The 53,225-nt window shown below is 53.5% G+C and overlaps 2 protein-coding genes and 1 long non-coding RNA gene across 7 annotated transcripts; 1 reads left to right on the top strand and 2 right to left on the bottom strand.

The window, feature by feature from the left end:
• Window positions 1-5,964: 5,964 nt before the first annotated feature.
• LOC142031687 (uncharacterized) lies at window positions 5,965-7,961 on the bottom strand. Its single transcript, XR_012650593.1, has 3 exons — window positions 7,546-7,961; window positions 6,719-6,912; window positions 5,965-6,604 (listed from the first exon to the last, which is right to left on the bottom strand). It is a non-coding gene; the product is annotated as an uncharacterized LOC142031687 (long non-coding RNA).
• A 15,574-nt stretch (window positions 7,962-23,535) lies between these two features.
• GALNT5 (polypeptide N-acetylgalactosaminyltransferase 5) lies at window positions 23,536-43,049 on the top strand. Of its 5 annotated transcripts, none has more exons than XR_012650561.1 (11): window positions 23,536-24,820; window positions 29,545-29,711; window positions 31,941-32,060; window positions 32,497-32,632; window positions 32,999-33,118; window positions 33,610-33,727; window positions 33,944-34,267; window positions 37,498-37,578; window positions 38,331-38,492; window positions 40,257-41,958; window positions 42,136-43,049. XR_012650561.1 is itself a non-coding variant. In XM_075029114.1 (10 exons), exons 1-10 carry the CDS (start codon window positions 23,652-23,654, stop codon window positions 40,395-40,397), a joined length of 2,538 nt encoding a protein of 845 aa, XP_074885215.1. In that variant the 5' UTR covers window positions 23,536-23,651; the 3' UTR covers window positions 40,398-43,049. The 5 variants fall into 5 exon arrangements, 2 of the variants coding, with proteins under 2 accessions (XP_074885215.1, XP_074885217.1); XR_012650560.1 differs by having other exon boundaries at window positions 40,257-41,600; window positions 41,640-43,049; XR_012650562.1 differs by having other exon boundaries at window positions 40,257-41,088; window positions 41,807-43,049.
• A 3,466-nt stretch (window positions 43,050-46,515) lies between these two features.
• ERMN (ermin) lies at window positions 46,516-50,245 on the bottom strand. The gene is made up of 3 exons (XM_075029385.1): window positions 49,999-50,245; window positions 49,585-49,671; window positions 46,516-47,320 (listed from the first exon to the last, which is right to left on the bottom strand). The coding sequence occupies exons 1-3, from the start codon at window positions 50,243-50,245 to the stop codon at window positions 46,884-46,886; spliced, it is 771 nt and encodes a 256-aa protein (XP_074885486.1). The 3' UTR covers window positions 46,516-46,883.
• Window positions 50,246-53,225: the final 2,980 nt, after the last annotated feature.

Below are 53,225 nucleotides of genomic sequence, written 5' to 3' on the forward strand. Positions count from 1 at the left end.
AGCCTTCTTTAACGGCAAACACCAAGCGCGTTTGCGGGAAGCTCTCGCAGGCTGCCGAGGCCAGAGGGGCAGGCAGGCGCCCGACGGCCGACTCTTCATCCCAGCCACGGATCTCCCGGCTCATCCTGGTCACGAGCAGCCGTGTCTGAAGGTTCGGCAGAACCGCTGGCACCCCGCCGGAGAAGCACTGTGTCTGCACGGCGTACTGCCAGGCACGGCGGTTACAAAACTGCACGGGCTTTTCCTGATTTCCTATTTTTTGCATGCCTTGGTCTGCTCCGTTCGGAAAGGCAGGAGGGCATCCCTGCCGTCGCACGGCCGCGACAGCCCTTCCAGAGGGGCCTGCCCCACACCAGCTCAGTTGTGCTGGGACTGACCGCGAGATTCTCCAGCGGTGTATTTGCTGGAAGGAGGAGGAAAATGGAGACGAGGAGTGGGCTGCCCTCCCTGCATTGCACTGGGATGTGCCTGCGCACATAAGCAACCTGCCAGTTCAATTGCAGTGTGTTAGTAGCATCGGCCCCACAATACTGTCATCAAAATGCATTGATTTGCGTTATTTGGTACCAAAAAAAAAGTTACCTTTTTTGCAAAGCAATCTGAATTTTGAGGTTCAGAACTAATAGTGACTGAAAAATTTCAGGGTTTAAGTGTGAAATGATACAGGATTGGCAGGGGGTGGTTTCTGCTGCTCTCCCACAGGTCTCCAGAGGACAAAGGAAAGTGCTCTGTGGTCTGGGATGGGCATGGATATTTGGGATGGGAACCCTACAGCAGGGTTTGGTTCCAGGTGGGTTTGTGGGGCACCTTGTAACAGAGTCCTCCAAGTCCTAAGGGTGGCCTGAGCTTCTACAAACAAAATTAAAAGGAAAACAAAACTCAAAGAATAAAGTGGCACAAAGTCCCCTAGGTGTGAGACCTGCCTTTGCCCTCTGGGCTGCACTGGATGGAGGAAGGCTCCCCCAGCGATGGTGACCGCGGTTACATGAGGCCTCTGAGCCCCGACCTGCCTCCGGGCTTGCAGTGTCACCGCAGTGACACGAGCTGCAGCAGGTCTCAGCCTGCCTTGGTTCCCACCCTCCCAGCAGGATGGCAATTGGCTGTGTTCTTAATTACCAAAGCTAAGGTGGCATCAACTAGTAGAACTGAATCAAATCAAATCGAATAAGGATAAAGATAAGGATAAGGATAAGAACAGAACAGAACAGAATAGAATAGAAACTAAGAAACAGAATAGAACTAGGGACTCTTAGTCCTGAACTTAGACTTAAAAACAACAAGTTAACTTTTAATATGCCTCTTTTTTCTTCCAGTTTGTCCATCTAGATAAAAATCAACAGATTTAATTATGCTCCAGTGCCTCTTCTCCCATGACCCCTTTGGCTCTTTAACAAATTGCATCAAAACCTGGATGTTCTTCCCCAAAACATCCCTTTCCTCCTTTACTTGCATTTTTTTGGCCATGTGCCTATTCCTTTTTCCATCTGAGTGATAAATTCTCCTACTCTAAAGAACCAGACAGAAAAAGAAATCCACTTTACACAGGGGTTTCTGGAAGGGCCACGCAGCTTCAGCAGCCGCAGATGCTTCTGCATCCTCCTGCCCGCGCTCGGCCCCAGCCGGCCGGGGGGGCGAAGGGCTGGCGGCACTGCTGGCACCGGCAGGCTGACGGCAAAGGGCTCACGGGGCCCTTCAGGCCCTGAAATTTTAGCAACCTGGCGGTCTTATCTGGCAGAGGAAATAAGTTTGAACTTTTTTTTTTAATTCTGAGCATGGAGAAATATGGAGTGCACCGTGAACTCCCATAACGCTGCCAGTTTTATCCTCCGGAGCATATACCGAGCACTAACGGCGTGAGACACGCCAGCTCTCCACGTGCTCCTGCCTGCCCTTCCTCTGACACCTTGGACTCGGCAAAAGCCTCAGAGCATTGAAAAACAAAACTCACCCAAAAGAGATGTGGTTTTATTAGGTTCCCAGCATCTCCTAGTTCAATAAGTTGTAATTATACAAACTGATTTTTCTCTTTAATCATGGGGTGAGCTTTTAAAAGGAAAACAGCCAAGTCAGTCAGGTTCTATATATGATATTTGCTGGTAGATAATTCAATTATTGTAGAAAATTATTTTAAACATTAAGATGCACAAAGTTCAGTTTTTCCCCATTTCTGCTACTATCACACAAGCTATTGATAAGATGTCTAAATTTATTGCAGAATAATTCTGCAGGAAAAGAGATAAAAGGTTCCTGAATAAAATATGAGGCGAGAGCTGTAAATTGTAGCAATGCATATCATTTCATTCAAATGTAGGAAGCAATTACCATCTGCTATACTCATCAGTTCCCTCCTTTATGACTTAATTATATGTTTAATGCTATCAGATCAAGGAAAGGGCACAATAGATGAATGAGTGAAAGAAATAGAAAAGATTCAGCAACAAGACAAAAGGCAGATGAAAAGTAACCCAAGAACAGAATTGATTTCATTTGTTGGGAGAGAAGTTAATTTAAATAGTATATTCTATCATCTCCTGTGCTGTGCTGAGATAATATAAATCATGTGTTTGTGAATTTGCTTCATACAATTTTAACAAAAGCATTCAAGTTTCTGAAAACCTAGGGTCTGCAGGTTTTGATTTATTTATGAAATGAGTAACATTTACAAAGAAAGAGCAGTGACTGACAACCAAAGCATTTAAATTATTATTAACAGTACTTTGCTGTACAAGTATGAGATGACAGAAGGAAAGCTGACGAGCTCTTCTCGTTCCCCTCCTACCTGGGTTTCAATATCTGCCGACATCACCTCCCGGCAGCCGCGGCATCGCCGGGGCCAAAAGCGCGGGGCAGTGAAGGGACCCGGCCACTGCCACCACCTCCATCCACCGTGCCCACCCGTCACCGGCTGGACCGGGAGGACGCGCTGGGCTGGCAGCCCCATACCCTGCACCCTATAGCCTGTACCCTGCACCCTGCACCCTGCATCCCTGCACCCCTGCATCCTTGCATCCTGCATCCTGCCTCCAACACCTTGCACCCTGCCTGCTGTACCCCGCAGCCCCAGCCCCAGAGCTGGCTGTGCCCGCTTCCCTCCGAAGGACGGGAAGTTGGGAAGGCTGCCTGTCTGATACCGTGGCTTGTGTCCTGCTTGTTCTTCCCTTCCAGCAGCTCCCCCGCGCCCTCGTGCTGTGTCGCAGTCCTGCTTTCCTCCGTCCGAGACAGATCACATCTCTTACCATTAGCAGCGAAATAACAATTCACGTGTTGCTGAAACCCCGAGCGCCAAATATTTTCCTACATTTGAAGGTCCTGCTGTTTAAAAATATTTATCAGTTGAGCTTGACAACACACCTGCCTGCTAAATATTGGGTTTATATTGAGGGGACTGCATGCTCCCCTGCAGCCCGGCTCCAAACAGAGGGGTCCCTCTTCGGCCTCGGGGGTGCTGGCGGGAGCAGTAAGGCAACCAGAGGTGAGCGGGGACCCCACCGACACAGCCCAGGCCTCTCGGTGCCTCAGAAAGCCGAAACTGCCTTTTCTTGACATTTAGAAAGGATAAGTGCTCGATTTAAACTAATCCACTTTAGCTAGCCCCGGTTTGTCGGGGATTGTTTTGACAAAACAGTGCGACACCCACCAAAACTCTGGGAAAACTGGTGGAAGAGACAGTGCCTGGCTGTGAGCCCAAACCTCTGCCTTCGCCGGAGCATCCTGGCTCCTGCCCCCCCAGAACAAGAGCCTCAGGTGGGACCTTAAAGAGCAGGTTAAAAGCCCATCTGCTGAGGAGATGGGGCCACCCAGGGAGCAGGTGGCCTCTGGGGGTCCCTCCAAGCCTGTCCTTCAGGGCTGTGTGGTGTCTGGGTCCCCCCCAGGTCAGGTGCTGCCAGTCCTCCACCAGAGCAGGGTTGTAACCTGAAGACTGGACTCAGCAAATAGTCACAAAGTCCTGCTTTCCTTCCTAGTGTCCAGAAAACTGGCCTTTGTTTTCAGACACCCGGTTGCCCGAGGCTTCCCACAGCTGACAGAGAATGGCCACAAAGACAAAGGCATCGCTTGCCGTGGATAACCAACTAGGAAATAAGAAACCCTGGAATAATCTTGGCAGCAAACATCCATAGTTCATCCAAAGGCTCAGACTTTCTTAACTTGCTTAGCGATTTATTTTTACCTTCCCCTTCTCTTGCCCCCCGTCCCCCGGGGTTCCCGGCGCAGTCAGTCGCGGGAGGGAGCTCGGGATGTCCCGAGGACATCCCGGGACCGTGCCGCCGAACTGCGGACACTGGAGCTGGGGACCCCGGGCTGGAGCAGAGCCAAGTGCGAGTCGCTGTGAAGAGATTCCATGTGATGTTTGAGATGCTCATGAACCCAACCTGCGGGGCCGGGGGCTGAGCAGGGGCTGCAGTGCCCGGAGGGGCGGTCGGGGGGGTCCTGCGGCTGCGCTGGCTGGTGTCATGGGGGTGCTTTGTGCTTTCGGGGCCGTGAAGACGATCCCCAGCTGCCTCTTCCTGAGCTAGCTGGGTTGCAAAGGGAAGAGGGGAATGCTGCGGCCGAAACCACTCCCTGTACCCCCTCGCCACCGCCCCTGCCCTCGCACAGCACGCCGGCCAGGCGCGGGGGTGTCCCGGACGAGCTGCGGTGGGTCGAGCACTTGCCACCCACGCGTGTCCCCATCGCCCGGGGGGGCCACCACATCCAGAACAGGGCACCGGCACAAAAGGAGCTCCGCACGTGCTGTGCAGCCTGGCGCGTTAACACCAGCAGAAGCTGATTTCTTCTCAAATCAGACCTGTTGCCTGGCCCCAGCGTGAAGGCAGAGCCAGGGACTGCTTGAGAAACTGGGAGAGGGGTGGGAATGCGGGAAACTCACAGGAAACCAAAGCCATCCCTGCTGTCCAGGTGAAGGCTGCAGCGTGGATCCTGCCGGGGAACCCACCTGCAGACGCCGGAGATCAGCACACAGGTCTGATGTTCTCCCTGCACGGCGCTGCTCCTAATAGAAAAGCAGCTGCTCCCTGCATCAGCTTCATTTCCCGAATGGTTTTAAGGTATAGCCCCATGTTGAGTCTATTGCATTAACCTGTCCTTAATGGCATTGCATAGGCAGACATTTCATTAAGTGCCTTACCTTTATCTACGTGCTCTCACCGATGTTGATGGCTCTGAGAAACTTGCCATTGATTTCAGTGGGACCTGTCTGGTCCTCTCCGTGGGAAATGCCGTCTATTTTCCAGCAGCTATTGGAAGTGAAAATTGATGCACAGGCTCGCTCTTTCCACATTTCTCAGCGTTTCCAGAGCTGGGCTGGGCTGGGTTCAGCAGCGAGCTCGGCACCGGCGGGGACGTGAGGGCACGGGGAGATTTTCAAGGGGGCAGAGGGGACGAGCAGAGGACGGTGCAGGCTTAAGGGCCGTGGGGTGGCCTGGGCTGTTGTGGGGGGACAGGGAAGCCACGTGCTGCTCAGCTGCAGCCTCTGCCTGCCCATCCTCTCCCCTGGGTTTGCTCTGCAGCCGCAGCCGCAGCCGCAGCTCTCCATTGTGTCTGTCCCCACGGCTGGGACCCCCGGGGCTCCCGCAGCCAAGGTCAGCGCTGGAGCAAGCGATAGGCTCGAGCAGCACGGCAACCTTCCTGACCACATGTGTCCGTGGAGGAAAATAATAACGGAGTAATGCAATTTGCTTAAATATCACATGGTGGGGTTAGAACACAAAAAAGTATGTCGTCTTTTAACATACCTTCTGATGCTTTTAATTTCCCCTACTGGTTTCAGTAATGTGCACAAGGCAATTATATTGCCGTCAGAAATGATGGGGTTGTAGGAAATAAAGCAGTATGCCTTTTCAGAAGACCCAAGCAAAACTGGAGTTAGAGACTAGCTAGGCAGTCACAGATGCAGTAACATCCCCACAGGCGGTACCTAGAAGTGCTCGTCCCAAAAGTTAAACATGATGGGCAGCGAGTGTTCCTCTAAAAGAGTAAAACAAATAAAGTTTTAATACGTCTTACTTGAAGTCTGAATCCAGGTTACATTCAGATCACAGCATCACACTCTTTCTTGCAAGCTCAAACAGTATAGCTTGTTTGCCTACAAATGATTTTCTCGCTTGCGTGCATGAAGCACAACTCCTTCTAGTGGCTGATGGCACCAAGAAGGCTTCAGGCAGCCACTGGACCCCTTCCTAAATTAAAATAACTATCCGGTTTGAGTCCCCAGGCAGCACTGAATGTACTAAGGAGCAATCGCGGCAGTTCAGCCAAGTGTGCCGGAGCTGGCGCTGCCGAGTCCCACTGCAGAGTGCCAGGGGAAATGCCCAGTCCTGCTCTGATGTGGAGCGCTCAGGGTGCAAGCAGTCAGTAGGGCCCAGGGCACACAGAGCAGGCAGAGAGGAGAAAGCAAATGGAGTCGCGACCTGAGGCTGCCCGTGCGGTGGAGCAGGCGGGATCCTGGCAGCACAGCAGACTTCACGCGGCGTGCCAGCCTGGTACAAGGGGTCAAAATGAAACCTGGGCAGCCAGCCGCCGCTCCGGCCCCCCCGGGGTCTCTGAGCACCTGATGGGCCTGCAAAATTCCAGCGGGGATGCTTTGGCTCCAGAGCCGGGTCAGAACCTGCGGAGCCGGAGGGAGGAGGTGGGATGTAGTGACGGGGTCTCGGTTTTGGACGATGCCCCTGCGATGGCTGCTTCACACTGCTGCATTCCCACAGCACAGCAGGGTACTTACCGACGGGTTTGGCCCCCGCTAAGGATGTGCCCAGGTACGGAGAAGAGACGAGGGGGCATTGTCCTGCGCCGCACTTTCAGCGGTGGAGCTGCCCCAGAGCTGTATCTTCATTCCTTTGTGGACGCACGGACACCGTTGCCTTTACGCAGGCTACCTTACCAAATGTACGTGTGTGCAGATATGCGCTGGGAAGTCTACGAAGAAAGAACACAGTTTTATACTAATTCCCTTAATTTATTCACATCAAATGTCAGTGCAGTGTCATATAAAAATCTTTAATGATTTTAAAACAAATGGTCCCTGAGGCAGGAAAATAGTTATAGTGCCATTTCTAAAATTAATTTAATTCCTGTGGAACAGAAATAAAAAAAAGCGCCTGCTCAGTTGCATATGCATTACAAATAGCATTAGAAAATATCTGAAGAGTCTTTTCAGCTGAAATCACACAGGGTTTCCCAGTCTTTCTGCCAACTCTCTCGACACACCAGTGCTGGGAGCTCCTCGCTTTGCTCCCTTGTGCCTCGGCAGCGCACTGAGGGCAGTCCTCTGCCTGCCACAGCCCTCCTCACCGCTCCCCTGTGCCATAGAGAGCATCCAGATTAATTAGTACCTGTTATTTTCTTTACACAGTAGCAGAACCTATTTTTATTACATTTCTCAATGAGTCATAATAGTACATCGTCTCTGCCATATGTGCGCAAGCTCAGGACAGCATTGCACTGATATTCTGGGCCTGGAATCCTTCCTCTCGCAAGCTCATGGGATGATCATATATGGTCCCGCTTCGCTGCCCACCACCCCGCTCAGATGCTGTCATACCTACTCACCATATGGTACGTTGGTTTCACACTGGGACGCTGCTGGCAGCAGCTCCGATGGGCAGCCAGCACCGTCTCCGCGCCACCGGTTCCCCCCGTCCTTCTGGCAGGCTCTGCCCGGCGAGCCCGGCTGTCTCCCGACGGAGGAGGCGCGGAGCTGGCGGAGGGCAGCCGAAAAGCCGCTCGGCTCCCAGGGCTCTGGGCGCGACGTGCCAAACCCAGGGAGACGGAGAAGCGGTGTGAGCATCGCTGTGCTTGGTGCTGGGCTGCTCCCGGCTCTGCCTGCACGTCCTCCAGACCGGGGAGCTGGGGGCCAGCAGTGATCCCAGCCGGCGGAGGGGTGCACCGAAGGTCTCAGCCCATTCCGGTCAGGGACCCTGTGCTTTCCAGAAGAAACCAGGTCAATGGAGCAAAGACGAGCTTAAGCAAATGTTGTTAAAACTAAGCTCAGCCCAAGAAATCGGTAGCAAAAGCCAGTCCCTCAGCTAGAGCTGCCACAGAACTGAGGTTTGGCTGGTTTTTGCATGACAACTCCACCTGACCAGCTGGGACCTCTGGGGACACAAGCAATATATTCAGTGTAAGCACCAAACGTTCAGGTCAGTCGCTGCCCCCAACCCATGAATTTATCTCAGAAATTAAGCACTTTTATTTTAAAGATGATACTATGATGTTGAATTTGCACCTGCATTTTTAGATCATTTGTGTACCCCACCAAGTCTGAATTTGTCACCAGACCTCCTAAGTGCCCTGAATGAGATGAATTTGGAGCTAATAATCCTCCATGCTGCCTGTTTGTAGAAGTTTCCTAGACTTCCCCCAGACTTCCAGATCCTAATGGTTTTCCCCTTCCCCCAGCCCTGAAATGAGTTACATATGCCTTGGCAATCCCCCACCAAGAGGCAAAGTAACTCTGATATTTCTGAAGTTTAAAGTGTTTGACTTTGCAACCTAAAAGAACTACTATTCCGGCTTTTTTAATGATGCTTTTTTAACAAAAGCATCATTCATCCTCTGCAGCTCAGCCCCTCTAAAGTCAGAAGTCACTCTGCCTTGCCCCTGTGGAAGCTGCTGGTTCCCTTCTCGGCTCCCGCTGGTTCTCTCCCCTCAGCAAAAGGGTTAACAGGAAAGCTAAGCGAAGGGAAAGCACATCTTGCCAGATTTCTCCATAGAAGCCGAGAAGGGACAGCATCAGATGGCGCTGCAGAAATTGGCAGCCCCTTCCCCGCCAGCGTGGCAGGGCAGCTCCGTGTGCGGGGCAGGGATTGCCCCCCCCCCCTCCCAGGGGAGACGGGTCCCTGCCGGAGTGGCACGGGTCGTCCTGCAGCAGTTACGGCACCGGTCTGCACCTTCAGTGTTGAAATTGAAAAGGGATTTCCAGAACGTACAGACTGAGTTTTGGCTCATGAACCAGCGAGAATGTACGGAAAAGCATCATCCAGCAAGGAGCCCCGCAATGAGAGGGGCTGTCGGAGGCTGCTGGTGCACCCACCTCTCACTTCCCTGACGGATGAGTCAGTCGGGATATCGGGACTTGGATCTCAGCCTGACACCCCGTCCTCGCACGACTAAGGAGAGGCTGGCGCGCTAGGGAAAGCAACAGGAAGAGCTGGCCGTAATAATTTTCAGCACCTTGAATGAAGAAAGTGTTTGCCATTTGTAAAGCACTTTCGCTGAAAGGGTCTCTCAGTAATTCTGTGGTACCTGTAACAAAAGACATCGCTGGGATGTTGCTGTCTGTAGCTGGGATGACCCAAATGTGCAGTGCTTTCTTCCAGGTGCAGAACAGTACCCTTACCCGTCCTTTTATCTCTTGGACACTGAAGTCTTCATTGCACGTCCTGCATGCACAGCTGCAGCATAAGGCCACCTGTAAAGGCAGACTAATGTTAAATACAGCAGCCTTTTTATGAAAAGGTGCCTGTGATTAATAAATCAGCCATTCGTTCTGTAATTTCACCTTCTAAGTAAATCTCTGGGACGGCACAGGACCAGAGGACTTGAAGGATAAGTCTCTTCCCCAGCCTCGCCGTCAGGGTTGTGCTGAGCCCGTGTCTCGGGCCGGGAGCGGAGGAGGCGTGTTGCTGGCTATCTGCTGTGGAAGCAGCTGGCAAAAGCAGCGATGCTAACCCATGGATGCTGGCGTCAGGGCTGGTACCCAGCCGGGAGCGCTGGGAGGAGCACAAAGGTGGGAGATTTCCTGAAAACTGCCGGTGTGGATAATTAAAATAAAACCCAAACACATTAAATTATGTTCGGTGACTCAGTGCACACACTCCCACTCTCCTCCCACATGCCTTCTGAAGCTCGGGGAGAAATTAAGCACTCATGGTTTTTTCATGCTCTGTACTTACGACTTCACATTTTCTCTCTCCTTCTGCCCATCTGAGGCCACCTCCAGCATGAGGGTGGGTTTGCCTTCAGCCATCCTGGCTAACCCGAAACACTTCTGGAGAGAAAACTCACGGCAGCACAGCTGCACTTTTAAGATAATTATTTTACATTACTTATGGCATCATTTAAAGTACCCAATGGGTATAGGCTTATTTAAAAAACTGAGAGATCATTTAATTACTGGGTTCAGGGTTCAGAGCAGAGCTGGAATTTATTGTGTGTTATGCTCATTATGATTTTGATGGACTTCTGTGGAATAATTGCGCATTCATTTTTCAGCCCTTCTCCCATCTGCGTGGTGGAAGTAGTTCACAAATCCCTCAGGTTTGTGCCGTCTGGTACTGAGCTGTTGGTTGGTGGAGCTATTCACCAGGAACCTTCTCTTGGTTCTCCTGGAAAACCAGAGAACATCACACGCCGCAACGTGATGCGTGGATCCTCCAGTGGGCACGCAGACCAGCCGTTCCCTCAGCTTTTAGTGACTCCTCTGGGAAAGCAGGTGTGCTAAAAGTCAGGAACCCAGAGGAAGAGAAAAAGAGAGAAATGCTCTTAAATACTTCAGTTTAATTTCAATTCTACTAAATCAATTACCAGAGAGGCACTCTCTATTATGGAGCTAACACTATGTTTAAAGGAAAACATTTCCAAAGGCATAAAAGGGAGTTAGGTGCCTAAATCACATTTGCTTTAATTAAGGAAGAGGTAAAAAAAATCTGTTTAAATGTATATAAAAGATCTGCTGTCAACAATTCAGTGCCCTTATTTCCAGCACTGCTGTGAAATAAGCTAAACACCATGGCTTGGAATTAGTGGCTGTGCTTAAGCTGAGGTGCCAGATTCTAATTATTAACAGATTCGATAGCATCCACATGAGAGTAGGCTACATTTCAAATGAAGGTTTGACATGTTAATTTCAGCTGTGCCTCTAACTTTATTCAGGTGGAAAATAGAGCAAATGACCATCTCCAAATACATCGTTAAGCCGTATGACTCTCCTTTCCTTTTAGTTTAAAAGCTGAGCTAAAATACACGTGCACTGTGAAAAAGCTCCAGTCCCAGCCAGCTGAAATGCCTGATTTCACCCAAGGCAGCCACTCTGCCTGGCTCCTTACCAACAGAGGTGAATTTCTGAACTTTGCGGAGACCGGGGGGGAGGACAGAGGCGTTTGAACGTGGCAGCACGCTTCGTATGGTGGGTACCAGTGACGGGGCAGCTGTGGAGCGGGCAGCCCCGCATCTGCCACTCACCCGGCACTGCATGCATCTCCTCACCGTGCTCGCCGGCCCTGAGCACTAACGACTGTGACAGCACTAGTAATGCCTGTGCAAATGAATTCCTAAGTCACTTATGGATCAAATCACTTCCAGGTCTTTGGGAAACGTGTCTGTGTAGGACGGGGCTTGCCAAGGGCTGTATGGCTTAGAGCCACAAACTCTTCTGACTCCTGAAACTCCATTGTGGTGTCTGCTTATACTCCTTGCAGTATGCCTTGCAACAGATCTTTTCAAGCATTTTAAAAAATCTGTCCTCAGGGTCATCAGCTTTTCCACGCTGGCCAACCTCTGGAGGATAGAAATCATTTTTTGGACGTGAACTTCAGGAAGATTTGAACAAACAGCAGAAATCCTCAGCATCCTGGATAGATGATTGAACATCACTTCCAAAGTCACCAGATCCATCTGCAGGATATGCAATTCAGGAAAATAATGGGTGAATAAGGAGTCAGGGTGTTAAGCACTGGTGGTGTATTAGCTGGGGACAGGTGGAGGGCAATGACAGATTTTAACATTGTTTGTGCATGGAAATAAGCTATTGTGGCTCCACACACAGAGTCACACACACCTTTAGCACTCAGATCTCTCTTGAAAGTAACTTTTGCGATAACGGTCTGACCCACTTTAACGCAACCACCCGAAAGTGGCACCAGCCATCACCTGGGAGAGCCCACAAATCCACCTCCTGGCAGAGCCAGAGCCTTCGTAAAATGCAAACAAAATTATAGTAAGCCCTTAGAAAAAACATAGAGATTGCTAAACTTGGGACAAGTGATAAGAGGAAAGTAGCAGCATTTCCACTCTGTTTAACATTTTTGGACAAAGGAAGCCCATGTCCAGGTACCGCGGTCTCTGCTCTAGCATCACCCTTACTGAACCCCAGCTCGGTGCTCAGGGTGGATGCTCCTGCCAGGATTTTGGAGGGCCCAACCTCTCGCGGGGTATGTGACAGGTCCTCATGTTCCAGGCTGGGTTAGTCCTCGTGTCCTCTGCCTGACCGAGGCTGAAAAGGGGCAGAAGCATCTCCTGCTCCAGCACAGCACAGCATGCCCCTGCAAAGGACAAGGCACAGGATTGCTGTCCCTACGCCTCGGTGGGTAAAACATGCCTGAAACAGCTCACGTAGAGTGGAACAGGAAACAAAAGTGTCCTGCAGAAAGCAAACAGGTAATTACACCTCTGCGACAAAACCCTCTGATACAGCTAATAAAACTTATGGAAATGTATTTCATTTCTGCATTTGCAGAGCACGGCTCACCTTGGCTCAGTCACTCTGAAATCCCGACAGACTCTCCCACGAGGAAGAGGCTGTGAGGATATGAAATTGCTTTATTTGTTGTTTATACAAATGCCTTCATGGGTTGCAGCCAGGGTCCTGCATCACGCAGGCAGGCGGGCAGGCTGCAGCGCGCTGCTCGCTCCCCCCAGCAGCCCTGCCAGGAGCAGACCCTTTCCTCAGCCCCCGCGCTTTGCAGCAGCCCCGGGCAGCGGGTCCTGCCCCACGGGGCGAATCCCATGGAGGGGACACCACCGGCATCCCTGGGCATTTCGCTCTCACCTCTCCATCCGCATCACTTACCCCGGGGTGAGGTGGGGAGTGGGTCTGGCGATGGTGCGGAGCGTGTGCCCGGGACCCTCAGGATCCTCCCAGGGTCGGAGACCCAGGCCAGCACCAACACTGCCCGCAGCCCGGCGGGCGATCCGGCGGGCAAAGTCACCACCCTGCGGCAGCAGGGAAAGGCAGCCCTCGGCCACACCGGCACACGGCTCCCTGCCACCCTTCCTCAAACCCTCCTCGTCTTCCCCGTCAAAAGTGGGGTGCACCATCGCTGCCCCGAGGCTGTGCGGAGTGACCCCTGAGTCTTCCAAAGCCTGCCCCGAAATCCCCTCCGGATCCTGCGAGGGGAACCAGGTAAACGCATCCTGTTACTGGGCAAGAAATGGTATTTTCAGTCCGAGCCCTTGCGTTAGGGCTGTATTATTAGTTCGCCCCAGAGGATGCCTGAGGAGAGCCCCGGGCCGCCGATGCTGTCCGAGCGAGGTGTGCCTGTCCAGCCAGCCGCCCTTCCTGACTGTGAAGGAAAACTGGTTTTTCCTCCACGAAAGGGTGGGAGACAGCCTGCCCTCGCGCCACGCTGCCTCCCCGTACCACCCAAAAAAATCCTCCTGCGTTATGTCCATAGCCTACGATGCCAGATCTACTCCTGACCAAGCTCGGTGGGACGGATCAGTTCCTCGGTTTATTGTCACTGCTATGATGAAGAACAACTTTAAAATATCAGTTCCTGGTTATTTGCTTCTTCCTTTCTAAGCAGCAGGGTTGGCAGCGGCAGCCTGATGTGCCGGCTCCTCCCTACGGGCACCAGTGTGTGATGGGGACACTTGGGACTTGATTTTGGACGCACCAGGAAAAAGACCATTGTTAAATAACCTATGGGCTTTTGAAATTGCTTAGGAAACCATTTTGATTGGCAAGTCCAAGGAGAGTACATTACATATTACTGATTACTTTCCCTGGCTTGCAATAGATTGCTGATTATTTTTACTTTCTTATGCATCATGCATGTGAATTGCTCAGCAAGACAATGACAGACTGCCTTATGGCAATCGTGCTGACTATCTTTACATGACATATGGTTTCATGGCCATCAAACTACCAAAACATCGTCACTCATTCTCAGGACAGGACTGTCAAGCACAATGACCGCCTGGTTACCCTGGATTTCATTGGGAGGATTTTTAGATTAATCCATTACTGTGATCACTCATGTTAAAAAGTTATATAAGGAATATACATTCGCGGCTATCACTTTCTTTACCAGTTACAGTGCTTTTTAAATATTAAGGTATTGCACGAGCAATTGAGGATACAGAGCACACACATTGCCTAGTGTCTTCCAGGAGAGATGAAACAGATAACTCAAAGGGAAGAGTTAATTCAATGTCGGAGGAGCCGGGGTCATGTTGAGGCAGAGCAGCATTTCTGTACCCGAGCAGAGGTGTCCTGCCCTGCCCTGCCCTGCCCTGCCCGCAGCGCTCAGGACAGCGTCTCCGCCAGGAGGGAGGATGCTCACAGTGGCGGGTACCTCCAAGTAACTGCGTGGGGCTCTGGTATATCACAGAGGGTTTGCAAACCTGTGCTCACCACCAGAGTGGGGGAAGTGCTGAGGAAAAAACACCCAAACCCAACCATTTTGGTTTTGTTAACACTGCTAAACTCCCTGCTAGTTTTGATTTCTGCCAATGTCCTAGCTGAAGGGATTAGCAACATCAATGACCAAAATATTTCACGAGCACTTCCCAGAAATATGCGTGTTAAAAGAAATTACAAATTCCTACATTTCACTTTGCGCTAGAGGAGCGATGCTGTGCAGAGAGCCGGAGAAACCAGACTTACGCACCTACCTGCTTCACACACGAGAGGGAGGTGCTCCCGCCACGCTATGGCACAGGAGTTAGGACCAAACACACACCAGTGTGCTGAAGAAAATGCCCCTCTATTCTTAAAAGAATGTGTACAGAAACTAATACAAGAAGTGATTCATTTTAATATATTTAGCCAGCAGCTTTAGTCCCCAAACAGTAAAACATCATCCCTCAAAGAGAGATGAAGGAGTAAGCTGAGACTCAGAAGGAAGACTCTTATCTTTGATTTTACACTGATAAAGATAAGCACCGCTACCAGCTTATTGTACCAGGCTTCTGGTGATGGGCTGCATGTACTCGGGGAAGAATCAGGCCATTCCTCCCCCCCCGCAGGAACTGCCCCCAGACTTTAAGTCCTGCCTGACTCACACGCTTTTGCAAGTTGCATCCAACATCACTCAGATGTCAGGGAAAAAACCAAAGGGCGAGAGAAGAGTCTCTGCACACCAGAACTCCAGGTGCCTGGCACGCCGGGAGGGGGAGCGGGCAGGAAAGCCCCCGCGGAGGGTCTCCGCATCACCTCCGGTGCTGCCCAGGGAAGGAGCTGCAGGAGCGCCTCGACAGGGTGGAGTGTGCCTGCAGCCAGCCAGACGTCCCCAAAACAGCGTTTGGAGACATTTGTCTCAATTCCCGCTGGCGATATAGGTCAGCCATGTCCCGGTCCCTTCGTATTTGCTGTTCACTAACACGTGTGCCCGGTCCTGCTCGTGCAAATATTAGAGGAAAGTTGCGGTTGGTGCTAATGGCCACTGTCACCGGCAAACAAAGGTGTACATGATTGCACACCTGTAACTCGTTCTATAGAACCAGCACTTCTGGTATCTTTACTAATGGTTTTAGCCCTTCAGGCAGGAGACAGAGAAAATAATATATAGCTGAGGTGAGCTGTCAAGTACCTCAAATATTAAATAATTATTTTGAACAGGCTTCGAACCCCCTGCCCCGCCAGTTGAGCACATACAGAAGTATATATTTACAAAAATCTGGATCCGTCCATGCATTAATGAGGCTGGGAATGAAAGGTTGAACTCTCCTGCTAATGCATTCATGGTGGGGCCACCATCCTCGGCAGGCAGGAGCAGCCGCCTCGAGCAAATGGCCGGGGTCTGCCCCGCCGGCAGGGCTGGGGGCCCCCCCGCTCCGCAGCCACCCTGCCAGCAAGGCTGCAAATGGTGTTTTGGGGTACCCCCTGCGGCTGGAGTGCCGGTAAGGAAAGATGGGGACCGGGATGTGCAGAGGGCAGAGGGCAGCTGGTGGCCGCAGAGGTGTGCAGGGAGGGTCCTGGGCACAGGGGGAAGGTTTCCCCCCTGGGGAGTCTAACAGGCGGCTGCGGGAAGGGTTGGGGCAAGGTGGGACAGGGTGGGAATAGCCCAGGGAAGTATTGCAGTGGGTGGGATGGAGAGGTGGGGAGCAGGGTCCACCTCATCCTCCGGAAGCTGTGCACATTTGCTAAAATTTAGTGTAGAGAAAAAAGAAAAAAATGGTCCTAGGTGTCCTTGTTGTTGCAATGTTGTTTCTTTTCTAAATTTACTCCTTCAATAATTCTGAAAGTAATTTCTCTCATATTCTGTTGTATGAAATATACCCTATTTTGAAGTTATTCTAAGTGATTACTTTTTTCTGCAATTTTCTTGCAATTTGGGACACTTTTGGTAATAATTTGAGCTCAAGGTTGCTGAAGTGTCAAAATCCTCTGCAGAAGGTAACTTTCCCCCTCTAGGAACCTCTGCTGGTCGGGACGAGGAAAGGCTAGCCCTTACACAGTAGAAACACAGACGATTAGAACCCGGGTAATGCTTTAGCTGGGGGAAGAGGAAGGGTACCCTCACAGGGGTGTTACCACAACATAGTTGGCCTGCAAGGACACAGGAAAGTTACGTGCTTCGTATTTCTTTGGGTTTAGTCAGGTATAAAGGAAAGAATTCACAAAGCTTAAACAACAGGCTGCTGTAAATCTGTTTGCACAAGCAGAAATGTACCGTGTATTTGGTGTCTGGGACCTACAGGAATAAAGTATATTCGGTGCATTAATGCCACACTTGGGATTCCTCACTTCTCCTTACTCTCACAGCAGTATATATAACCTATTTGTACAAATTTCTACATGACAGTGAAGCTTTCTAGCTCACAACACACAGTAACGCAGGTGCCTGTCCTGACTGAGTTCATGGCTCGAGGTTTGCACTTGAAGTACCCCAACAGACCTAGGCACTGTTTGTCCTGCGCTTGGTTTTGTTTTTATCTTCCAAACTTTCTTTCATGGCTCCCTATCTAAAAAAGGGAAATCTCAGGTTTGTGTCAAGAAAAGGAAGAAACCAAGCGATGTGCTATGGACTGGACAAAGAAGCTACCAACCAACCCATTTTGCACTGGTACCACCAGGCGTTGCGAAAGCTGCTTTCACTTCACTGTAGCATTGCTGCTTCCCTCCGGACGGATCTCCTCCTCGATGCAGAGGAGTCCGTTGGAAAGTTGGAGTCTTTCCTTCCGAAACTCAGAATCAGCAAATCACCCCACCAGGGCTGCTGTTTTCAGTGCGCTCGTACTTGCCAAGCGCTGTCCGTCAAGGCTGGTTTTCTTCCGAGAGAAGTGCAAAGAACACAAACGACCTCTGCCATCGCTGCCCGCCGCGGGTAGCACCACTTCTTTAGCAGGTGCATCCGTCTCTTCCCGCAGAGCTGAGCCGGGTATCCCCGTACCCATCCCCTGCTGCTCGCAGCCTTTTCACCATCCCCGACCCGGTGAACCAAACCCCACGAGAGCTGCGGACCCCAGACCCGTCCCTGCGCAGCACAGGGACACGTGCCCGGGCACGGCGAGGCTGCCCGAGGAAGGCGCGGGAAACGATGCTCTTCGGGACCACGAGGAGGAGGAGGAGGCCGACCTGGGATGCGGGTGAGGGGCGAGGGTGGCGAGGTCTGGGGTCTGCCGGGAGGTGCAGGGAGCGTGCAGGGACATTGGAGCCACCGGTGGATGTCCGGAGGGTCCCCGCGCCCCATGGGGGGCTGGGGTCCGGGGGTCATCCCCGCACCGTGGCGGCAGCTCCAAACATCCCAGCGCTTTGCCGACAACTTGACAAATTTAGTTTAACTATTTTGATGTAATAATGTAATTAGGTAAAAGGGTTCAGCAACCGATTGCGTTTCACTGATTTCAACCATCTGCTTCAACATTTGTTCTTATGTGTACCAGATTTCAGAGTGTCTTTGCTCTAATAGTAATTAATGAAACTGTTAATAAGCTACATATATCATATTATGCTGCAATAATTTATCAAAGGATAATGTTATGAGACAAATTATATATAACAATTATAGAAAATGGCTTACATTACTAAATGTTGCACACTGCTAACTAGTTTCTTTACTCTTCTCTTCTTAATGAATTCCCTAATTAATTTAATGCATACTTTATGCATAATTTGAAATTTAAAAACATTGCTGGGTCAGGTTTTAACCATCCTCTTTTACATGCTGTCTGCTTCTACAAGACACATATTAGCAAAACATGACCTCTATGCAAATTACCGCGCCCCGCTGCTATTTCCATTCCCAATCCCCATGAACGCGCTCCGGCGTGCTCCCCCTGGCCCGCGGGTGCCCTGGCCGCCCTCGCCGGACTCCTCACGCCCCTCGTGTTGCAGCGCACGTAACGGCGGCGTACGTCACCTAACGGCGGCGTACTTCATGAGAGCCACAGCGAATCTAGGTCACTATTTATAACAAAAAATAAACATCAATGGCTATTCTAATCTTTTATTACATAACCAGCTCCATTTTGGGGAGAGCTGCTCTCAATCATACTTTGCGCAAACAGCCATCTAAAAATAGAGCTTTGCCGCCATCATGCACTGAAAATCACCCCCCTCCTGAAGAATGAGGTCTGCTTAAAAATCTAGTAACCTTGCAAAATAGAAATGTAAACTTTAGTTTCTTAATCTTCAGATTTTTAAGTGTCCAACACAATTGCCCGATATTTCCCCGTTTTCTACACCTACAGCTTTGTGGTTTTCCTGCGGAACACAACCATAAACTTTTCTTTCAAAGCCAAGGTTTCCATTCCCATCTGACTGTATAATTGCTGTGTGTGAAGACTTCAAGAAAATCACCAAATACCACTGGCAGTACAGATGAACTACCAGGGGATTCTAAATTCAGTGTTTCCTAAGTTTTTACAGACTGAATTTCCATAACAAGAGAAATAAGATATCCCACCACGGAGGTTACAGTTAGCGATGTACGGACCAGACTGTTCACGATACGCACAGTGAAGGTGAAACTCCTCTCTCTTGACAGTTACATGAGAACTGAGTCTTAATTCAAGTTTTGAGGCTTATATGTGATTTGCCAACATCCTGAAGGACTCATCTGTGTTTATACAGTGCACATACCTACTACTTCATTATATTAAAAACTTATATCTGGAAAGCGATTCAATGCAAAACTGTGGATCGCACTGAGGAGCAGGCTCTCAGCAATGTGGATGGCAGATGTTTGTTTCTGCAGCACAAACATTTGCTGACACACAAATAATCGACTCTGCACCTCACTGCAGGGCTAGTGGTGCTGGCCGAAGGCTGCGATGTCCGAGACCTTCTGCAGTGCTGCATGTAAACACAACCTCACCTCTAGCATCAAATGGACAAAAAAAATTCTTCCCAGCAGTAATAAATACCTGCTAAGTAGAATTAAGGTTTTATTTGGAAGGGACTGCATTATTAACCAAGACTCCAGAAAGTGATCAGACGAGCTATGGTCGCAGGCTGCCTGGGCTGTGCCTGGCCAGTGTCCCAGTGTCTCCGAAGGAAGGGTGCCCAGCATCCGTGCATCCATGCCCACAGCTCGCAGATTCCCGCCGCGTGAGTCACTGCCTGGAGCAGCTCAGCGGCTGGCAAGGAAAGCAGCAGAAAACCAAGCAAAACAAGTAGCTCCCTGACCAGAGGAACATGCGGTTGTCTGCACCTTCGTGTTCCCTGGTGCCAGGTACCCCCGCGGAACAGGGCAAAGGTCTGGGGAAGTGCATCGTGCAGCTGAGCCCCTGTCACAGCCCACCAGTGTGGATTCTCTGATGGCTAACATAGCAGCTGAGCATTCTCGCTCAGTGGGGTGCTGAGCTGGGGCTTTCTTTCCTCCACTTGGGTAGTTAATGTCCTCAAGTCATGTATCTTTTGTCAAATTCAATTAAAGTTAATTAGCAGATTCAAAAGCCAGCAGGACCTCAGAGAGGACACAGAGAGAGAAAGAGAGAGATTTATCATATCACCCTTACTTAATATAATTAATGTCTTATGGAACTTAGTATCTTAATGAACAAATCATTCACAAATAATTCACTACTATTCTAGTGGTTTATTAACATTTGGTAGGTATGGTTGAAAGGAAAACATGACTTCATAGTTGGGAACATGTACAAAGGTACGATATGAATTAGATGGAAAGAGCCAGCATGCTCAGACAGCTGTAATGTTTGAGATGCCCAGGCTCCTGGGATGGAGAAGGGAAGGACCTGCCCCAGGGACCTGCTGAGAAGCTCTCACCGCTCTGGACGTGCCAGCTGGGCACAGCCCTGCCCATGAGGACTCGAGTACCTCACCAGGAAAGTCGCAGCTGAGACCAGTGTTTTGTGGGCAGAAGTCCTCTCCTAACTCCTACCACAGCCACAAACTGTCCCAGCTGCAGGGCAAGGGGCCCGAAGACATTTTAACCACCTCGATATGATGGACACCTTGATGCCTGCAATGCATGGAGGCATCCTGGACTGCTAAGCTGCAAGAGCCCATGCAGATGTTCTCTGTGCAAGTCTCTTCTCCCCCCCCCAGTTGTTTTTCCATCAGGATTTCCCAGTTTCCTGCCTTGTCGCAAGAGGAGGGGCTTGACAGCTTTTCATGTTACCCATTTGTACTATTTTCTGCTATTTTCAGCCAAAAAGGGCCCTTGTTTTCTGCACGGGAGGATCAACCACGTGTCTAATCTTGCCCTTTGTGGACCACTGGGTTGTCTTTGACATCTGCATGGTGTCCTATGCTCCAGAGAAGAAATACAATTTGTCAAGCCATCCAGCCAGGCTCTAGACTTCTCTTTGGACGATATTTTTCTTATATTACTAAAGTATTATATGAAGACCCAGAGTGAGTTATTATAATGTTACATCATCTTCTGGGACACTTCTGGCTGGACAAAATGTTGAGTTTTCATCTTCAAGTCAGCTCGCTTCTGTGCTTTTCCATCTGACACTTCAGATTATTTTAATGATGGAGTAGCCTTGATTAAATTAATTCCTCCCTACAAAAGCAGCTGTCTTGTGTCAAGGAATCTGTTCAACTATCTGGAACATTTATACTTGCCAGGGAGGAGAGCCAAAGCACAGAGTTAGCAGAGGGAATGCCTGACCATACCAAAACAGCAATGACTTTGTCATAACTCATAAGCACGAAGCCGAAGCTTCGAGGAACATCTTGGGTCTCTCTCTCTGCCCCACGCAGGGCTGGACCCTGCCGGGGATGTGCCCGGCTATTAGGAAAAAGGCTGGCTGGCCTTTCCCATCTGCAGAAGAAGGTGCTTCCCTGCAGCTCCCGGGACCGAGGTCGCGGTCAGTGCTCACCAGCGTGCACCGCCGGGTCCCCCCCATAGCTGCAGCCGAGACGCGCTGCGCTCCTGGGCTGGCTCCCGGGGGTTCGCCCGGACCAAACACCCAAAGCGCGGCCCTTGGCCGCGGTGGCCGAGTCCCAGCAGCGGGGACCCCGGCCATGCCGGGATGGTGCGCTGGAGCGGGATGCTGAGCGCTCCCGCTGCTGGGTGAGACGGCCAGGAATGGCAAGGGAAGAAACCAAAACAAGAATGAAAAAACAGTGCCAGCATAGTGAATGAACCCACAGTTTGTGGTTTATCTTAAACTTTTTATTTCTAAACCAAAGGTACTATTTAAGTTTAATCTTGACTCCAAGATTCCTTACTCTCAAACAGCTACTCATTTCTTTCCCCTTCTAGCAGTCCTTTTGCAAACTTAGCCTTCACTCCCTCTTACTGAAAGGCCTTAAACATGCACCATCCACACACGCAAACCCTACTGAAATCAGAACTGCCTGCCACGTCTGAGGGGAGTTTGCTTTATAAAGAAAAGCCTTGGAAAAACAACTGAATTGCCATTTCTTTTGTTTTCGATCTCACGATATAACCCTAGGCTGGACTTTGAAATTACTATTTTTTTGAAGTATGAATGTAATTTTCTTCCATTCATTTTTTTCCTTTCACTATTTGTATGCACTGCAGTGAGTTGGAGCCCTTTATTTAAAAAAATCTCCTGCTTTGTGAGTTGGGATACCGTGCATTGCTTTTACACTTATTAATACCAGAGTTTAGGAGAGCTATAAAATACTGATCAGCTCAGGCTTTTTCCTCTTTCACTTTGGTGCCTGTATCCTGAGTTTTCACAACTGATGCCCACACATTACAACTGATCTTACAGCTCTTTAGCCTGACCATGTCCACAGGTGCAATGGACACCACACCGACTGCGCACCGTTGTCCCCACTCGCAGGCTGCACAGTGTTCACTAACGGAGGGACGCTGCTTGACGGGGACCCTGGCACGGGGAATTGACTCTCCCGGACAGGGCAGCGGGCCGGTGCCTGCTGGTGACGGGGTCTCCGCTGCAAGGCTGCTGGCAGCGGTGGGACGGCAGAGACTCCCCGCGCTGTGGTTCTGCTCAGTCACAGGGGTCTTGTGTGACTGTCCCAGCGCGCAGAGCTCACGGTGACGGACGCACCTCCACCCAGCGCAGAACATCTCCCAGATGTCCAAACCCTGCAGAGCTCATGGCGACGGACGCACCTCCACCCAGCGCAGAACATCTCCCAGATGTCCAAACCCCGCACAGAGCTCACGGTGACGGACGCACCTCCACCCAGCGCAGAACATCTCCCAGATGTCCAAACCCTGCAGAGCTCACAGCGACTGACACACCTCCACCCAGCGCAGAACACCTCCCAGATGTCCAAACCCTGCAGAGCTCACGGCGACGGACGCACCTCCACCCAGCGCAGAACACCTCCCAGATGTCCGAACCCCGCGCGGGCCGCCCTACGTGACCAGGTCTGCAGGAGAAGCGTCCGGTGCCGACTCACACCGGGTTTTGCCCACGCACACAGCCTGCCACCCCGACACCGGGGGACGCCGGGGGTCACCGCACCCAGGTGTTAACCCACACCCACAGCCGTACGCCCCCGGCCAGGCGCAGCGGGGCTGCCCTGGGGGTGTTTCTAGGATTCCCCGCGAAGCCCACCTGAAGCAGGGCCCTCGCCCGGCCCCCGCAGGCGGCCCCCGCCCTCGCCGGCCGGGTCCCAGCCCGCGGCGCAGGGGCAGGGGCAGGAGCAGGAGCAGGAGCAGGAGCAGGGGGGTTGCCGTCTCCTTCGGTAAGCCGGCTTCGGCTCAGCCTGCGGCGCTTCGGCTCCCGCTCTCTCGGCCGAGCCGTGTGCCCCGCCGCCGAGGAGGGGAGGCGGAAAACCTCCCCGCACTCGGCAGAGAGGCTTGACCCACAGACTTCTGCCGCCACGGCCGCCTAAAACGCTTAAGCGCAACGACCCTCCTCGGCAGACCCCCATTCGCCCCCGCGCTCCCCCTCCCCGGGGGCTGGCCCGGCCGCCCCGCCACCCGCCCGCAGCCGAGACGCCCCGCGGGAGGAATCCCTCCGGAACCCTTCTGGCTCGCCCGGCGCCGGGCCGGGCCCACGACACGGCCGGAGCGGCAGCGGAGGGCCGGGGCAGCCGCGGGCGGGGAGCGAAGGGGTGAGGGCCGGGCGGCGGAGGTGAGAGCCGGCCGCGGCTCGCCGTGCCGGGCCGTGCCGGGCCGGTTTCCTCCGGTGTTGGGTTACAGCGCGGGCTCCGGGCGCTGGGTGGGGCGAAAGGAGCCGCGGCCCCGGCCCCGGCCCCGGCCCCCGCCCGCCTCTCCGCTCCGCTCCCTCCGGGCACGGCGTGCGGCGGCGGGGCTCCGCTCTCCGCCCGCCCGCGGCGGCCTCCCCCGGGGATGAGCGGGCTGCGGCGGTTCTTCCGCGGCAGCGGGCGAGCGTTGGCGTTCGTCTTCGCCGCCTCCGTCGTCTGGCTGCTCCTCGACATGGCCGCGCTCCGCCTCTCCCTCGGCGACGCCGGCGGGCGGCTGCTGAAGGAGGCGGCGGGGCGCGGGCGGCAGCGGGCAGGGCTGCCGCCGGGCAGCCCCCGGCCCGACCCCGCCGGGCTCCGCCGCGGGCGGGGCGGGGGCGGCGGAGGGACGCCGGCGGCCCGCCGGGAGCCCCCCCGGCCGCCGAGCCCCCCGCCGCCCTCCTCCTCCGCCGCCGGGGGCCGGGGGCAGCGGGGAGGGCGCGCCGAGGAGCAGCCCGCGGCCCCCCCGGGGGCTCGGCTGACCCCGCCGAGGCCGGCCGGCCGCTCGGGAGCCGGCCAAGCCCTGCCGGCGGCGGAGTTCGGGACGGAGCCCCCCGGAACCGGCGCCGGGCTGCAGCGGGCACCGCCGTCCCGGGCGGGCGCCCCGCGGGCTCCCGACCAGCCGCCGTCCGCGGCCCCGCCGGCTCCCGGGCGCACCGAGCCCGCACAGCGGGCCGGGGTCGGGCTGGCGGGGGCGGAGGGACCCCGGCGCCCCGCCGCCGACGGGAGCCCGCAGCGACCTGCCGGCAGGCCGGGAGCCCTGCCCGGGCGGGAGGAACCGGGAGCGGGGAGGAGAGCAGCCGCCTCCGAACATCGCTTCGTGCGCCTTGGCAAAGAGGGGATCAAACCCCTCGGCCCAGCAGCCCCGCGCCTCGGATCCGACTCCGCCGGGAAGTTCCCGAAGAGCCCGGAGAAGCGCGAAGAGCGGCAGCTCGCCGACGAGGACGGCGACCGCGCTGCCGACGCCGTCGCCGCGGTGCGGGATGGCCGGAGCCGGACGCTGGGTGCCACGCAAGGAGCAGCTCCCGGGGTGCCCGCTGGCAAGGGCGGGCGGGAGCGGGCGGGCGGCGGCATCCCCGGAACGCACAGGGTCTCGTCGGTGGATGCAACGCTTGCCCCGAGAGACCCTCGAGCTCCCGGCCAGTTTGGGCACCCCGTTGCAGTCCCTGACGATAAACAAGAAGAAGCAAAAAGCAGATGGAAAGAAGGAAACTTTAACGTCTACCTCAGCGATTTGATCCCCGTAGACCGAGCCATAGCGGACACCAGGCCTGCCGGGTAAGATCTGCTTCCCTGTGGCTGCCGGGGAGGGCTGCTGGGTGCACCCAGCCTTCGCTTCGTGCACGCTAGCCGTGAGGCAGCTTTTGCCTTTCTGGGTACGAGCAGCTTGTTATTAAACGTAAAACTGGGTAAAGTTTGCAGGTCGTCTTAAGCCGCTAGGCCCTGCTGTCCAACGTGGCGGGGGACGCGAGGCAGGCAATGGGGCTCAGGCCTCTTCGTGCCCTAAAACACTTTAATGTGGTTTATCAGGTGCAGCGCCGAGCGCTGTTTGGTTTTGATACTCATGTGTTTGTTTCCTGGAGCACTCCTGCACCCTGTCGATTTGGCTCGGCAGCAGAAGACCCCCCCTGCCCACAGGTGCTCTCACACCTGCAAGCTGCCGCTGCCCTTCCCTCGAGGCAGAGGCACCCCAACGACCTCCCCTGCCCGAAGGGCCCACTGGGGCTACAAAAGGCTCCGCAGGAGACAAAGGCATGCGCTGAGCGCTGACGTGATTAAACGGGCACACACCGGCCTGCCGTCGAAGCGGTCCGGGGGATGCCCCCAGGACCGATCCTTTATGCGGACCAGTGGCACCGCTGCCCTTGTGCTGCAGAGCACTGCGGTCGGTACCCACTCTGCGGAGTTGGCTCGGGGGACTCAGATCTGTGGGCACATGCAGGGAGGGATGCAGGATTTTGATTTGGAAAACTGTCATTCGGTTACACCTGTCCCCACGCAATGTGTAGCTGGTTCTGCAAATCTCAGTATTGCCCTTCAAAAAAGACACTCGCTCCCCGCAGTCCCCATAGAAAGGAAAAGGGTAAGGGGTGGGCAGCGCCTTGCCGACGGATGGGGTAAGGGGCTCGAGGGGCTCCCTCTCCTGAGCTGCTGTGCCTGGGCAGCTGCAGGGAGGGTCCAGGGAAGGTGCCAGTTCAGGTGAATGGCAGGTTCGTCTCTTATACTCAGCTTTTCCTGCTGCAAACGTCTCTCAGCCCCTTGGCAGGCGAGAGACCTGCCTCATCCAGAGACCCTCCCGTCCCCCTCTTCCCACGCTCACAGACCACGGGTACGGTGGGATGGGAGTTGTGCCGTGATTTGTCCCCCATCCCACAGGACAACGCACAGACATTCCCACGGCGCTGTCGGTGCTCACCTGTGAGCTGAGGTGAGGCCCTGCACGGGAAGGAGTGGGGCAGGGAAGGAGGGAGACAACTAGGACTGCTTTCTTCTGGGCAGAGGATGCCAGCTACAGAAGCCACCTGTGCACAGAAAAAGAGCCATGGTGCCCAAAGCCAGCACTGTGTTTGGTCTCTGACAGCAAAGCCTGGAGCTGCGGAGCAGAAACCATCTCCCAGGAGCGTCCGTAAGCGCACCCCGCCTGCCTCCGGTGAATCACACGCCTGTCCAGAAGGAGATGTCATTGTGGTCTGGGTGTCACGGTGAACGCCTTGGCCAAATAGGGGTGCGTCCCTGACGGCGCTGCCGGGGAGGGTGTGCTGCTGGGGAAGGTGTGCTGCCATGACAGGGCACGGGGCCGCGGGGAGCTCCCCTGGGTGCCCCGGCGCCGGCAGGAGCCTGTGCAGGCTCTGCCCTCAGCCTGTTGGCACGGCAGAAATCAGGTCGTAAGGGCCAGCTCACGTTAGTAAGGGACAGCACGTTACCTTTTTGCTGGAATCTTCCGATCTCTCCCAGTTTAGGCTGCAGTTCCTCTTGTGATCCTTGCAGGTGTGCTGGGCTAGACCGCTGAGATTTGGCCAACGGGAAACTTGTCCTGTCACAGCCCTCAGTCTGCCTATCCATGTGCAATGCTTGCTGCTTTCTGACCTTCGCTTACCGTGCTGGTGCTTGCTGCGCACCACGCATCCGCAGAAATGCGTGCAGGAAGAATGCCACCAAGGAGGAGCGAGGTGCACAAGCCACGCAGGTGAAGGCCGGGGGTGTCCAGGAGGGTTGCAGGGAGCGTTCCCTGCGGAGCCCGTTTCAGGAGCCCTGGACCCCGTTTCAGGAGCCCTGGACCCAGTTTCAGCCCAACACCACAGCGCCGGCAGTCCCTGCGTGCCTCTGACCTCTCCCCAGGCTACCGTCGTAGCTTCTCTGGGACAATCAAGTTATCTGCGTTTAGATAGGGACCCAGATTTCCTAGCCTGGCAAAAAAAATGTCGCATGCTGCATGGCACAGTACAGTCTGGGTAAGTTAGCATCTGTGCTGGCAGGCGTGGGGAGGGACCCCTGCGGCTCAGGTCTTCAGTGCCAGGCTGCTTCCAGACTCCGTGGCAGCAGATCTAAGGTGACGTTTTCCCAAAGCAACTTTAGTAACGTAAGAGCCTACGTTTTGTTGACTTCCAGGGTGGTGTCAACAGAACATAAAGGCTGTGAGCTATTTTTGTTTAAAAGCCTGTTTAGGGGTGGAATTTTGAAAGGATCTGACTTCTACTTAACATTAGTTATATATATTAAGTATTACATATGCATATTTCAAAATATATATATGTATGTACATATATGTATATAGTTAGCAGAGAAATGGAGCCCAAACTCACACAGGACGTAGTGAAATATCTTTAGCCGGGGGTCAACAATAACAAACCCATTGCTCTCTGCCTAGAAATCCTACTTTTTTAGGCAAGAAGGGAGAAAAAGGCGTTCCTCAGTTTGAGGTTTCCCATCGCCCTCGCGTGGACGCTTTCCAGCTGCCCCAGGATATGCACAGGCTTTGGCCAAGAGCCCGTTTGCAGCTAATGAGAGGGCTAAAGAGAAAGGTCCTCTTTGCAGGTGCTGCCTGTCTACACGCAGCCTTCGCAGCTTGGGTCTCGGCTGCATTTTCTCAGCTGCCCTCAAATCCTTCTTTCCATGCAATGAAAGCTGTTGTGCTCGGCAGCTCTGTCCCGCTTTACCCATGGCCTCTGTCCCTCCTCCCCCCATGAGCTGCCTCCTTGGGCTCACTGTTGAAGAAACTACAATTCACCTCTCTTCTAGTTTAGCTGTCCCTTGTTGTCCTGTCTCCTTCTCGCAAGCCGCCTCCCCGGCAGTTCAGCCCCTGCCTTCTCTCCGTCGACCTCAGGAGTCCTGCCGCCGTGCCCAAACCAACCTTCCCGCGCTGCAGAGAGGTCCCATCGCCACAGGCCAACACCTTTACGGTCTCCAGCCAAACCATATCAAACAGCGCATCCCCTCCTGGCTGAGCCAGCCCTGACCGCTGCCCGAGGTGACCCAGAAGGAAAGACGCGTCCCAAGGATTGCAACAGAGAGTACCTCTGGGGTTATTTTTGCTTACCCAGAGCACTTCTGATTAGCTGCGAAGCCCTGAAATACCTCCGAATTTTCTTCAAAACATCACGTGGTCTGAGCTGTGCGGTGCCCTGGCATCAGCATCTGAGCCGGCACCTGCCAAACCCGAGGGCCCGTTCATTGAGATAGAAGAAAAAGAAGTCAATTTTCTCTACACTCCCATATACCTGTCCCTGTTTTCTGTCTGTTCTTGACAGCAGAGCGAACAGTGTTTTTGATTCATCACTGAGAAATTAATTTTCTGCATCCGCAGGTAGGCTGGCGCCTGTCCTGCCTGCTGGAGGTCTGCTCTGGAAGGACGAGACAAAAACCTGCTATCAGACTTCAGCTTATTGACGAGAGAGAGAAAGCAAGTCCCAGCGATTCGTGGGTATTCTGGGATGAACCAGGCGGTCTGGGGGAGAGGAGCGCTACGCCAGGCGTTCTGCAGGCCTGGAGATCCACTCGGAGATAGGATTGCTGAGGGAGCCCTGCTCCCCAAGGCACGCAGCAAAGCGGTGCTTGAATTGCAAATGGAAGATGAGAAAAGCTGCTCATCGACCTTTTGTTCAAACACTGAAGACCCAGGCCTGACCCAGCCGTTGCATTTTTGGCTGGCACAGAATAAAATGACAAACCCATAGGCACGGGAGAAATTTTATCACTCCTCAGATCCGCCAATGCCTATCGCTGGCCGTTTTTGAGGGAAGCAGGTGCCACTCGGAGCCCCCGCACGTGGGCTCGGGGCACGACCGGCCGGGCCAGGGCGTCCCTGGGGAGGCGTGGGTGCTCAGAGTGTGAGATACGGGGTGCTCGGGGAGCAGACCCGCCAGTACCATCGCACATGAAATTTGGATGCTTGAACGTTTTCCCATCCTCCACGATCCCCTGAGCGAGGTGCAGAAGTTGGACTGGACGACTCTTCCTCGCTGTCTGTGTGTTTGACAAGTTGCTGTGCTGAGTAACCCTTCATGGAAATGGCTGTTTGCCGGCATTTTGAACGTAATACCAATTCTTTTGTTCTGACGAGGCTGTGTCACGCAGCCCAGGATCCCAGACCCTGTGGATGCTCGGAGCACCGCAGGATCCTTTCCGCACAGGAGTCCACAAGACCAGTGGTGCAGAGCTGGGATCGGCCTCGCTGTCCGGGGCCCTTGCACTGTTTGCTCACAGAGAGGAGATGTTGTCACCTGGGGGTAAGGAGTTAAAAACAAAGATGTCCCTGTTAGAAAGGAGTGAGCACGTCCTATTCCGTGGGGCTGCCCACGAGAGGGGCGCCGGGGCTGTGTGGGGAGTTTACCCCGCTCACCCCTCTGTTCCCTCTTCCAACGCAATCCCACTGCGGGGCTTTGCCTCCGTATTTCACATTTGGCATTTCCCCCCTCCCTATGCGTTTTCCCAGAAAACACTAAGCCTGGAGATTCTGAGGAGTGCGACCGGCCGTTGCCTGTGAGCCCGTGTTGCCGTTGCAGGTGCTCCGAGCAGCGGGTTCACGACGACCTCCCGACCACCACCATCATCATGTGCTTCGTGGATGAAGTGTGGTCCACCCTCCTGCGCTCCGTTCACAGCGTCCTCAGCAGATCTCCTCCGCACCTGATTGAAGAAGTCATTTTGGTGGACGACTTCAGCACTAAAGGTAGGCGAAGCTTCTTCTACCTTTATGAAACTAATATAACTTGAGGCCAAAATACAATTTGTTCTCTGTAATTCAATTCTGAATAGGAGAGAGAAATCACATTTTCTCCTTTCGATGTATTGAAGCGCGTCCCCAGCCTGCGCTGTTATCTTTCCAGACGAGGGGGATCAGAGGCCAGATGGGCACTGGGGGGTGGCTGTGGTGGATCGAGCTGCAGCTCTTGCCTAACACCCTGCCAGACCTTATCATTCACGTCTCTCCCATCCCAGTTCACTCACTCAAACAGCTGCTACATTTTCAGCTGTGCATCGCTAAGTTCACACTCGTGCGCTGCTTTGCACGTGTGCCGGAGGCTGGCGGAGGCACTGCGGTCCAGGAGCACCAGGGAGCCCGGTCCTACCCAACCTGCGCATCTTCGGGACATCCTGGCTCAAGGGCTTGTGTGTTCATAAAGACGCTGTCAGCCTTCTCTGTGCAGTTTCCAGGCGAGTGCCCCCATGTTTTCAGCGCTGGCGGCAGGGGAGGAACAGCACGCACTTCCCAGGTTGCTCAGAGAACGGGGTAGTTGCAGTAAAAGCAGTGCTGAGCCAGGCATCTGTGCGTGCACGGTGGCTTTGCATGTGTACTCAGGCATTTCAGATGATATTGAACCTCTCCTTTGTAATGCTTTGGCTCTCTGCTGACTTCAGCCCTTAAAAATTTAAGAATGATGTAATTTTCCAACTGCTGGTTCTTCAGGGAAAGTGCTGTCTCAGACAAAATTCAGAGCTCATGCCACGCATACAAAGAGCCTACAATGCAACAAGACAATAGGTGCAAAAAAGAGGGAAAAGACTCAGTTTGCTTTAAAATAATCATTAAAACATGTTCATACCGTTGCCTTCAAAAGCATCTTTTCAAGTTTCCTCTTTACTTTCTGCCTTTGTATCCGCTCGTTAGCCAGTGAACATCTGAAACGCTGGGTTTGCAACCAAAACCTCACGAGTGTGAGTGAATTATGGACTGCTGTGCTTGGCATTGCTGTAGTCCACGTAGCAGCAGCAATAACCTACAGCAAACGTGTCCGCAAACGTTTCACCTTCGGAGCCTTTCAGAGCTTTTAACTGGCTTTTGAAATGCAAACAGTTATATTCTCCTGAAGAAAACCAAAGAGCACCAGTGAAGCCCACTGGTGAGGGAGGTCGGGGGTCCTCCCCGCAGGCCGAACGATGTAAGTGGGTGGCTGGCTCCAAACGAAGCACTCGGAGCTGCAGCACCGCGGCAGGGGCTCCTGGGCTCCTCTGCCGGAGGGAAACCGCCTGCAAACAGCAGAGCCCGGCACTCAAGGCCCCTGGACCACCTTTCTCACACCTTCTTTTTCCAGAGAGTTTACCACCAGCTGCCTCCACAGCTGTGGGAAACCATGACAAAAGCAACCTGAAAAGTAGAGATGTGCCATGGCAAGCCCTCGTGCGGTTTAAACCTGGGCTGAGTCTTTAAATGTGCTGCTTAATATTGAGAAATTTGTAGAGCACAAAAGAAGTATTTTTTTAGGCAAAGGGAAAAAAATTTACAACCAGATTTTAATTGCAATTTTAGTGCAATGAAGAAAAAAACCCTCATTTTGGAGTCTTTGAACAACCGTTTGATACCTGGTTTGGACCATGAGCTACCGGAGTCAGGCCACTGGGATTTTGCTCATGGCCTGTAACCCAAAGCCTTGCACTTGCTGCTCTCCACTTCCCACATCTCCTGCATGCAGCGAGTCACTGCGATCGCCCAGCACCGGGTACGGGTCCGCCTTTGCTGCGTCCGCTGGGTTTGCGCCGATGCAGAGCGTCCGCCCGCCGTGCAGGGAGCAGGAGACGATACCACCACCCGCGGCCCCGTCCTTTGGAGGGGCAGATCCAGGGCAGCCGGGCAGCCCGTGGCGAGCCCCCGGGACCAAACTCCGCACCCGTCACAGAGTACCGGGAGACACGTCTCCAACAGATTTTTAAACTCATCAACTTCAGCCTAAAGCCACTGGCACTGACGCGGCTGGGAGTTTCGCCGGAGAGCAGGCTCGGACCATGACGCCGTGCACCAGCAGTCCTGCAGCTGTGCCCAGATGTTTGTGCCCCAGACCTGGGGACCCTGGTGTGTCCTGGAGGTGCTTCCAAGGAAAATCTGCCCGCTGCTTTTCACCCTGGAAGTGGGTGTGAAATCGGTAAGTCAACCTCCTCACCCTCTCCTTCTCCTTCCCTGCAGAGTACCTCAAGGAGAAGCTGGACAAATACATGTCGCAGTTCCCGAAAGTGAAGATCCTCCATCTCAAGGAGAGGCACGGTCTAATACGGGCCAGACTGGCAGGAGCGGAGATCGCCAAAGGTAGGACGAAAGCCATTTTACAGAGCTGTCTGGGTCCCCCCCCCACCAAGGTGCCGATAAGCCATCTCCAGCACTGAGCTGTAGTCCCCTCCCAAGAAACTCAGGGCATCTTTTCGGTATGTGAAGCACGAGGGTCTGATGAGGGGACGAGCCGTGGCTTGTCCGGCACCTCAGCACGTCCCTAGCAAGCGGCAGTCGGCATCTCCAGCTGTGGTGGCACCGAAACAGCCATTTCTGCCGGGAGCCGCCCCGCTTGGCTCCGCAGGCTACCATGGCCGAGCGGTGAAAACGTGCTCTGGGCTACAGCTGGGAAGCTTTTGGCAGCCGTGGAGGGTCGTGGCCCCGCCAGCAGCACCCCGAGCCCGTGGGGAGGCCGGCCGGTTTGGGAGGGGGACAGGGTGCCCGAGGGCCGATGCTGCCCCGGCTTCTGCCGCAGGCGCCGTCCTGACGTTCCTGGACTCGCACGTGGAGTGCAACGTGGGGTGGCTGGAGCCGCTGCTGGAGAGGGTCCGCCTGAGCCGGGCCAAGGTCGCCTGCCCCGTCATCGAGGTCATCAGCGACAAGGACATGAGGTAAGGCGGTCGCGCCCCTGGGAAAGCCGAAATCCATGGCGGTGGCTTGAGTAAAACCTCTTAGTGGGGCCGCCAACTTATTAATTACAGGAAGACACAGGTCCAGACCTCCTAACTGGCCTTCAGCAGCGTTTCACAAGGGATACGTAACGTTGCTGTTAGCATGAGCAGTGGACGTGGCCCCTTCGTTTATCACACACACCTTTTCCCTTTTTCATGACTTTTCGTACATGAAGAGGATTCCTGATGAAATTTGTTAAAATCCTGGTTTAATTATGTAGAGATACTCATCTTCACTCATTAAGGGTGACATTTCAATCAGGAATGTGACTCAGAATTAGTCATCCTGATCTTTTCCCCGTTTAGTTACATGACCGTGGACAACTTTCAGCGTGGGATTTTTACTTGGCCAATGAATTTTGGATGGAGGCAGATTCCACAAGAGGTCATCGAGAAAAATAAAATCAAGGAGACTGATATAATAAGGTAAAAAAAGCGAAGGTGAGAGCCCTGTGAACCAAACTGTTAATAATGTAGGAACAAAGGCTCCTTCCAGGCCAAATGTTGCTCCTTCGCTTGTAAGGACAACAGAGGCAGTGGTTGCTGTGGGCGGTCAGATCACCAGACATGGGCAAAGCTCAGCAAGCCTTTCTCACCCCTCGTGGTACCACCAGCATTTTGCCAGTGCCACCAGGGCCAGGGAGACGTACTGTTGCATGTTTTCCCTTCTGTGCCCCATTACAGCTTTCAGGCTGGCTAAACCCACCCAAATACCATCTATTTTAACGCTGCATCTGTCAGCCTGCAGCAAAGTGACAGATCAGGTGGTCCTTGCTGTCTCTGTAAATGCAGGCTCAGGCAACATCCCTGAGCATTTAGTAGCCTGCAGCTTCTCAACGATTCCCTCGTCAAAGTAAGGGGAAAGGGATGGGCGCTTTCCGATGAGCTGATGTGCCATGTGGCTTCTCTGTTCCCAGGTGCCCAGTCATGGCAGGTGGCCTGTTTTCCATCGATAAGAAGTATTTTTTTGAGCTGGGAACGTATGACCCAGGACTGGATGTTTGGGGAGGTGAAAACATGGAGATTTCATTCAAGGTATGTTGCTCTCGACAGCCTGTCCCACACGCCTGCATCCCTGCCAGCCTGGCGTGGGTGATGGGGCTCAGCCGGGGGCTCAGATGGGGGCAGCCCCATGCGGGAGACCCCGTCCCTCCTGGCAGTTTACTTACATCTCTGCTTCTTTTCTGGCTTGCACAAAGCTAGCACCCAACATTTGCCCGTGTTTCTATCAAAGCAACCTCTGTTTCTCAGGTCTGGATGTGTGGGGGAGAGATTGAGATTGTTCCGTGCTCCAGAGTTGGGCACATTTTCAGGAACGACAATCCTTATTCCTTCCCGAAAGATCGGGTGAGAACGGTGGAGAGGAACTTGGCCCGTGTTGCGGAGGTCTGGCTGGACGAGTACAAGGAGTTATTCTACGGCCACGCTTACCACTTAGTCTTGAAAAACCTGGATGTCGGCGACCTGACTCAGCAAATCCAACTGCGAAAGAAGCTTCGGTGCAAAAGTTTCCGGTGGTACCTGGAGAACGTCTACCCGGACCTGGAAGCTCCCCTGGTTAAAGCCAGCGGGCTGGTACGTAGCCAAATGACTTGCTATCCTTCATTTAAACGTGTTTTCAGTGGCTGGCTAGACACTTGGTAGCATCCCGGTACGCTGTCTCTGAGTTGCTTCCCTGGCATTTGGTAACATTTTTGAATATTTAGTAAGTCACAGCAGTCTGGATTCCCCGGTGGGTTTATAAAGAAACAGGTTCCAAGAGCCGGTTTCCCGTAAAAGAGCCAGTTCGGTGTTTAAACACCAGGTGAGCCGCCCGTGTCACGGCCAGGGTCAGGGTCAGGGGATGTGCCTCCAGCATCCTCCCCCGCACGGCTTTTTGGCCACGGCAGGAGGGGGGAATGCCCTTTCGGGGCGGACTGGCGGTGCAGGCAGGGACGGGCAGGAGTCCCCGGGCGCAGGCAGGGTTTGTACCGGTGCGCTGCCGCCAGCAGAGCGCAGCAGAAATCCGCTTTTCCTCGGCGCTGCCTGCCAGCCGGGGGAGGAAAAAAAATGTCCTGGCGTTTCTCCAGCGCAGGTGAAGCCTGCTCCTGGGGAAGGGGGGTCGGTGGGCAGAAGACACCTCACCGTCCGTTTTGGACCGAGTCCTCCGTCCTGCCTCCACAAGCCCCTTGCTGGCTGGGTGGCCAGCTGAGGAGCGGTGACCGGCTCGGGCTCCGTTTCTCCTCCATCTCCGTGCCGGGCACCGCGTCCTACTTGTGCGGCTACTCCACGGGCGTTCGGTGTCGCCTCACCAACATTAAAAGGTGATTAAACGAGAACAGAACGTGGGTTCCGAATTTGGCCCAGCCTTGAGCCTCAGCGGAGTATCGGCTGCTGCTTTGAACATTCAGAAACCTCAAATATTCCGCCCAGAAAAGATACATTGACTGCAATCTAGTTATAATTGCAATAACAAAAGTAAAATATCTGGTTTGTCAGAAAAACTGCAGCCATGCCAGGAATGAAAACTAAAGGGTTTGCTGCCTTCCCCACCCATCCCCATCTGCCAGTGCCGCGGCAGGAGCAGCACTTGCCGAGAGGAGGTGGCCAGGAGCCGGCGACCACAGGGCTGGCACGGCCGGGGGAGCAAAAACAAGAACTGCCTGTCCCCTCCATCCCTGCCAAGGCGCACGGCCACCACTTACTGCACTGGCCCTTCTGGGAGCCAGGAAAAAGCACAGCAACCATTTGGCCGTGTTTCAGGCTTGTCTGCGGGCCAAGGGCGTAACGTGAAGGCTCCCCGTCACAGGGATCCCTAGGGATCAAGGCAGGCTCTCTGCCAGCCCCAGCTGGGGCGTTACTTTTATGACCGAGCCGCGAAGGTGTGGGAGGGTGGCTCTGCAGAGAGCACAGGGAGGGACGCCGTGCTTCTTCTGGCTGACCTCTCGGCGCTCGTGGAAAAGCTGTAGGAAACTGCTGGGTTCGGACACTTCAGCGGATTATGAGCAGTGGATCCGTTCGGATGCATCCATCCATCTCAGTGTGACAGCAGCGACCGGTCGCTGCTCCGGGCAGCTGCAGGCACAGGAACCGAGGGCTGTCTGCTGGGGCAGCCGCTCCAAAACTGTTCTATGGCTGAAAGCCCGTGTCCCTGCGTTGCCTTCTAGAAAGCACCATTTGGGTTAGACTGAAGGCTTCAGTGAAACATCGGCTTAAGTGATATTTTTAAAAAAGAATTAGCAGTAATAGTCTTGAGAACATCAAAAAATGGAAATTGCTTGAGGAATATTCACTTTTTCAGCTCTTCTGTTTCAGTCAGAGCGATAAAACTTAATGTCAAATTCAGTGCAAAGCAGTTAGACGGTATAGAGAGACCTCTGTTTCAACTGAACCGAAACGTCAGCTTTTCAGAGGTGTTTGTGAAAATTTTCAAGATGTTGCCTTGCTTTGTCCTGATTCAGGCCACCTGAATTGCTCTTTTATCTTCATTCTCAAAATTTAATAGGGCAGAAAATCTGTTTTTCACAAGCTCTGCAAATTCCAGCTGTGCTGAACACTATCCAAAGTTACTTGAGAACTGTTTTCTGAATAGCTTATTTATTCACTGGGATTAATTCATGAGTTCTTCAGAAGTTCTGAGAGAAGCAGAAGGAACAGCATTCGCAAGGAATCGGAGATGTGAGCCGCCCCGACTGACGCACCGCCGGGGTTGTCAGAGGAGCCGGTACCGGTGCCTGCAGACTGCGGCTGACCCAGCCCTCTGCAGCCGTGAGTCCCTGCAGCACAGCGGGCTTCAGCCCAGGAACCGGAGGGGGCTGGCAGCGCTCAGCCCAGTGTTTCCAGCTTTCCCACGTAATCTCCCGTACTCCTGAGTGGCCTCTGAACACGCCACACGAGCAGCGTTGAGCAAACGGCTCTTGCAGAGCACACTTGCGGTTAGTAGGGTGCCGGCTCACCCACGGGGGGTGGCTGTGGGGAGAAAGAACAAAAAGAAGCGGAGTGGAAGAGCAGAGCGTGACGCTGCCTCGCAGCGAGGAGGCAGATGGCTTGGGGCTAAAGACACACACCTGGAGAAACATCTGGTCCGCACCGCCCAGGGCGCAGTGCTCGCTCGTCCTCTCTTTCTCCCCACCAGGACGAGGTAGCGGCAGCTTAGTTAAAAACAGCTTCGTGGTGAAGTTCGTGCCGGGGTTCCCCACTTCGGGGGACCACAGCTGCGTTTCTGCCTTGGAGGTGGGTGCCAAGACAACCAACATGGATGGAAAACAGGAGGAGTTACCTCGGGGTGAGGCACCGAGCACATCACATACTGCGATGGAGTCGTTCCCCAGGGCTGGCTGCGGGGTCCGTGGGGGGCAGCCGGAGCCCAGGGCCCCATGCCCCAGCTGGGATGGGACCGTCCAGAGCTGGGATGGGACCACCAGGCGCTTACATCAGCTGTGTGCGGTGGCTGCTCGCCTCCGTCATGGTGTAGTAACAGGAAGGGATTCTGCAGTTGTTATTGTCGGGAACTGTTGTGGGGATTTGCAGAACAGGAACATGAGCTATGTCCAAAAAAAACCCGAAAAAGAACGTGTCTCATCCAATCTTGAACGTTTCTGGAAAGGGTTCCTTTCAGGCTTCTCTCAGTTGAAAAACATGTGTAGTGGACCAGATGTGCGTTTACATACCCTTCCAAGGACTCTGACACATCATCTCTGCTTCGCTCAGTTAAGTGGACGGTATTAATCAGTGTCCTGTGAATCCAGCAGCTTAACTGCAGCGTAACAGCCTCTCCTCTTCCTTGGGAATTATGTCTCAGTTTGCATTTTGATGCTCTTTTCTAGCTTGTTAACGTAGCCATGGCAAGATGCGTCACTGTGGAAAACACCACTCTAGCGTTTGAGGCATGTGACGTTAACAACAAGGTAAGGATACCCTGCACAGCGAGTATGTAATAGTGGTTTTGTACATGGCATAGAACTCCCGTAGCTCCCCATGCTGACCCAGCTCCCCCAGCGCTAATGCAGTCCTTCCCACCGGGGAACATGGCCAAACGATGCCTGGGAGCAGCGAGGGGCAGGAATTGCCTCTGTTTGCAAAGCCTGTAGCCAAGCAACAACCCCAGAACCAGCAAACTGAGCTGGAATAGGAGAGTTTGGTAAAGCCATGAGCCTGCACGTGAAAATGAGCAGAAAAGTTTAAATACAAGCCTGGGTTTTCTGTGCTGCTGCAAAACATACAGTTGCACTCTGTCACTAGATGGGGAGCAGCTGCTGTAGACAACCATTCCCTTCCTTTACAGGCAGCGTTTCCCAGGCAGTCCCCTGCTAATTGCTCACCACTGGCACAAGCCAGTGCATGGATCAGGACCCTGTCGTGTACGGGGGTTTATCCATTTGCCCCCCAGTGCTAGGGTGCAGGCAGGGGAGGTGGAAGGGCAGAGGAGCACGTGGCGGTCGGGTTTGGGGTCTGGGCTGCTGCGGGAGTCACTCCCAGAGCCTGCGCTGGGGCCGTCCTGGGCTTTTTAGCTCTGCAAATCCATAGGAAAGGTCTTCCTGTGGATCACAGCTTTCCTCATCCCCTGGTCCCGGGTGAGGGCAGGAGGGAGGCGAGGAGAGCCTCTGCTGGGGGACCCTCCGCCGGCTGCTGGCCAGCTCTCCCCCATCTCTCCCCACAGAACCAGAAGTTCAACTACACCTGGCTGAGGCTGATCCGGCACGGAGAGCTCTGCATCGCGCCGGCCGGCGCTGCGGGAACGCTGGGCTTGCGCCGCTGCGAGGACAGGAGCCACAGCCTGGCGTGGCTGCACAGGTCGCTGGCCGCCTTCCAGCCGGAGCTGGTAAGCGAAACGCCGGCGAGAGCAGCCCCCGTGGCGGCCCGTGGTCCCTGGTTTGGGTTAGCGTGCCGGCGTGGCAGACTGACGGGCCGGCGCGAGGTGCGGGGTGTACCCCGGTCCTCTGGTCCCGGCTTTGCCAAAGCCGTCTTTTCACCTGCAGTTAAGCGTTGGTCCCCCGGCGCCGCGGCTTTTGCTCCTGGGGGTAGAGACGCGCGCCTTGCCGTCGGGTTGCATCGGTCCGAGCAACGTGCAGCCCGATGCTCCGACACCGCGTGCCACGGGGCTGGGGAGACGCTGGTCACACCGAGGTTTTACGTAGAAACCGTCGATAGCGCTCACATGGAGATTACTTGATACCGATTGGCATTCAGCTCACAGTGGCTTTTAAAAGAAAGCATTTATGAAAAGGAAAATAATGGGTACTTATATTTATTACCTGCACTGCAAAAACCAATAGAGTTGCGACTGTATCTCTGCCAGCCTGGTGTAAGTAGTTGTCCAAAATACTACAAAATGAGATACTCTATGTTTAAGAAAGAAATACTCTTAATTTAAGAAAGAAAAAATTTAGCAAAGTTATATGCTCATAATATTGACAAGCTCCTATTCCTCTTTAGTCTGAAAAAATAAAACTTTCAAAGCCAGAACGCTGCAGCACCAAGGCTCACAAAGGCCAAGGTGTTTTGCGACAAATACATGAAAATTGCCATCCACTTAGGAGTCCAGACAGTACTATCAATGCACGGGCAGTTTTTGTCTCCTGTTCCAGCCTGAGCTCGCTTCAAGCTGTGAGTTAGAGGTATTTGGTGGTCCCCGCCAGAACAGGGGCCGGGTATGGGCAAATGTTCCCGGCCGTGGCAGGGGACGGGTCTGGCTGCCCAAAGGCATGGGCACCGACACGCTCCCTGGGGACAGGCGGCCTCGGTCAGTGTGGTTGTACCAGCCTTTACTGGTGCTAGCAGTAGGAAATTGGAAGAGCAGCTCAATGGCTGGTGAATGCTGACTGAAGGAATTACGATGCTTTAGCTTCTGATGTAACAGTCATTGTGTCATATTGGTGATGTGAAGTGCGTTTACTCTACGCACAAAGATCCAACTTTTGCCCAGACAACACTCTATGTATCATTTCAGCATTATTACATCTAGGTATTAACCAACTGATGGTAAGAAATGCTGCAATGCTAAGCGGTGACACGGAAATGTGCCTTACCTTTGGCAGCACTTGCAGCGTCGCCCTGCTGGCCACCTGGGTTAAGTAGATAAAGCCAAGCAGATGTGAAAACCAAAGGGATGGAGATCACTCGGACTCCTAATTCTTTCATAATCCAATTTACTGCCCCAGCATTTGAACTTCAGTGCTGAATTACCTAACATCCTTTTCAGCACAGTAAATGTGCTTTGAGTTCATCAGCCAAGACACTCCAAAATACGAAAATCAGTCTCCTGCTGTATGTTCCCCTATATAGCAGATACCATCTGGAGTGATTTCCTTTGCATGGTAATTACCACTCGGACAGCGAGAGAACTAATCTTTCCATTTCCAGTGAACAAAAAGCCATGAAACACAGAAGGTATGGTATGATCCTGGCTGAGCAACAGGTGCACCCAAAAGTCCCCATAAGTCAGCAAAGAGATCTTGCATATTAGGGAAATGCGAAAAAAGGGCACACCATAAAGAATCGAGTTTTCTCGGTGGGAAAATAGAGCTGCTGCTGCATGAGTCCTAAAGCCTAAGCCTACCTAAAGCCCTCTCTCTCTCCCCTGCAGACGGACCACATCGTCTCAGAGCACCTCCAGCAGCCGGCGTGCTTGGAAGTGGATCCCTCTCACAAAGCCCTGAGGGTAAATGCCTGTGACTCTGCAAATCCTTATCAAAAGTGGCAGTTTGGCAATTACTATGCAGACTGAAGGGAACACAGTTGAACCAGAAACGCTGTGTTTTCATCTTGTGAATTCAGCAAGGACATCTGTGCGACTTGTGACAACAATTAGAAAACTGGAAGTTCATTTCCAAATCATAATTGAAATCCGTAATTTGAACCAGCATATTGAGAGATCAGAATACCAAGAGCAGCACATCTGGTTTAATGATGTCTGAAACAGATAGGCGTGTTTTTCCCTCACTCTGGGAGACTTTGGCAAAAACTCAAATTATTTTCTGTATTATTAAATGGAAATATTTTCTGAAGTCCCCCATCCTACTGTAAGCAAACCTTCATCAGTTCCCTCCGGACAACAGCATAAGCTACAGAAATATTTCCAGGGCTTTATAAACAGCAAATTGGGCTGCTTATTCTTCAACAGAAAATGGTAGTTTATTGACCAATGCATTAAAAAAAATCCATCCGACACGCCTGTGCTGGGTCTGGCCACAGGATCCTGCCCTGTGGGACCCATTGCCTCTGACAGATGAGTATCAGGGTTCTGTTAGGAATCGATTGCTTATCGAAAAAGCCTTCTTTTAATAATGGGAGGCAAATGCGAGTCGATAAGCCGCCCAGCAGACGAGGTAAACCGGGGGCTGCGGAAGAAGCAACGAGCGCGCCTTGCCCGCGCCCTGAGGACAGCGAGGACACGTGTGCCTTTGCTTTGCTTGGAGGTGAGAGGAGCTGCCGGGGAGGAGAACCGGGGGCTTATCCTGCTTCTTGCCGGCAGCACGCACCAGAGGCCGGCCGGGGAGCATCGTGTCCCCGGGCGGCCGGGCTGTCCCCACCACGGGGCTGCCGGGGCCCCAGCTGTGTCCCTGAGCCCCCGTGGCTTTTTCGGGGCTCACCCAGGACCACTGCCGCTTTCCTCGGCCCCCAGCCGGCCGGGGCATCGGGTCGCGGTGGTGCCTGTGCCAGAGCCTGGTGATGCTCGGCGCAGCCCCAAGCAGGCTGGCTCGCCCTGCTCCTGCCAGGGCCATCCCAAGGGAAGATTTACCCGCCGGCAGCACGGGCTGGGCAGCTCTCCCCGTGGTGGTGTGTCCCCACCGTGGGCAGAGGGAGGGCAGAGACCTCCAGCAGGATGTCTCACAACCTGAAACTTCTGCCCACCAGCGCTCAGGATGGTTGAAAACACCCACTGAACTCAGTGTGGGCTTTTCCTCAAAAAGGGCTGCAGAACACAAGCGTGTGTCCATGCACGTGTGTGTGTTCACGCGTTTCGCAGGGACCGTTGCAGAGGTGAATGCAACGTGACGAGACCTCACCCGGCACCAGCCGCTGCGCAGCCCGGGATGGCCAGGCTCCGCACACCAGAACGTACTGTCACGGGTAAACTTTCTTCTTGCTGTGAAACTTTTTATCTCCAAAAGCCATCACCACTTTTTTTTGCAGGGACAGATTTGATAGGAGAATAAATTCTGCTGTGACAGGACAGTGAGATGGAAGATCAATGCATTCCCGGCAGGATTTCTTTCCCCGTTTCCATTAGGAAGTTCCCGCTGTGGGAGGCTGTTCCCTGTACAGCTGCGGTGTCGCTGGGGAAGGTAGCGCTTCTCCTCCTGCCCCACTGCCCTGCGCTGGGGCGAGGGGCTTCTCCAGCACAAGCCGGTGGGATATGCGGGGCTGAGCATCGCATTCGCTTCTCACGCCGCTGTTGACCGCAGCCAAGCTGCCATGTCCCGTGTTCACAAACCCCTCATACCTCTCCTTTGATTTTTCAGAAGGCCCCGCCATAACGTTACCTCTCACGTGGCGGATCAATGCTGACAGCGTGTGACAGGCCGAGTCTGCCAAAATATTGACTGGCCCAACGGATTTTCCCAGTTGGCTCCTATTCCAAATGTCTTCCTGATTTTGTCTCCCTCCTTTAGTGCAACTAGCCTACAGTCACCATCAGAAAAATGACACAGATGTTGTTTGCGCAGTCATCTTCTATCAGGAGCGTGAATTTCATCAAATTCTGTTTGCTGACATTCAATCACTTGTCACTCATTAGGCACCAAATGGTCATATGTCACGGTCACATCCCATTGCCAGGCTTGTCACTTGCACTCTCATTCCCCGTTTGTGGAAATGCTCACTTCCACGTTGGTATCTTTTGCTTAAAGACTGGAGCGTGCCTTCGGGGCTGCTGGCAGTGAGCTGTGGCCCTGCTGCTGCACAATATTGAGAAGCGTTCAGATCGTACCAGTCAGTCTAGTCTTCCAGAAACGAGAGCATTTTTTCCAGCACGCTCGGCAGACGTGGCAATAGGCGTCTCGCTCCTCCCCGGCCAGCTGCCCCCTCCTTGGGCCATCTCCACTGACGGTGCCTGGGTGCGCATCGCACCTCGGGGCACGGGGAGGTTTTGGGGGCCGTGCAGGCTTTGTGAGCGTTAAGGAAAAGGAGGAAGGCACCGCGGGTGGGAAGGACCACCGCTCAGGCTGGGGACGGGAGCCACCGTTGTCCCAGGTGTTGACAACGGGAAACAGACGCAGCTTTTCTGAACGAGAATAAATGCCTCCCGAGCTGTGGCGGAGCGGGGGACATGGCACATTGTGCTGTGCTTCTATCAATAAGTACCCTGAATTGAAGTGGTCACAGTTGGAGGCCACATTTGGTTTGGTTAAAAAAAAAAAAAAAAAAAGTTTAAAAAAAGGGAATAAATGATAATAGGTGAGCCCCTTGTGTTAACTCTGTTTCTGACCAACTTGGGCCCTTACTAGGGGCTCTCCTGCCTGAGTTACTGCCAGGCTGAACCGCAAAACATTACCCCAGGAAGAACCTTTAAACCACCAATTTCCCCTGATTTATGGCTGCGCTTTGAATTCTCATTTAGTGCGGTATTAGTGCAGGCAGTGGCAATAGCCGGCGCTGGCTGCTGTGCCCCACAGCTGCTGCAGATGTTGTGGCAACTGGCAAGTTTCTGCCAAAGTGGTTTAATTCACATTCAAGTTCAGTGCGCAGCACTGCTAGAAACGGCTCCCAAAAGTGAGCCAGCACCACAGGGCAGTGTCCAGAGAGGGTGGAAAGGCATCACGACCCTCCAGAAGGGTCCACCTCTTACTTACCTGCCATCAGCCCTCATCTGGCGCTGTGGAAATGGGGAGAAATTATTTTCAGGCTAAGCCTGGGTCTGTAGTTACCACGTCCTAATCAGCACCCCCACCTGCTTTTCTGCCTGAAAACGCCTCTGCTCCAAGGGGCAAATTTTCAGGTCTTTGGGTGTCCTTTCTCCCTTCTGTGCCAAGCAGACAGCTTTCTGCCCGGCTCCTCCACGCGCCTCGTCCGACACGCTGACCACTTTTTTGGCCAGATGCAGACCCTGCCCTGTCCTCCCCAGCCCCGGCAGTGCTGCCTGCCAGCTGCCTGCAGCGCAGAGGACGAGCACAGCGCGGCAGAGCGCAAGCCACGGTTTCTGCCTGTTTATTGCCTGGACAGCCCTTGATTTCCATATCGCACCCACCCACCCTGAGGGTTGGGCAAGAGGCGGTGCGTTTGTAGGAAAGGCCCTCAGGTCCCTAGAGCATCCCGGGACTTTCAATTTTATTTTTCCAGCTACCAAGGAAAGCAAGAGAGGGAGTTGCTGTTCTCAGCTGAGCAAACACTGCTTTCCAAGGAAGGTAAAAAACTAGTCCAAGTTTCTTGAAAGTCTCAGCGAGACTCCACACTTAGCTGGAACCTGAGCCCACAGTCAGTACACCAAGCATCTCATCCCTGCACTTGCCCAAGAAGTCTGGAAACTGTATTTCAACTGTCACCTAGGGTATAAGCCAAATGTTAAAAACTGCTACAGACAGGCATATGATGAAAGGAGGAAAAAAAAAAAAAAAATCTGCCTTTTCCTAAAGTGAGCATGGAGCCCAGCCAGCCCGTGCATCCATGTGAGGGAGCCCGAGGGTGTCCGCCTGGCCAGCAAAAGGTTTGATCCTCGTTCCCGGGCCCTGAGGGCTTGGCCAGACGATTCCCCGGAGGAGATGGGAATCGTGACAGCAAACAGTCTGGCCACGCAACACTGCTGCCTCTCCTGCCACCGCTCTCCTCACCCCGGGAAAGCACGGGGAAGTGCTTGAACTCTGGCTTTGCATCCCATCAGGTGTCTGCGCTGTTCTGGGACTTTTCCTCGCTCAGCCCCGGTGCTGATCCCTCCAACCTCTTCAAAGACTACCTGCTACAGCAGCCCGTGCCTTTTGCTGCGGTACGGACGGCTTTTCCTGGCCTCTCACGCTGCTGAAAGCCAGCTGCGTCGTCAGCACGAGCCGGGTGCTCGCATCTGGTGTTTCCAGAGCCGGGCACAAGCACACGCGTGTCCTGGCGATCCGATGGGCACGGGCAGATACTGCCCGTCAGCCCCCAGCCTTACCGCAATATAATGCCTTAAAAACTCCAGATTCTCAGCAATGCACAAAGTTGCTCACTTTATCTCTGGTTTTTGTTTCGCTTTGGGGTTTTGTTGTTTTCTTCCCTATTGCATTTTTTAATTGCAGTAAAGCAGATTTGTTACCGGCATTCTGAAGTGCAGATCGGGCCGGACGGCGTGGCGGGGAGGCAGTCAGTGGTCGGTGGGCATGCAGATACTTGAAGCTGAGGCTGGTCAGCTCGGAGCAGCGCTTTGCCACCTTCAACCTCTGCCAGTCACCAAAAGCCCAGGCGATGGTCACATCTTTAAGAGAAATGTGCCGCTCTTACAGGAACCGCTGCGAGAGGGGCGATGGGGGGGGCAGCTGTCAGCAGGGAAACAAACCCACAGTATAAGTTCATACAAGCAAACCTCTGAACTTCCACAAACCAAAGAGCAAATAAACAAGTCTGAATAGCACAATGAGGGCTGTGTCTGGTTTGTACAATGCAGAATTGCCATTTATTATTTTCACATTGCCAATAAATAATTGCCTTTATGTAGAACAAGAAAAGTCAAAACGATATTCAGTGCTGCTGGAGATGTAAAACTGATCCTCAAAAAAGCGCTTATGGCTGAAGGAGGCCACTGCAGCTGAAGTCAGAGTCTAACTTTGTTCTTACCTCCTCTCCCTTTGTCAGCTGCTCTCAACTTTCCCAGATGCTTTCTGGGATGACATTTGCAAAGCTTAGTCCCAACTCAAGACAAATCTGGCTGTAAAATAGCTAAAACAAGACTGCATCAACGATACTGTAGTTACACAAAGGTTTTTTAAAATGGAGAAAGTTGTGTTCAGATGACACAAAACCAAATTACACGTAAAACTTGCCTGGCTTTGGCAAAAAAAACCCCAACTTTAAAAATTTGCATCTAAACTTAGCATGAGAATTGAGAAGACACATAAGAGATTCTAAACTGTTGCCATTCGGAAAATACAGGTTTCTGGTAGTGGCCAGTTTTGCCAGGTGAACACTGAAGCACGCACAGGCACGTGCCGCGCACTGCAGGCAGCGTGTAAGCCAGTCACCGGTACCACCTCCCCACAGGCGCCTCTGCCCCGGGTTTGGGGGGTCGGGGGCCACGGCCGGCCACCACCGTCGGCGCTGCCGGCAGCCACACGGGACGGCCACCCCCGGGCTGGATGGGGGTCCACGGCATCGGGGCTGGGGGACCCCTGCAGCAGCGAGGAGGGAAGGCGGTGAGGAAGAGGAGCTGCGCTGTCGCCGGCAGCGGTCTGGGCTGGCTGCACCCGTGGTTTCACGCTAGCACCCAGAACGGGCAGGCTGGAAGGCTCTGCTGCCGGTGCAGACCGTGGCGGGCGGGCGACGTGGTGTCTAAAGACGTCCACGCTGACTCCTCTCACCCCGACAGGCAGGGGCCAGCAGATGGTACCCATCCTACCTGGTGCTGGCTACAGCGCTGCGCGGGGAATCCGGCTACCCACGGGAGGTGTTAGGGATGGCAGTGAGGGAACAGGGGCCTTGATGCCCTCCCATCTCTTTTTTAGTTCCTGCACATCAGCATCTACCCACGAATGCAAATAGCCCTGCATCCCACCAGCACAAGGTGGAAATGGATGGTCGCTAGCAGGAGGCGGCTGTCAGTGCACCATGAGATGCCAGCACGGACGGACGGCAAAACAGAGCGCGCTGCAGTTGCAAACAGTCGTCTCTTTTATTATTCACACTGCCCTGGCCAGTGTCACTGAGCTGCTGCGCTGCCAACTCATTACCAGCACGGCTGACGGCATGGGTCACGTGTGTGTCGGCAGCTAGAGAAGCCCCAGCCAGCTCAAGACATCCTATTGTTTGAATATGGTTACAAAAGTTGGAAAGAATATAAGAGGATAAACTTTAAATCAAATGGTATTATATTTAGCAAACTGATTATTTATTTTCCTGCGCTATGGATGCCTCTGCCCGCTGTCAAAGCGAAGATGTTAAATTTTCACAGTGTATTATGAAATCATATACAAAAAGAAAAAAAACAGTGACCTCACGTTGTGTGAAGAGACATGTCTTGGGGGAAACAAAAAAGAAAAACAAAAACCAGAGTGAATGCTCGGCTTGTTAAGCAACTCTCCACCTCAGTTTATAAGTGCATCATGGATTCAAATTCATCGATTCGCTGTTTGGTGTTTCCTTTTCTAATCCTCCGGTAGGAGATTGTGTTGTATCTGGAATAGCTGTGTCTGGAGATGTCATTTTTCTTCCCCAGGCTGGGCTGCTCCCCCAGTTTCTCCACCTGGGAGTTGCAGCCGGGGCTGGTCGCGGGAGATGCCTCCTTGTCGCTGTCTTGCTGCTTGGGATGGGACTCCTCGCTGTTCTTCTTGATTTCGATCACCTGAACTTCATCCTCTTCAGTGTCCTCCTCCTCCTCCGCCTCCTCCTCCTCCTCCTCTTCCTCGGCTGCACTCCCTCTCCCGTCGGCGCTGGCCGCGAGGGTCTCCGCCACCTCCCCGCCGGGGCCGGCCGCCGTCCCCAGCTCTGGCTCCCCGCTGCCCGCAGGCGTCCCCTCGCCGCCTGGCCCTGCAGCAACACAGAGGGAGTGTGGGTGAGGACGGGCTCAGCATCGCCTTCATGCCCCTGTCATACATGCTCTTAATGTAGCATCGCTCTTGGTGACCTACCAGCTCCGGCCACCAAGACACCCATCCTCCAGAGACTGCCCAGCGAGGAGAGACCCACATCTCCAGGCTGAACCCCCATCACCACGGATGCTCGCGTGTGCTTTAGAAAGGCTTTGTACATTCTCAGACTCATTCCTTAAGGCCACCTGCCCTTGCATTTTTAACACCCGTCTCTTTTGTACCACCTTTCCCACAGAGCCCACCCCGCTACCCTCCTTTAAAAGGAGAGGTGATACAGATGCCAGTGGTCGAGCCTCGAGGAGGGAAGAGGGGCACAGCATCCCCCCTGCGCCCCAGGACCAGAGGCGCTGCCTCCCTGCACGCACCAGATCTGCTCCTGCCCTCTCGGATCCACGGCTGGCAAGCATCCTACTGCAGGGCCCTGCTGTGGTGCCTTTCCAAACGGCATTCCCAAAGCTCTCTGGTTATCGCCTTGGGCGGGTGCTGGACTCAATTGGCCAAACTCCCCATTCCGGAGCTGCTGCCCCCGCTCCCTGCGGGACAGATCCCACCATGGGACCGGAGGGTCCCGTCTCTCCACGGCTCGGCGCTCCGTGCCGGCTCTGCCAAGAAGGGAGGGATGGAGGGAGCCGTTCTCCACGCAGCGCCCGGCCGTGCCGGGGACGCAGCAGGACCCTGGCACAGCCCTCCTGGGACCCGTCCCTCCTTCAGAGGTGGCCAACCAGGCTGAGACAGCTATCTCCTGTTTGTCCTGGTTGGCGTGTCTCTGCGTTAAATGATGCTTTAGTGTCACAACAAATGGCCTATTCAACATTTTGCCTGTGGGGTCCTGAGTATTAATTAGACTAAATTGGTTAGGTACTAAAAAGCTGCCTGCAATTTAGAGATAAAGTGCTTGTGGCTGGGGGGGACGACGACCGTGGGGGGGCTGTGCAAGATCATTTAATAGGTTTTATTGTGCGCTCATAAAGCAACACAGCTGGAGTATGGATGTCAGCTCCAAGTGGGAAAGCCTCCGTCATGATTCACCTCCTCACAACCTATGCAGTTGCTATGAAATATTATTTTGCCCATGACAAATGTTCGTATATTTTTTCCTTTTCTTAATCAAAGCAAAGTTTCTGTTTACGGGGCATGGCCCATACATCTTTTAGAGCTATGTTCGACGGCGCTAGCTTTGCTGGGACTGTGACAGCTACTCTGGGTTGTTAATCTGCTTTTCTCTGGAGAGGGGTTTCAAATTTATGTGGCAGCTGACGTATAGAAAATACCACCTTACTGTGGCCAAATGGATGTGTAAATGATAGGAGGGACCCAGCACGGCTGGGTGCTGGGGAGTGGGGCAGAGCCACCAGCCCTGTGCCCCTGCCGTGGTCCCGGTCAGTGGTGGAGAAAACATCGTTAGCAGCCCACGGCCCAGCCGTCCCTTCTCCCACCACTCTCAAAACCGGGGAGCTGGGCAAGAGCCCGTGGGTGGGAAACGTGGAAGGGCAGCAATGCCAAAAGCCCACCCATGGAGAGACATAGCTTTCCTCCTTTAATAATACTCAATAAAATACTCCTTTCTGGAGGAGTGGCTGCATTTTATAATTAAATGAGTTCACCTATGTGTGTATATATATGCAATATATTTTAACTTGCTGCTGGGGACGGGCAGCGAGCGCACCCCTGCAGCTCCGCTCACCGCAGGAGGCAGGTGCAAGGTCCAGATTGGCTCCAACTGATTTTTATCATTTTCACCCAGAAATGAGTAGAGAGAGACCCAGGAGCAGACGTTTAGGAGAGCAATTTTCTGCTAGATGCTTGGGCATCGGGGGGATTTAGACACTTGGTGAATCAGGGAGGAAAAGAGTTTGGGGTTTGAGGCTACACATTTTTGACTGACAGCCTCCTGAGGTTATCCTCTGAGCTCCCCTGCATGGAGCAGAAGATAAAGCTCCTCACCACCTCACAAGGCTGTTGGAGACCTCCTGGTTGAAGACCCCACGGTGCTTTGATACCCCACAGTCATGGAAAAAAGATACCAGCCGTGTTTTCTAAGGTGCAGCAACTCCATGGATGAGAAATGAGTCGCTGCTCTCCAGAATATAAGGGTCTGACCGAATTAAAAAAAAATAATAACCACCTGTATGTGATTGTCTTTGAAGGCTACTCATCGCTATGCTTCAGGAAAACCTCACATCACACAGCATTTTCCATTACCTTCCTCTGAGTCCTGGCCGTCGGTCCCTGTGTCCTGGATATCAGCTGATCCCTGCTGTAGTGTCCCATCGTTTTCTTCTCGCTTTTCTTTAGGAAATACAAAGCACAAGAAATGGACTGACGGAGCAGTTAGTGATGATAATTAGGTTTTAACAGTTGCAGATTGGCAGCAGATTTTCAGAGCGGATTAAAAAATTGCTTGTTTCTTTAGTTACATACTTTTCATCACATCCTGTGTAACTGCTAGCTGAAATTTGTCCCTAAATCTGAATTACTCTGTGTCATTGTTACAACTACCATAGGTTAGGAATTTTGACTAACAGACATAGTACACGCCATTATTCATAAGGCTATACATAAAATAATAGATTTTTTCTTTCCAAGCACTTAAAGAAAGGCAGCCTCATACTTTACCTTCGCATTGCTTCCCTCCATCAAAATCCCCAGGAACTATGTCCTCTGCCAACGAATTTCTATTTTCCTCCCGATTTTCTTTTGCCGGTGGAGCATCGGGGCTCGTTTCTGCATTCACGTAAGGAACCGTCCCGACAGATTTTGCTATTTCATCGATGACACCGATGACCTGGAGTGGGCCCTTCTCCGGGGGTACGCTCCCGTTGCACTCGGGCATGCCGGATGCCGCTGGGACTTCTTCTGTCATGCTTAGGGCCGTGCCGTGCCGTGCCGTGCCCGCCGACCGGGGCCGTGCACCTCCGGGGCCCCCGCTCCTGCACCCCGGGGTGGGGAGCGCTACTCCTCACCCCTTCTCCCCCGGGGATTTTGTTCCCCTGCGCGAACGGTCAAGGCGCGTCTCCTCTCCCGCGGGCGCTGCGGCAGAGCAGGGTCCGCGGTCGCACCATCAGCTGTGCCGAGGGCTTGCCGGCGGGCTCTGGCCACGGGGCGATCCAATCAGCACCTCCCTTGTTGCTGAGGCTCGTCCCGTTGCATAATTAAATGCACCATTTTAATTTACATAAACAAACAATCTGAAGCAAGGAAGCTTTTGTGCTGGCATGGAGAGCGGGTCTTTCAGCATGTCAGCCCCGCGGTAATAAACAGAGATTTTGTACTGCCGGCACAATGGCTCTTTGTGTCTCCGCCTGGTCACAGGGACGACGGTTGTTCCGACCTCTAATCCCGGGAGGGTGACCACCTTCCATAGTGCTGCTGCTGCCACCTAACCCGCTTAACATTCCCCATCGGGTTTGTGTGCCGATAAACCTCGCCGTGCCGCTGCCCGGACAATGAACGCATTTTGCGCTTGTCAGGGAGCGAACCGGCCGGTCAGAAGGGCACATGCCCCGCACACGGCGAAACGCCACGCTCCTCGGCCGCACAGCCTTCGCCCGGCCGGGGCCACATCCTGCCAGATGCCGGGCATCTGCAGCTACCTGCTAAGTGAAACGCGTCTCAAGGGCTCGGCCCTCAGGGACAGAACTGGAGGATGAACACCAAAAGCACGAGCCAAAGTGACGCTTTGGGACGAGACGTGCACCGAGGTCCCCGAGGCCGAGCCGGCCAGGCGACGGGGCACTTGCTGCCTGCTGACACCCCGGCGGGACCCCCCCAGCGCCCAAGGCAGGTCGGCGCGGAGCTTCCCCTTCCCACCCACAGCACAACCCCCTTTTGCCGCAGCAGCTTCTGGCCGCAGCAGCAGAAACTCTCTTTAAAGGAATATCAAAGGGGCAAGGGATGAGATTAGCACTTGCACCAGTAATTACCAGTCGGACCTAAAGCTAGGAGGAGCGAGAGGGGAACATTTTACAGAGGGAAGCAGGAGGATCGCCCGAGCAGCACCGGGGCATTTTCTGACCGTAGCTGAACTCAACTCAACCCTGGTGCCCGAAGCCAGGTTTACGTAAGACTGTAATCTCCTGCTGTGAATGACTACTTGTGTTCGTACAATACAACATTTTTGACATCTTTGGGCTTTAGGATTTGCAAATCCTCTTGTCGAGTTCAGACCTTGATTAGAAATGGATCCAAAGCCTTTCCACTGGTCTTGTTCATCTGTGAGCTTGCATCTTTAAATCAACAACTTTTCATCGTTGTTATGACAATTAGTTTGGTGTAACTGATTTATAAAAATCAACCGTATGCTGGAAAAATTTGTCCAAGAAAAACGGATGGTGAGGTTTGAAAGTAAGTGGACAACACGCAGCGGTAGGTGCCCTCAGGAGGAGAGGCTGGGCACCCGGCGCAGGCTGATGGCGAGAGGCTGGGTACCCGGCACGGTGTAGTGCCTGGAGAGGAGAAAGTTACTTTCTATGCTTATCAAGCTATCTCCATATCCCTGGGATAATCCAAAGGGCCCTGCAGGTGATTTCTTATTTGACAGGTCCTGTCCCCAGCTTTCCCCCCCATGTGGAAACACCGCTGAAGAAGTTTTCACGGCTGAGACTTACCCGAGCATCCCTGCTGCACTGTCAGCTCGGGGCTGTGCTGTAAAGGTACCCGTGAGACCACTGAGCTGTCGGCGACAGCAGCAGCGCCGACCCGGGGCGCATCAGCTGAGACGCAGCCGGCCGCCCGCGCTGCCCATCCACACCCTCACGTCTCGCTTTGTGCCCCGCACTGACCAGTACGGCTCGTCACTGACCCGGCGGCGGACGCGAGGGCAGAGCGGGGATGCGGCCGTCGCACAGGGACGAGGGGCCACGGCCGCCCCGGGTCGGGCACCGCACCCCGGTCGTCGCAGCCAGCACAAACCCTGCACCAGGGCTCGAGCGCGGGGCAAACTACCAGCCAGGCTTCAAATTTGAAATAATCCAAAGCTGAAAACATGGCAGCAGGCTCGACAACAGGGAGCCCTGATGACCCGGGAGCCACATCGGCTCCCACAGGGACAGCGAAGGGGACAGGTCCTGTCCCCATCTCCCCAGGAACCTGCCTGCCTGACTTCTTGATTGCAAAAAGATACTGAAACAATTTTAGGTATTTCCTGGTGCCATCTATTGGTTATACAACCAATTCTCGAAAATTCACACTTTCCCAAATGAGCACCTTGTGGTCGAAGCACAATTTGCATGAATCTATTATAAATCATTTTCCGTGTGACCTTTAACGCAGGAAGTTTCCGTTTGAGCTATCCTTTGCTAAAAATTCAGAAATAGCACCTGGGATTTCAGAGGCGTTGGGGCACAACAGGGATTTGAAAGTCGATGAGGTGAATCATTAGAGCCACAGCAATTCCAATTCATTCCAGAAATAGGAAGAGGCTGCCATGGCAAGGTGTTTGCAGGGTGTTTGCAGAGCTCCAACGGCTCGTCTGTCATTAACTCTCTGCTCCCCAATTTCTGCTCCCGTGACAGGTTTCCAGGAGCAGCTTGTGCACACACCTGGCTGCCCGGGGCAGCACGGGCACCGGAGCAGCTCTAGAGCAGAAGCCACATAACACGGGGTCACCATGGGAGATGCAGTGCCACCCGAAAGCCCAGCATGGTGGCAATGGAGACAAACGTTCCCACCAGGGCACACAGCTATGAGGGATTACATTTCACCTGGACACCCAGAGGAAAACTCCCGTGGATCATGCCAACAAACTAGAGTCAAGCGTTTCCATTTTGTCAGCAAGATAAATACCTTATGTTTTTGAAAAAAACATACCTTGGGATTCCTCTTCTATAGAAAGCGTCAGAATT

This window comes from Buteo buteo, chromosome 5 (genome assembly GCF_964188355.1).
Source record: "Buteo buteo chromosome 5, bButBut1.hap1.1, whole genome shotgun sequence".
In the NCBI taxonomy this organism is placed as follows: domain Eukaryota; kingdom Metazoa; phylum Chordata; class Aves; order Accipitriformes; family Accipitridae; genus Buteo; species Buteo buteo.

Excerpts from the sequence above, each read along its gene's own strand:
- GALNT5 (XM_075029114.1), top strand. The coding sequence starts at position 23,652 with ATGAGCGGGCTGCGGCGGTTCTTCCGCGGCAGCGGGCGAGCGTTGGCG. Across the intron at positions 33,119-33,609 it reads AAGGAGACTGATATAATAAG|GTGCCCAGTCATGGCAGGTG; the intron begins GTAAAAAAAGCG and ends CTCTGTTCCCAG. Across the intron at positions 33,728-33,943 it reads ACATGGAGATTTCATTCAAG|GTCTGGATGTGTGGGGGAGA; the intron begins GTATGTTGCTCT and ends TCTGTTTCTCAG.
- ERMN (XM_075029385.1), bottom strand. The coding sequence starts at position 50,245 with ATGACAGAAGAAGTCCCAGCGGCATCCGGCATGCCCGAGTGCAACGGG. Across the intron at positions 49,672-49,998 it reads TGGAGGGAAGCAATGCGAAG|AAAAGCGAGAAGAAAACGAT; the intron begins GTAAAGTATGAG and ends TATTTCCTAAAG. Across the intron at positions 47,321-49,584 it reads CGGCCAGGACTCAGAGGAAG|GGCCAGGCGGCGAGGGGACG; the intron begins GTAATGGAAAAT and ends GTGTTGCTGCAG.